Source organism: Cheilinus undulatus, linkage group 20 (assembly GCF_018320785.1).
Source record: "Cheilinus undulatus linkage group 20, ASM1832078v1, whole genome shotgun sequence".
NCBI lineage: Eukaryota > Metazoa > Chordata > Actinopteri > Labriformes > Labridae > Cheilinus > Cheilinus undulatus.
Genome location: NC_054884.1, coordinates 33,538,624 through 33,610,712, shown reverse-complemented (window position 1 = coordinate 33,610,712; position 72,089 = coordinate 33,538,624). Strand labels below are relative to the sequence as shown.

General features: G+C 40.5%; 1 protein-coding gene and 1 long non-coding RNA gene across 2 annotated transcripts in view; both read right to left on the bottom strand.

The window, feature by feature from the left end:
• Positions 1-38,256: 38,256 nt before the first annotated feature.
• On the bottom strand, positions 38,257-61,771 carry meox1 (mesenchyme homeobox 1). The gene is made up of 3 exons (XM_041815512.1): positions 60,889-61,771; positions 46,057-46,229; positions 38,257-38,965 (listed from the first exon to the last, which is right to left on the bottom strand). Exons 1-3 carry the CDS (start codon positions 61,385-61,387, stop codon positions 38,843-38,845), a joined length of 795 nt encoding a protein of 264 aa, XP_041671446.1. The 5' UTR covers positions 61,388-61,771; the 3' UTR covers positions 38,257-38,842.
• Positions 61,772-69,419: 7,648 nt separating this feature from the next.
• LOC121528923 overlaps positions 69,420-72,089 on the bottom strand; it is a 10,762-nt gene continuing 8,092 nt past the window's right edge. Inside the window, exon 3 of the long non-coding RNA XR_005993517.1 lies at positions 69,420-69,702. This is a non-coding gene — a long non-coding RNA (uncharacterized LOC121528923). The remainder of the gene's footprint in view (positions 69,703-72,089) is intronic.

Here is a 72,089-nt window from a genome sequence, read left to right as displayed (position 1 = left end):
ACCTCCCTGTGGAGGTCTTCCAGGCACATCCAACTGGAGGGACACCCTCAGGTAGACCCAGAACTCGCTGGGGGGGGGGGTTATATATTTTATCTGGGCTGGGAACGCCTCGGAATCCCCAGGAGGAGCTGGAAAATGTTGCTCGGGAGAGAGATGTCTGGGTTGACTTGCTAGCCTGCTGCCACCATGACTGACCCTGGAACAGTGGATGAAAAAAGATGGATGGATGTTTTTGATGTAGCCAAGTATGGAAATTTCACTGATTTTTTGGAAATTGTCCAGGCATGAAAAGTGAAATAGGCAGGATTTTTGGTCGTTCTTATAGCCTTATATCAGTTTAATTATACTTATGTACATGGCAGTTTTTATTTTAAATGAGCCTCATTACTGCTAAAATTCAAATTGTAATCAATATTGGTGGGGGTTTTTTTCTGTTTTTCTGATGGGATTAAAAGTAAATGGTCAACCATTACTTGTACAGTATCCTAAGTTCAGGCATGTCTTGGAGGTCAGAACCTACAAAACCCCACTAACTCTGATGTCCCAAAGCCTTTTGGGGGAAATTTCAGCAATCTCAGATGACTCTGAAGTTTATTCTGTTCATGCCCACATCCTTAAACTGAATTGAAACTTTCCGAATTCATCTCACAGGAAAACTTTCGCTCTATCTTAAATGATAGACAACGCGAGTCCATGGAACAGTGCTTGTGTTTCTAAATTGTTACTGTGACCACTATTCTTGCACTTTAAAATGTGATGTAGCTCCAATTCTTTTTATTGTCATGTTAACTTATTGTATATTATCTGTCTCTTGAATATGTATTATTTATTATGATGTGTGCTGCTGACCTCTTGGCCAGGTCACCCTTGTGAAAGAGATTTTGGTCTCAATGGGTTATTATCTGGTTAAATAGAGGTTAAATGTACATACAAAACAATTATTTGTGTAAAATTAGGATTTTGTATTTAAATTAATGATAAATGTGTAAGTGAATGCTTATGTGACTTCATCTGTGTTCATGCCATTCATTACAACTTCTAAAAATATGTAGACATTTTTTATAAGATTTTTTAATAGATCATTTGTTTTTTTTTTTCTTGTCAACACTAGCCTGTTCATGAAATAAATGCATACACAAAGTAAAATAAAATAGAAAAATAACAATAAAACAAGAAATGGAAAGTAGTAAAAAGCTAGAAAACTTTAAACTGACCAAAAAGAATGACCAAAACCCACTGGAATACCCAGTCACACAAAATGAATTATTGGACTAACTAAAGTTTGAAAAGTCTTCAATCCAGAAAGCTTGTAAAACAATGCATCAAAAATGTAATATTAAAGACCCTGTAAAGTGACAGTAAATCTTTGTTTTAGGTTTGTTATATGACAGGTCACTGTGTCATGAACCCCTTGTTCAAATTTCAGTCAGATAAAACATCTCTAGGTTTATAAAGTTAAGCTTCAAAATCATGAAAAATGAGGCAGTTATATCTGCTCTAGGATGGTGTGGGCGTGTCTGTTGAATGAGCTGAGGCCACGCCCACTCAGGAGAAATACCATCCTAATCAAATTTAAAAAAGTTACAATCTGAATAAAGGAAACCACTCACACCGTTAGCCTGTCCTTGACCTTACGATCAGAGCACAGCAGCCTGGCTCTGTGCCAGAGAAGAGTTAAAGTCTGTTTTCTGTCAAAGACCGCTGTGGCTGATAGATTCGGCAAATTTACCTCTCAGTGGACAAGAAAACAGCATTTAACTGACTGTTAACTTTCAATAGAGGCAGTGACATCAGCTAACAACAGACTGTAATGAGATGAACTGCTCTGTGATTTTATATTGCAGTGTTAGGGGGTTGGATCATTCCCCACAGTGGGCTGATGACATCACCAGCCCACATATTGGCCCCGCCCACATTAAACCCTGCCATGAAAGAGGAGAGAAACTTTTTAACAGTCTAAATCCTGAATTCAGTCACATGCAGATCTCAGTGTTTTCACATGTTTACAGCAACCATATTCCAACATATCTAGTCAGTTTAAACAGACTTTAGATTTCACTTTACAGGGTCTTTAAAAACAGCGGCTCTGAGTAACATTTATAGTATATTTCCTCAAGATGAAAAAAACTGAATAAAAAGCCTTTTTTTCGTTTTTTTTTTTCTAAAAGAGGGTCAAATTTTTCTTTTTGTCAATTCTGTTCTTTTATTTTTTGTTTTAATTGAGAAAAAGAAATCATGTGGCCCAGTGAGAAAGGTAAACATTTCAAAATAAAAGCCCTCATGACAGAATTTAAGCCTGTATAGACATCCACTTTGTTTTCTAGTATGATAATTGGCCTATTTGCCCAATACAATGTAATAAAATAATGTCAGTGGTAAAAGTAAATAGATCTTTCCACCAAACAATGTAATCATAAATTGAAAATTTGACTCCTGCTGTGTACATGGATAAACACCTCAAGCAGTCCAAGCATATTTATTCATTACTTTATTGTCCTTCTACTATTCAAATAGTCAATCAAATACTTTAGAAAGTACTTTAACTTTTTTTTTTTTTTTTTTGCCAAAAATGAGAAAACGGCTCATTCCTGCTCAAATGGAACTGCCACAAAAAACAATAACCATTCTACACACTATTTTATAAATGAGACCCCAGATAAGGTTACAGTTCAGGCCTGGCTAAACACTACAAGAGAAGCACAAGGTTTCCTCTGAATCTCTATAGACATAAAAACAGTTTGATTGAATCTGGCTACCTCCTTCATTTGGAAATGACCCACAGCAGAATCACAGCAATGATCAGATGTGCACAGTTGCACAACTCTGTTGAAGTAAAAAGTCATATAAAATGACATGCTAATGACAGCTGAGACAATAAACATGACAGTGAAAAGAAACATGGTTTACAGACAACAGACTACAGGTCACGAGGTCAGCTGTAAGGAACTGGTGTGTTGTTGATGTTGGAATGAAACAAAGCATTTTTCCTATCATGAATTTATGTATAATTCATGAAAAATCAAGAACATAATTAATAACTCATGAGTCATGAGGATTCAAACACCTTTGTTAATGCTTTCATTAATGATTTAAAAGGGAGGGGCCTGACAATGGAAGGCTTTACCTCCTATAATGGAGCTAAGCAAAAGTTCAAGCAGGATGACTGTCTGCTCATTCATTGGTCACCACTCATCTCTCTTTTACCATCAGCCGGTTGTTTCAGTCTGAACTAAGCGGTAACCTCATGAAAAATAAAGCCAATGTGAAGTGCAAAAAATTGCAATACAGTGAGTGTCCACTTGAGACTGGCTGCAGGAACACTGGAAGTCCCGTACACAACACTAAAAATTAACTGGTTTAAAAAACCAAATGTGTCTCATTAGCTTATGTCTTCATGTCCTCTCACTTTACAGGGGGTGAATTTTTTTTTACCACAATTGTTAAGGTTATATTTAGGAAAAACCTCACTGTGCACTGATTGGCGTGTCTAGCTTGAGAGGCAGACACTACCACCAGAAGGCCAGCTTTAGTGAAAGCTGAGCTAACAGGAAATCCAGCTCAGTGGGCGGGGTCTTATCTGCCAGTTGAGACAGCGATCTCAACATGGAGGCCCCCACTAATTGACTACAAAATCTGTTTGGGTCTGTAATCAAACGGCTGATGTCAAACAGGCTTTGTCCCAGCGTTTCCGCTAGACTTTTTTGTCCCCGGTCAAAATGACCGGCAGTTCTCAAGGATTCCGGCCATTTAGAACAACTACCGGACATTTGCTTTGACATTATATTGCTGCATTAACAGCAGCAAAACACATAAATCTCTCTCTTATTTCTTTGTGTAAGTGGTTTAAAGTATCAAAATGAAAGCTGCGCGCTTTTCCTTACACACGCAGTCAGTTACACAATATAAGCCCGCGTTAAACACGTAAACAACAGTTAGCTTCACATTAGCACCGTTAGCCTGTTAGCACATTGGCCACTATCATAACTTTGCAGCTTACAACAGCCAAATACCATCCTCCACCAACAACAAAGCATTCAAACACATAACAAAAGTGCTCTCTTAACTGGATGCTGCGTTAGAACGCTACATTTCAAATGAAAAATGAGTCTTACCGTCAGCTGCTAATATCAGTCCTCATGATGATATAACTGTAACCTCTCTGAAGAGAGACAGAGCCTTCGTTATCAGCTCGAAGCGGTCCATGCTGTTCTGCATGATGTGATTCTGTGTTGACTATAATCCAACTTTATCTGAGGATTGGTCATAGGTAGTTTATCGAAGTCCACTACATCTCTGCTCGGCGTAAGCCTCTCTTTCTGCTGCTGAATTGGTGTTTACGACACTCAGCTATACAGTTCCCTTTGTTTCAGCCTCTTCATTACTCGCAGCAATGACACAAAATCCCTCCATACCGCTGATGATATTAAGTCTTTGGTTAACCAGGAAAACCTCACTTAGATTAAAATTCTGCTTTACGAGGAAGCTCTGGTCAAACTTTCCAGCATAGTCCCCAGCAATACTGAGTAAGTGCAGAGAGATAGATTTGCTTTGATGTCAACGTGCATACATAATTAGCCATGTGCTTGCCGCCTGAGGAGATAAACAACCCCAGCACCGCAGGACAGTAGATGTAGTAAGATTGGCCACTTTTAGTTTATATTAACGTATTCTCGCAACATATCTTCTAGGTTACACAAAATATAATAAGCAAGTATTCAGTATCTACTTATCTGGTCATTTGCATGTTTTTTGCCAGACATTTTGACCAGTTATATTTTTATCTGCCGGACTTCTGGCCTTGTTACCGGCCAATGACCGGCAAATGCCGGCTAACGGAAACTCAGCTTTGTCCAATTCATTCTTCAGTCTATGGTGTGGACGCTCCAACCCTCCTCCACCCCAGCCACTTCCATTCAGTTAATCAGTATCTAGTGCAGATCTTCACCTCGTAAGTTCCTGGTCCAGCCGCTCAGAAATCTACTGATCCAGAATCCCTCATCAACACCACCACCAGTGTCTAGACGCCATAGTGGGTATCCTGTTCCTGCCAATTGCCTCACTATGCCTTCATCAAGTCATCATGATGGAGTCTAATTTCAGTAAAATTAGTAAAATCAACTATTGTTAAACTCATATGAAGTCTTAAACTGATTATAGAGACTGCAGGTACTGCAACCAGGCAGGCCTTTTTAAAGAACTGTCAGTGCCCTGCAGGCTGACTGTTGTGTTTCTATTTTTTTGTTTTTAGGCAGTGATCATTTTTACTTTAAGTGAACTTTTTGAAATCAAAACACGTTTGTGTGGTTACAGCATTAATGTTGACAGAAGAGTTGAAGGAGGTGAAGGTCATCTGGGGCAGAGGAGGTGGGAACAAGTCTCACTTTCCTTCAAACATCCAGCCACACAAATACCAGCCTCTGAACTGAGCCTTTGGTGTTGAGCCTTGAACTTTCCCTCTGTCACCTTCCTCATGCTTTATCTTTTTAACTATCCTAAAACCCCTGAGACTTAGCAGCCAAACCAGCTGCTCCGACTTGTAAAACCACGAGGAGGATTGATGAAGAAAGGAGTGTGTATGTGTGACAGAGAGAGCAGATAGCGAGCTCTGAGTTAAATGAGAACAATCTGGAAGGCCAGAGTGAGCCGACTAACCCAGAGAGAAATAAGGAGAGAGTGAGAGAAGGAGCGTGGGAGGTAGAGGGGAGTTAAAGCTCTCGTCAAAGAGGAGAGGGATTGACAGCAGGAGGAGAAAGTTTCAGACACCTGCGGCGGAAACCCTCAGCACGCCGTTTGGAGCTCGGAGCTCAGTGTCGGGCCGGACCAGAGCACGCCGGGCTAGCAAACAGCCGCGCTGTAATAACTCAGGGACTGGGGGGCTGAAAGCCGATAGCCTGGCAGGAATCGGTTTACGGCCAAGCTAGCCGACTGGTGGATGCTGAGACTTCCCCCTCAGACGGAGGCAAACTTGAATGTAATGGCTGTAAGGTTAGCTTTCCTGTCTGCGAATGTTTGTGTGCACAGACCTGCGGTGAGTGGAAACGAGATGATGGAAGAGGACGGAGTGATGAAGACTAACGGTGGGGTTATGAAAGCGCTCCATGATAAAGTACAGCAGGGAGGTGGCATTTTTGGACGCTTGTTTCACCAGGTGTTTTGGTGAAAGACGATTGGACCAAGTTCCTGTCCTCTGTGGGCTGGGATTAGGGAAAAGGATACAGGCGGCTGGTTTCACACCAGCTGGTACTCCAGATTGTGGCGTGTATTTGGTTTGTTTGCCTCTCTTTTTGATGTGGTGTTAAATGGCCATAAAAATCGGGGTGCTCTGACAGTAGGAAGTGTTGAGACCTAAAGAGATTAATTCCAAGCCGTAACTACAAAATCGACAAACTTTCCTGGAGACTTCCTCGGATACATTTCTTGTTTTACAGTTCCCAAAAGATTTCTTTGAGAGCTTTGATTGTTCAGCAGCTGGTTAAATAAAAAAATGGACCTCAAGCCAAAGTTAAGGCATGATGAAACATTTCAACAGAAGCATGAATTCCTCTGATTCTATAGACCATGTTTAGAAAGTCTGAGTAAATAATGCTTACTCAGTCATTTAAAATGGACCAACTGAAACACAATTCCCATTCCTGATTTCTTATGTTTTGCACATTTGTTACACTTAACGAAACAAAGTACAAAATGCACTTTTTAAACAGCGATTTCATTAATTGAGGGAAAAAGCCAACCAAACCTACCTGGCCCTATATGAAAAAGTCGTTGCCCCCTAAACCTAAAAGACTGGTTGTGCCATTCCTGGTGGCATAAACTGGCAGTGACTAGGCCAAAATTCCTCCACTCTGTTGTGGAATTTTGGCCGTCTCTTCTTTGCAGAATTGTTTTAACTCAGCCACATTGGAGGGATTTCGAGCAGGTACGGCCTGTTCATGATCACTCTACAGCATCTCATTCACATTCAAGCCCAGACTTTGAATTGGCCACTCCAAAACCTTCATTTTGTTTTTTAGCCAATCAGAGGTGGACTTGCTGGTGTGTTTCAGATCATTGAGCTTGGTCATGGACTACTGGTCACACATTCTCCTTAAGGAGCAGAATTCATGGTTCCATCAATTACAGCAGGTCATCCAGGTCCTGAAGCAGCAAAGCAGCCCGAGACCGTTAGGGCTGTTCCACTTTCCACTGACTTTTGACTTTGCCAACCAGTGTTAATTTTGGCAGCTATTTTTAATTTTAGTCTTAGTTTTAGTCTTTAAATGAAATGTATTTTAGCTTTAGTCACATTTTAGTCATTTCTATCCTTTTTAGTTTTAGTCAATGAAAACTCAAAACATTTTAGTCTAGTTGTAGTCCATAAGAAGTCCTCATGTTTTAGTCTTTACTTTTAGTCCAAGCAGTTGTTTTGTTGCCTTAATCTGGTACCAAACCATGGTAGTGTGTTCTCTGTACTCTGCCAATTCTGGGGTCCCTGCTTTCTACAGCTGAGAGGCAAAATAGCTACAGCTACACTGTTTTTTGACAGATTTACCCACAGTGGAGAAATATCAAGGATTTTAATGTCTGACAAAAACTACTTTAAATTTTGGTCTAGTTTTAGTCATCTTGATGAAAACAACAGTTTTTGTCAGTTTTAATCTTCACAGATCTATTTTCTTAGTTAAAGTCTAGTTTTTGTCAGGGAAAAAAAGGCAACAAACATTTTTAGTCATAGTTTTAGTTGACAAAGTTAACACTGTTGCCAACCTAAACAAAGCCGTGCTGATGAACTTTTCCATCACCAGCTTGGTAGTAGTGAAATTGCACATTACTCTCAGCAAGTGCAATATAAATGACTGTGGAGGAGAACGACTACTACATCAGCTCTAGACGCCCTCTCAAACAGGGAAGCTCGGGTGTGGTGGAAAAGCAAATCCAGTACCACGCTGGGCTGCCGTGCTGAGTCAAACCAAACAGAGCCAAGGCACTTAATATAATGGAAAAGCCCCACATCACACTACCACCACACTATTGACTGTTAGTATGATGCTCTTGCTGTGTTAGTTGTACTCTGGATGTGAGATGTGCCTTTGTGTTCTTTTTGGTCAGCAGTGGTTTTGGCCTTTGAACTTTCACACGGATGCCATTTTTGCCCAGTCTCTTTCTTATTGTTGAACCAGGTCTTTAGGTGTTGTTCAGGGTTCTTTTGTGACCTCTTGGATGAGTCATTGCACTACTGGAGTAATTTTGGCTTGCCAACCACTCCTGGCAAAGTTACTATTCCAAGTTTTCTCCATTTGTGGGTAATGGCTCTCACCTTGGTTTGTTGGAGTCCTAACATAAAGAAGATGACTTCACAAGAATTCCTACATATCTCTTTACATGAACAAACACTTCATAGATATCTCTCAGCGACTAAATCATTGTTTAGAAAGATTATTGTTATTATTATTATTATTTGAAAACGCTGTGTATCAGTGCAGCGCTCTTTTAAATAGTAGATCTAAAAGTCATCATCATAGAATTTATCTCTTAGACTTCAGCTGATTCTCAAACTAACTGGGAAGAATTGATTTAACGTTGTCAATATGGACTTTAACAAGGACTAAGTTTGCATTTCAGAACAGTGTTAAACATTAGAACTATGATGTATGATGAAAAACTATGAATAAGATATTGTTTGACAGTCCTTGTGGATTTAGGACAATTTGTGTAACCTTAAAGAAAGCACTACTAGGCTACTGTACGTGTGTTGAAGCATTTTTAGAAGGTTGAATGCCGATACAAAAATTATAGCTTCAGCTTGTTTCACATCTGATTTGCCTGAATACAATTCAGTGTCATCTGCATATATTTCATCATCCAAAAGATTGTAGTGCACAATCAAGGGAAGCTTCTTTATATTTTGCATGCTCTCAGTGACTTTGACTGTTACACACATACTAAAAACACTTTTATGGTCTTATCTCACTTTACATTTGCCTTGATCTTTACTCAGTAGCAAAAAAGCTTTTTGTAATGTTTTTTTAACCTTTATTTCTATTGGTCAGTGAAAGTAAAATAGAATGTATAGCATTCCAGCATTGTAAAATCCAGTGTAAGCCTTTTTATATGAGCTGTGTTCAGGTATAGTCAAGTAAACTTTATTTATTAAGCCCACCTTAAAGGACTAGTGATGTGAGACAATGAATCTAAAAGACATTCACACTGATACAAAAAAATCCCAAATTTTCCCTTAGCAAACAATTTACTTGTTTTGAATCAGTATATGCAGTGTAATTTTATCATAAAAGGATAAATCCACAGACCTAGATGGAACTCAGGTCTAAAACACAAGTACAGCCTCTGGATTACCTAAATGTCCATGTTTGTGTTGTTTCTGGTTTGACTGATTCCCTCTGGATGGAGCTCTGTGGTGTTTAGAGAGCGGTAGGTAGGTCAACACTGACCCGTGTCTACAGATGGTGAGCAGGAACGGCTCGTGTTGCTGTCAGTGGGGAGGGAGCTAGCCTAGCCCAGAATAAACATTCAAACAAACATAGAGGTAATCCCACGGTTGTTTAAATTAGGCTCAGATCGCCGTTGAGGGAGCTAAACAGCCTCTCAGTTTACAAAGACAAGAGTCATGTGATGTGTCAGTGATGATCAGCACTATTTAAATCATCCTCTGTAGCTTTATTATGACTGACTAATATTGCTTTATTATCTCTCTTTTCTTTAAATACAGTTTAAAGAAATTTAACTATTTGACAACATCAACACCTGTTTGATATGCCACAAAAAAAAGAAGTCCTGTTCCTTGTAATGACACAAAATAGACTGTCAGACTCCTACACACTGTTTCAACTGCAGAAACATGTTGGCAATATTTTGGTTATAAAACATGGGTAGTGTTCTTCTTCGGCTGTTTTTAAAAACTTAAGACTGAGTTTGCCTACAATTTCTGATAGAATCATTCCTCCCATGCATTTATGAAATACCGTAGATGAAGAATTGTTCGGGGGAACTCTGTTTCATTCATTTTCACATTTCACTTGGTAAACCGAACCAAACCGTCTTTTTTTCGCACATCCATCTGGTAAACCTCTCATAGACAGCGTTTGGGAAAGGGCAGAGCCTTTGAAAAAAACTTGGAGGGTGATTGGATGAACGTTCTGTCATATCAGAGCAACAAACACGTGACGTAGGAGTGACGTACTGAAGGAGTAAACTCCATAGAGAACTGCATAACGCAAACCATGGGGACTGTAGACATGTAAGTACATGACTTTTGTCATTTTTAAAAGGAAAACAGCTCACTGCTGTTCTTTGTTCTTCTTTTAATGATGAAATGTCGTAAATTTCTGATAAAACTGGCGCTTTAGCATCCACGCTAATCTCTTCCACCATAATTGCACCGGTCTCTTGTTGCTGTTTATTTACATCACAACTTCGCTGTGCCCAAAAGTACTGCCCAACAGCGCTGATTGGTCCTGTCACTTTCCAACCGGGCCCAACGGTTCAGACGGGAGCTTTGCAAGATGGATTCGCCAGTGAGAAACACGGAAACAGGCGTATCCATCTGCTGTGCAAGTTTAACTACCTGCCTTTGGTTCACAAGTTCATCTGTTTTTCTTTCACAAGTCAAATGAACCACACCAGGGTTTTTTGGAAGCAAACCGAGACCTTGTCTTTTAAGCAGACCAGAGTTTGTGAACTTTCACATCACCTTAAACGAACTGGGCTATCTGGGAAAAATGAACTAGAGTTTGTTACAATTGGACCCCACATTGGTGTGAATGAGACCATAACTTGTCCTCCAGGATTTTCCTATATGTTTGTGGCATTCATTTTACCCTCTACCTAGTCTTCGGGCTGCTGAGAAGCATCCCAACAGCATGATGCTGCCACCACTGTGCCTCAGAGTGGGGATGGTTTGTTTAATGTGATGTACAGTGTTTTGGTGTCCGCCTTTCTTCCACTTCCTTGGAGTCTTCCACATGCATTTTGGTGAACTCTAGTCGAGATTTAATCTGAGTTTTCTTCAACAGTGACTTTCTCTTTGCCACCCTCCCGTAAAGCTTTCTGTTCCTTTGCCATCATGGTGTAATGGTAGCCAGGAATACTGATTTACCAATGACCGGACCTTCCAGTCACAGGTGTCTTTATACTAAATTCACTTCAGATACATTCACTGCACTCAAGTGATCCCTATTTTATACTTTATATATGCTGTACTGCTTTGATTTGAAGATTGTGTGGCTTATAAACACCTGGCATCAAAATAAATAAAAAATAGCAAAAGTATTGTAGAACATTGAAAACTTGGCAACCTCATTAGTATGAAAATGTTGATGTAAATGTGGTTCTTTGTCTTTTAGATTTTACTTGAAACAGAAGGAAAGTCCAGGCCTAAGTACTTGAATATTTTTGTCCCAGTCAGTCCCAGTCTGAAAAGTCTCTCTCCACTGTGAGGGAAAATAAGTCACCAGTTAGATTCATTTAAATGCCAACATTGTTTTTCTTTCACTTTGAAACGGGCACTCCTATGGCTTGCTATGTTTGCATGTAGAAACATTCCCACAGGTCCCCCCTCGCCCCCCCTCTGGGAGTATCTGAGGGTACTAACTCCCACTGAAACCAGTGGGTGTGGAGGCTACCAGCATCACACAATGACCCCGGCCAGCTAACAATGACCACACACACATATTGTTATGGTTTGGCCCAGTGTTGCATTGCCCCCCCCCGCTCCTTCCCTTCCTCCTGTGGACCTCCACTGATGGATTGCTTTCCACACTCTGGATACTTGGCGTGTGCTGTAGCCTCGCTGGACTCCAGACGACCACTGGGAACTGCCCTGTTATTCCTCTCTCTGACTCTAAACCTCCAAACAGTCAGCAAGAACACTTATTACTAAAGCTACCCACCATGCATCTTTGCCTCTCTCCTATTTGCATGTGATTTCTAACAAAGGCAGACTCTGGATTCTGCTCTTGCCTCCAGGCGGTCTAGAGAAATGAAGCCAATGTCTGTTCTTTGGTAGCTGTTCAAACACGTAGAAAGAAGCTCCAACAGGGGTGTACATTTACTGGTTATTGTCTTCTTCTCTGTCCAACAAAAACCTTCTCATGTTCTGCAGAAACACCCCACATGTGTGCTTTCAGAAAGACCTGACAAATAAGATAAAACCATCATAATCCCAGGGACTGCCAACTTGCTAACACGAAGACCCTGCACTGCCCACAGGAGGCTGGAGTTCTCACTTTCAGGGAGGCGGAGGTGTCACAGGAAGTCAGATTGCTATCCACCGGGCGTGCGAGAGGTCTACAGCTGGAGAACGGCTGCTCTGAGAGGGCTAATCCTCTGGGATTTAAGTGGGATTTTGAACATACAGGGTGCACACACATACGAGTCAGGCCTGTATACAGACATAAAGAAAAATCCTTCTGGCAGACTCAGAAGACCCTGAAAATTTGATTAAAAGGGAATGTTGGCGGCATAAAAAATGTCTTAAAGTTCTGGGAATCATTTCTATCAGTCGAGGCCTACACACAGTAGAAATCTGGGAAACAGTGACATCACTGAGTGAAAGATTAATGGGGCATGAAATGTCGACAATTAGACAGATTTAGTTGATTGGAGGAGAAAATGAGGGAGAACTGTCTGCTGTAAACATTCAGAGTTTACAGACAGACTTCCTTCTGGACCCTTCCAACTGGGCTAGCATTGCTAAATAAGGGGAATACTCCGCTCACAAGACAAGATGGTACATGATATTTGGTTCATGAGAACCAAATTAGGTGATATTTGGAGATTAATTTCAGGGGCAAAATATCAAATTATGCGCTTGGGCACTTTGTTCCTGTGCTTTAAAAAAATATTTGAATCCTTCCTGATTTTTTTTTTTTTTTCAGAAATTTCACACTTTTCAGCCCAGTTTTCAAAAAATGTTTAATAAATTTTTAAGAGGAAAAGTCATCCAAACCTACCTGGCCCTATGTGAAAAGTAATTGCCCCTTCATGCTAAATCATGAATTAACTGTTATTAACCACATTTTTTAGGAAAGCTGAGCTCAATGTCACAAGCCACACCCAGGCCTGATTACTGCCAGATCTGTTGAATCCAGAAAATCCTTTAATAGACCCTGTCTGACAAAGTGAAGTAGACCAAAAGATCTTGAAAAGCAACACACCATGCTGCCATGTAAGGACATTCAAGAACAGATGAGAAACAAAGTCTAACATATATCAATCTGGAAAGGGGGACAAAGCCATTTCTAAGGCTTTGGGACTCCAGTCAACCACGGTGAGCACCATTATCCACAAATGGAGAAAACTTGAACCAGTGATGAGGGTGTTATTGATTGTGCACTGGTACAATGATGAAACACATATGCAGATGACTCTGTATTGTATTCAGGCAAAAAAGATGTGAACAGCCTGAAGCTATCATTTTGCATCCACATTCAACCTTCTAAAAATGCTTGTCTACACATACAGTAGTCCAGTTATGCCTAGTTTTAGGGTGCACAAATGATCTTTAATTCATTCATATGGACTGTCAATATCTTATTCATAGTTTTTCATCATGGTTAAAACTGTTTTGGAATGCAGATGTTGTCAACCTAAAAGTTCATGTCTACAAGTTGAGGCAATTCTTCCCATTGTCTTAATTTGCTTAAGTCAAAGACATAAATTCAATGATGTTCTTTTAGCTCAATTATTTAAATGAGTTCTGCATTTACACCAGTTTAGTCTGAAACCATGACTTAAGGCCGGCTCAGACTACACAAATTCAGCCAGATTTAAGCCCAACTGCAACGTCGCAGCTCGTCCTCAAAACTCAGGCCAGATTTAGAGTGTCAGGAATGACAAACAGTCTTGTAGTATGACATAATTAACAACACGCCCCTCAACCACGGTTCAACAAGACTAGCATGTCAGAATTTTTCGTTCCTTGTCGTCTAGTTTGACACCTGACCTGACGTTAACAACGTGAATCCTGACGTCTACCAACAGGAGAACATTTTCACCTTAACTTTGCATCATCATTTACAAGATTTACCGCTTTTATCCCCTTTTATTCCCTAAAACTAATGTGTAAATTTTATTTTTTTAATTTACATTATCACATGCATACCTTAAGTTCTATCTGCTGGAGAGCCGGTCCATATTGGTCTCCTCTTGATACATCCATACTTATTATACATAATCCAATCCACAGCTGTTTCTTATTTTTCTTTTTATGAGCAAAAGACCTCTACAATCACACAGAGCGCTTCTGTTGCAGAGTGATTGATGCTCTTTGGCCCGCCCCCCGACAGCCTGTGAACTCGCACTCAGTTACGGAGACAGTGGTGACGTCAGCATACAGCGAGCGGTCCGGACCAGTCTTGTAGTGTGGCCAGGCTGGACAAGATTTAGGTCGCATAGTCTGACATTGTGCCATCGTGAAAAACCAAAAAAATCATAGTCTGAGCCGGCCTTTAGAGCTGAGAAGCATCTCTAAGGTGTTTGATCACATTAAAAAACCTGCAGGAGTGTAGGTCAACAAATGTGTTGGAATAGATGTAAAGTAATTTTCTCTGTTTGGACTCCAACAAACCATGGTGAGAGCCATTATCCACAAATGGGGAAAACTAGGAACAGTGGTGAACCTCTAAGGAGTGGCCAGCCTACAGAAACAACTCCAAGAGCGCATCGACGACTCATCCAGGAGGTCACAAAAGAACCCAGAACATCTAAAGACCTACCGGCCTCACAGTTAAGGTCAGTGTTCATCATTCAACAATAAGAAGTAGACTGGGCAAAAATTGCATCCATGGCATCCCCAAGACTTTGGGAGAAATATTTTGTGGACTGACGAGCCAAAAGTTGAACTTTTGGAAGGTGTGCGTCCTGTTACATCCAGAGTAAAATTAACAAGCATTTCATCAGCAGAGCATCATAACAACAGTCAGCAGTGGTGGCCGTAGTGTGATGGTGTGGGGCTGCTTTGTTCCTTCAGGACCTAGACTACATGCCATAATTCATGTAACCATGAACTCTGCTCTCTACCAGAAAATCCTGAAGGTGAACATCCTGTCATCAGTTCATGACCTCAAACTCAAGTGCACTTGGAAGCTCGGCTTCCTGGTATAGCAGGAAAATGATCACACCTTTGGCGAGGCCAAGTCTCAGTTGATCTCAGCTCCACAGTCAGTGGATCGATGGATTATGCTGCCAAGGTGGGGAACTGCTCTACGACTTCCACACTCTCACCATTCACAGACACTTTTCAGATTGAATGGCATCCCCAAATGCCAAGACATTTATTGTGGCCCAGGAGATGCATGTTCCCAATGGTTCAACCTCCGTTGTCATCAATTTAAGAGTCCCACAAGGACACCTATAGGCTCCTCAAGGATCACAGCATCGTCAGCTAGGTCCAGATTGGTGATTTGAACATGGCCAAACCACACCCTACAATTTGCTGCCTCTTTTACCAGCCCCATTATCCAGTCCATACAGGATTCAAACCAGGTGGTCCACTTCAAGGTCTACAGCCTCTCTATATGGAACTTGCAGCTTTTATTGTGAGACCAACTAGTGCCCTACGTGGATAAAATTTTAGACCAAGTTAAGATAAAACTGCAAAGGCCTTCAACTCTGAAATTGGTCCAGGGTTCATGGTTCTTTCCACATGCTCCAATGTGTGCACAGTAGGGTAAGATTAGGGGGGATTTGGACTATCATGCAATAAAAAGTTTTTTTGCCCCGATGGATGCTTCTGTATGCGTGCATGCATGCCTCCGACACAGAGCCAAGAGGGGCGGATGAAGCGTGGGTGGGTGTGAATGATTCTGACATCATCACCGCCTGCCGTCTCGTCCTCTTCCAGTGCCCTGGTTCTGACAGCTCCTCTATTGTTCCAGCGTTGCGTGGGCTCCCAAGGTTCCCATGTGTTAGAAATCATCCACCCACGTGCTGCAGCAGACAGAGGCCCAGACTGTGAAACCGTATACCCAGAGTCTGTGGGCTGCAGGACGGGTCCTGATGAAAGACAGTGTGACTGCAGGGGGAATAACAAACGCCAGGACACTGTATACTGCACTCACACAAACCTGCAGAGACGTGATGCATGCACACCCCAACATACAGATATCCATACAGGTACACGCTTAAAAAACAGGAGACAAATACATACACATGGTATCATGCTCCAGTCCTGCACAGCCCAGACTCTAGGGCCAGTGGGAGTTAGAGTGGGTGGAGAGATGGGTACGTGGGCCAGAACTCATATTGATATTTCTTGAACAAATGGCGGTACATGTTATGCAACTTAATATTTTTTCGATGAAGGAATAACAAATGGTTGTCACAATACCAGACTAATAAACTTTAAATCAGTTTTAGTAAAAATCAAACATGCAAACCTGTTTGATACCACAAAATCAAAGTCCTAGATGCCCTGCAATGAGCGTTTTTTTGTTTTCATTTTCAAAAATTTCAAACAGACTCCTACACACTGTGAAAACTGAACAAAACATTGGCAGATATTGAGGTTGTCAGAATGTGCTTTGCTTTTCAACACCATGCATTTCAAAATAAGAAAACTTCCATTATTATAATGATCAGTGGTTTCAAAATTGCAGAAACTTTGTGGTCTTTAGTCGTATGACAATTGAAAGAGAGTACCGTCTTAATTGCACATATATGTTGGCAATGTTTTGGAAACGTGTGAAACAGGGAGCCGAGGATTTCCAACCTTGTTGCTCACTTTTCCAAATGTTTGAATGTATCTATGAAACTAAGACAGTTTTTAGGAGTTTATCTGCAATTTTTAATCATTAAAATAATAAATTACCCAATATGAGATGGATAAGACTTCAGTTTCTGTTGCCATGGTATTCAACAAAAATGGAACTAAGCTAAAAGTGTCATATCCAGGGATAAACCATACTTAAAATCCAGGGATGCTCCCCTAGAAATTTTTAACTTATCAGACTGTTAAATGGATCATTTTCAGGCCATTCAAAATAAAAATTTAAATTTAAAATGCCAAATATTAATATGTACTGAAGGCAAAAATGATACAAATCCACATGAAAAAAATATACATCACTTTTATTTTCTAATTGATTTTAAAGTGTCCTTATGTATCTCAACCATAATAGTTGTTGAAAAAAAGGTTCTTAAACTACCTGATGTTAATTTTCCAGGGTTACATTACATACAGTCATGGACGAAAGTATTGGCACCTCTAAAATTTTTCTAGAAAATACACCATTTCTCCCAGAAACTGTTGCAGTTACAAATGTTTTTGGTATATACATGTTTATTTCATTTATATGCATTAGAACAACACAAAAAAGCAGTAGAAAAAAGCCGAGATAGACATAATTTTACACAAAACTCAAAAATGGGCTGGACAAAATTATTGGCACCGTTAGCTTAATATTTGGTTGCACATCCTTGGGAAAAAATAACTGAAACCAATCACTTCCTATAACCATCAACAAGCTTCTTACACCTCTCAGCTGGATTTTTGGACCCCTCTTCTTTTCCAAACTGCTCCAGGTCTCTCAGATTTGAAGGGTCCCTTCTTGCAACAGCAGTTTTAAGATCTCTCCATAGGTGTTCATTGGGATTTAGATCCGGACTCATTGCTGGCCACTTCAGAACTCTCCAGCGCTTTGTCTCCAATCATTTCTTGGTGCTTTTTGAGGTATTTTTTGGGCCATTGTCCCGCTAATCTATAAAGCAGACCCAGCTTTCTGACATTAGGCCCTACATTGCGGCCCAAATCTTTTGATAGTCTCAGATTTCATGATTCCTTGCACACAGTCAAGGTACCCAGTGCCAGAGGCAGCAAAATAACCCCAAAACATCTTTGAACCTCCACCATGTTTGACCGTAGGTACTGTGTTCTTTTTCTTTGTAGGCCTCATTCTGTTTTCTGTAAACAGTAGAATGACATGCTTTTCCATAAAGCTCTACCTTAGTCTCATCTGTCCACAAAATTTTCTCCCAGAAGGATTGAGGCTCACTCAGGCACATTTTTGCAAACTCCAGTCTGGCTTTTTTATGTCTTTTTGTCAGCAGTGGGGTTCTCCTCGGTCTCCTGCCATAGCGCTTCATCTCATTCAGATGACGACGTATGGTCCGAGCTGACACTTTTGCACCCTGTGTCTGCAGGACAGCCTGAATTTGAGTGGAAGTTGATTGAGGATGTTTATCCACCATTCCAACTATCCTGCACTGCATTCTTTTGTCAAGTTTTCTCTTCCATCTACGTCCAGGGAGATTAGCCACAGTTCCATGAGTTATAAACTTCTTGATTATATTACACACAGTGGACAAAGGAATTCAAGATCCCTGGAGATGGTCTTGTAACCTTGAGATTGTTCATATTTTTCCACAATTGTGCTTCTTAAGTCCTCAGACAATTCTGGGCTCTTCTTTCTCTTCTCCATGCTTGGTGTGACACACACAGGCACACAACACAAAGGTTGAGTCAACTTTTATACATTCTAACAAGCTTCAGGTGTGATTTTTATATTGCCAGCACCTGTTACTGCCACTGTTGAGTTTAAATGAGCTTCACATGCTTGATATAAAATGATTTACCTACAGTTTTAAAGGGGTGCGAATAATTTTGTACGGCCCGTTTGTGAGTTTTGTGTAAAATTATGTCAATTTTGGCTTTTTTCTTCTGGTTTTTTGTGTTGTTCCAATGCACATAAAGCAAATAAACATGTGTATACCAGAAACATTTGTAATTGCGACAATTTCTGGGAGAAATGGTGTATTTTCTGGAAAAATTCGAGGGGTGCCAATGCTTTCGTCTATGACTGTATATCTATATTCCTCTATATTTGCATGTGTTGTCCAGCTCTCGTGGGATATATGGTTGGTTGGCGGTAGTCTGGATGGATGAGGAGGTTTTGTGAATCCTGGTTCACGTTGACTGAACCAGTTTCTGCTTCTCCTCAGAGCTGCTCTGGCTGTGGTCCAGGCTGAGTGTGCTGGCACAGGTGAATACAGTCACACTCTTGGCTCACAGTCTCTCCACAGATCATTAAAACACAGAGAGGACAGGGCTGCAGGGTCTGTGTATTTTCAACTGGAGCTGGGCTCATTGTGTGGCTACATCTGCATTTATTGAAATCTGCTGCAGGCACAGATGAAATACTGTTTGCAAATATTTGGGTTGTGTTTTTTTTTCGTCTAATTCAGCAGGAGTACCAGATGGCTGGGAAATTTAACACTATGTGAAAATGAATTTAGCATTAACATGTGGTCACACACGAAACCAATGCTAAAGATGTTTGCTATAACCTCAGACCAATTTTTACTATAAAGCCTATTTAGGCTGGGCTTGAAATGGTAAAAACATGCATGATATCAACGTTGTAAGCACCCACAAAAATTGCATATCCAGCTTTTATTTAACCAGGTAGTCCCTTGTGGTTAAGATCTCTTTTTTAAGGGAGACGAGGCCAAAACAGCAAACCAGTCACAATTAAAGACAGCAATAATACAATAAATGACATTACCTCCACTGGCCACTGTTTTTATAGCAACACCTGTACCTAAAACCTGAAGTAACATCTTGCATCTAAAACTTTGTGTGGAAACCTAAATCCCTGGAATTTACTGGAGCCTGTAAATGTGAGGCTGCAAGTCTGTGATTGATTGATCAGTCAGTGAGTGTGAAACTTTTACACTTTCATGATAGCACATAAGGTCCTGGATATCAGGTTCTACTTCTGATATAACTGAGCAATGTGAGAAATCATATATATCCTAATAAAAGTCCCACATTCTTATTTTTCTTCAGCTGCTTGCATGCATATAGCTCAGTATAGATATTAGATAGTTTTATTGTATCATGCTGGCACTTTTCCCATGAAACAAGGACATGCAGCTTAAGTGTAAAACTCTACAGGCTTATCGGGATAAAGAGCTACCAGCAGGGGTCAAGAAAAGGAGCGGCACCTCCACCATGTATTCAGTTTATCCCTTAGTCAGAGTGGACATTGGTTCAGAGTTTGAAGAAAATCCTTTAAAGCTTTCCTTAGATATTTTATTCACAAGAACGAGGTGAACAGCATTAAACTCTGACTGCCAAAATCTGTTCCAGGTCATCCTTGGGCCAAACTGGTTATTAGTGCTATATTGAAGGAAATCTCTTCAAATTTTCTAAAGATATTCCATCCATCCTCTTCCACTTATCTGGGGTCAGTTTGCAGCGGCAGCATTGTGTCTACTCAGACTTCCATCTCCCCAGCAACATTTCCAAGTTCCTCCTGAGGGATTCCGAGACGCTACCAGGCAAGTTGGGATATATAAACCCTCCAGGGAGTCCTGGGTCTGCCCTGTGATGTCCTCCCAGTTGGACATGCCCGGAAGGTGACTCGGAGGCATCCCCCCTGTAGCGTCACATTATGTAATAACGCCATGTTCTGTTATAATGTAATAAATTTTCAATTCATAATGTAATAACGCTGCATTTTGTAAGCCACTAAGTGGTTGGGGTTAGGCCAAGGTAGTAGGGTATACCCTGGAGCCAACCTTAAGTCCTAGGGTTAAGGTTAGGTGTTTAGTCTAGAGCCCTGAAGGGGGGTTGGGTTTAGGCATAAGTCACTAAGCGGTTAGAGTTAGGGCAAGGTAGTAGGGTAGGGCATACCTTGGAGCCCACACTAAGTCCTATGGTTAGGGTTATTACATAATGCGGCGTTATTACATAATGTGGCGCTACACCCCCAAATCACCTCAACTTTCTCCTTTCAATGTGAAGACAGCTCTACCTGGAGCCCCCGCTGGACGTCCAAGCTCCTCACCCTGTCTTTAAGGGTGAGCCCAGATGCGCTCCTGAGGAATCTCATTTCAACCTCTTGGTTGTGATAGATTGAACGAAGACTGACCAGTAAAGCCTTCCAGCTCAGTTCCCCCTTCACCACAATAGTCCAGTACAATACCTGCAAAACTGCTGATGCCAATCTCACGGCCCATTCTACCCTCACTCGCGAACAAGACCCCGAGATACCTAAACTCCTTCACTTGGGGCAAAGGCTCACTCCCAACCTAAAGTGTCCTAAGACTAGGAGGTGCTCATTCTCATATCAGTGCCTGCTCTAGGTCCCCAGCTGGGGAAGCCAGCAGAACCACATCATCTGTAAACAGCAGAGATTAAATTATGAGATCCCCGAACTGGAAACCCTCCTCCCCCTGCGCCTTGAGATCCTGTCCATGAAAATCCCAGACAGGATCAGAGACGAGAGGCAGTCCTTGCAGAGGCCAAAACGTACCAGGAATTTGTCCAACTTTGTGTAGAGGATGCAGACATAACTCACTTTGTTGTACAGGGACCTGATGGCTTGTCCCACTGACCCTTGAACCCTATATTCCTGCAGTACCTGTCCCAGGACGGAATCCTCATTTTTTACTCCTGAATCTGAGGTTCAACAATAAGCCAGAGCCTCCTTTCCAAGCTTTCTCTGGGTGGCTGAGTAGTGGGAAACCTTGATAATTTAAGCACACCCTCCAGTCCCCTTTTTCAAAAATGGAAACCACCATCATGGTCTGCTACATCAGAAACTGGGATTCCTGGAAAACACTAGCCAAGTATCATTGGCCCTTTTTAGAAAGTCATTTTATGCTTACACTCCAGCATATTTCCTAACATGCGGAAATCTTCTTTTTTGTTTCAGTTCTGTGTTTAGGATCTATGTCTTGCTTTGGAAAGCATTGTTTGAATATGTTCTTTATAAATAGTGGATTAGAATACATTCTTCCATTCCATTAACACTGTATTTCCTGGAGCAAGCATTTGAAGAATAGGAAATTTAAGTCAAGTTACTTTGGTTCTTTCCTTCATATTTTGTGAGCACTGGTTCAAATTATCCTTAAGAGTCTGGAAAATAAAGGCTAGACATCAAATCTGGCCTTTTAACTGTAATTATCATGATTACACACATGACCTCCCGGTATACAAGCATGTAAATCCATATAAAACTCAACTCAAGAGCATATATATTAATGTTTATTTGTACTCGTTTGTTTCCAAATGAAGGCAGTGGTCATTTCTGCAGTTGGGAGCCTAATACCTGTTATTACTGTAATTTTTTACATGACTGAAAATGTGTCGATACATTTGGATGAAAAAGGCTTGGAAATTAGATTTCCTCTGATCCACAGTGACTTTGGAAAACCTTGCTCTAGTCTTGCGTCTGCATTTTCCAATGGCCTTAATCTTCAGATGCTTTTGTGAAACCAGACCCCAGGAGCAAAACTTACTTTAGATCCTCATAGTCAGGAGACCTGGGCGCTTCTGTTGGTCTAGGTTTAAGGTGTCTGGCAGCCATGACACCTTTATGACAGCAGTCTGATCCCCGAGCGCTCCTGTAGTCCTTGTGTTGATGGATGATTCCTCTGCTGCCTGATGCCACGGCTCCCTCAGGAGCGTTTCCCCTGAGCTCATCGAGCCTCGGCTGTTTGGACAGGAGGATCTGTGAGGCACAGGGATGAATGGAGACCTGGTCACAATGGCTGAATGAGCTGTTGTGTAACATGGAGAGGCTCTGTGGTCCATCCAGAGGGTTAGAGGTTCTGGGATTGGCTTACCTTGAGGACAAAGTCTTCTGTTTGAAAGAGAGAGAGTGAGAACCTGTTGATTTGTGTGATTGATATGTTTTTCTGTACAGTTTTCCTGGAATGTAAGGAGAGGTATTTACCTTTTTGCAATGCTGAAACAAATTACACTTGTCTGAAGGTCAGGTTAATGATGAGTCTCAGTCCTTTTAACCCTATTCACACATGCTCAAGTCCCTGAAATTTTTGGCAAATGTCAGGATGTTCAGCAGACTTTATGAGTATTTTTCTGTTCTGACAACAGCAGGAGTTGCTCAAGAATATCGACCACAAACAAGAGGGAAGGATGATCTTGGTGCTCATAACAAAACTGCTTTTTATATGCTAATATGTCCTTTATGGTGCTATTGTTAACATTATAAATATATTCAATACAAGTGATTGTTGTATAAAGACATCTTTGTCTGGAAGGTCCAGTTGCTGGTTATGCGGTATTCCTTACTACCATTACACCATGAAGACAAAAGAACACTCCAAGCAACTCAGAGAGAAGGTTATTGAAAAGTTTAAGTCAGGGGATGGATACAAAAAAAAAATTCAAGGCTCTGAAGATTCCTCAGGATTCAGCAAAATCCATCATCAAGAAATGGAAGGAATATGGCACATGTATAAACCTGCCTAGACAAACTGAGTGACTGTGCAAGAAGGCTACTAGTGAGAGAGACCACCAAGACACCTATGATTACTCTAAAGGAGTTACAAGCTTCAGCAGCTGAGATGGGAGGCTTTGCATACAACGCAGGTTCACCAGTCGAAGCTTTATGAGAGATAAAGTGTTTAAGACAGCTGTCAAAAAGCATGTGGGAGACTCCACAGTCAAGTGGAAGAAAGTTCTTTCGCCTAATGAGACCAAACTAGTGCTTTTTGGCCATCAAACAAGACACCAACACATCACCACAAACGCATCATCCCCACTGTGAAGCATGGTGGTGGCAGCATCATGCTGTGGGGATGCTTCTTGGCAGTCAGGATTGGAAGGCTTGTAAAGATACACGGTAAAATAAATGTGGCAAAATATAGTTATCCTGAATCTTATTCAGACTGCAAGAGAAGTACAGCTTGGGAGGAGATTTTTTTCCAGCAAGACAATGACCGGAAGCAAACTAGGAAATCTACACAGAAATGGTTTAAAGACGACAAGGTGAATGATCTGGAGAGGGTCAAAATGCTCAATCCAATAGAATATTTGTGGCTGGGTTTGTAGGGAGTAGAACATTTATGCAGTCACTCATTTCACCTGCCTTGACTCACATATGAACTTAAGTGACATCCCATTCTTAATCCATAGGGTTTAACATGACGTCGTCCACCTTTTGCAGCTATAACAGCTTCCACTCTTCTGGGAAGGCTTTCCTCAAGGTTTAGGGGTGTGTTAATGGGAATTTTTGACCATTCTTCCAGAAGCGCATTTGTCAGGTCACATGTTGGACAAGAAGGCCTGGCTCTTAGCTCTAATTCATCCCAAAGGTGTTCTGTCGGGTTGAGGTCAGGACTCTGCAGGCCAGTTAAGTTCATCCACACCAGACTCTCTCATCCATGTCTTTATGGACCTTGCTTTGTGCACTGGTGCACAGTCATGTTTGAACAGGAAGGGGCCATCTCCAAACTGTTCCCACAAAGCGATCAGAGTGCCTTTCACTGGAACTAAGGGGCCAAGCCCAGCTCCTGAAAAACAAGCCCACACCATAATCCCCCCTCCACCAAACCTTACACTTGGCACAATCTCCTGGCAACTGCCAAACCCAGACTCGTCTCCAGATGGAGAAGTTTGATTCATCACTCCAAAGAACTCGTCTCTACTGCTCTAGAGTCCAGTGGCGGCGTGCTTTACACCACTGCATCCTATGCTTTGCATTGCACTTGGTGATGTATGGCTTGGATGCAGCTGCTCGGCCATGGTCCTATTCCATGAAGCTCTCTACTCACTGTTCTTGAGCTAATCTGAAGGCCACATGAAGTTTGGAGGTCTGTAGCGATTGACTCTGCAGAAAGTTGGCGACCTCTGCGCACTGTGCACCTCAGCATCCGCTGACGCTGCTCCATCATTTTACGCGGCCTACCACTTTGTGACTGAGTTGCTGTCATTCCTAATCGCTTCCACTTTGTTATAATACCACTGACAGTTGACTGTGGAATATTTAGGAGTGAGGAAATTTCACGACTGGACTTGTTGCACAGGTGGCATCCTATCACAGTACCACGCTGGAATTCACTGAACTCCTGAGAGTGACCCATTCTTTCACAAATGTTTGTAGTGTAGAAACAGTCTGCATGCCTAGGTACTTGATTTTATACACCTGTGGTCATGGAAGTGATTGGAACACCTGATTTCAATTATGTGGATGGATGAGTGAATATTTTTGGCAATACAGTGTGTATTTTTTAACTGACTTAACCTTGTAGAAATCTGTTTTCACCTTGACATTAACAAAGTTTTTTGTAATGACTTTTTCTCAAAAAGGCCAAATTGTATTGACCATGATTGATTTATAAAATCAAAAAAAGGATTAAAACATCCAAAGCTGGTTGGACTTCTTGTCTATGGCTTGAATCAGTCTTAAAAAAAAAGATTGTACACTTCCTGGTCTTATTGATCTATTTCTACAGGCACAGTCAATGATAGATGAGTTATTTTTGTTCAGGTTTGAGGCCTTATTGCCTGAATTTCATGATGTATGATTGTTTTCCTCCTAGTTTGGTTGATGTCTTTGAGGTGGACGATGAAGCCTCAATCTTCACGTTCATGCCGTGTGAACTTTGTGTTTTCTTTCTGGCGAACAAGGCCGTCTATGTTCACTGTGCTCAGCAAACAGTGTGATTGAGTGCTCCTCTGTGTGATGATTCGCAGAGTCAAACTGCTGCTTTCTGCTGGATTTCCTGGCTCCACATGAGGAAGAACACAGCAGGTCCAAAGTACCAAGCAGAGGGAGCCGGACTCCAGAGTCCCACGGCCTCGGGTTCTGGTATCCTCTGTGCTTGAAAACACAACATCCAAAAGAGCCTTTGTAGGAAGTCTCAGATAATTTAATGTTGTGCAGCTCCTCAACTTTGGCCCGTCTTCTTGACTGATTGTGCAATGGAAATGGAAGATTTACGGCTCCTGAAGGAGTCGCTAATCACCGGAGACGAGAGGTTTGAGGGGGGGAAGGATGAGCAGAGGCGGTCTGCATGAGTGTCCAGCCCTGGATGCCTCAGACTGACTCCACACAGACAAACTCAAAGGGCTTGTTCACAGAGCATGAGGTGCACAGACAAGCTCACACACATGCAAACATGCTCACTCTGACAGGACACACATGCAAACACACGCTCCTTGTATGCCTCCTTCAACACAACGGCCGTCTGGGGAGGATGTGCGGAAGACATCACATATTTCCTCCTCCTCCTCCCTTTATCCGTGTTTTTCTGTTTCTGTCTTGCATGTGTGCGAAGCTGGAAGCAGACGCACAAACAGAGAGGCTGCAAGAGAAATACATTCACAGGTGGCTTTGAAATAATTACAACTAGAAGAAAGGGAAGACATGAGTCTAGTCACTGCATGTTTAAGCAGATGAAGGAAAATAACAGAAAAAATGGCACCACAGAGGAACAGGAGAATGGTGCTTCTACATGAAGTTTCTCATGGGTCCATTACATTTGACAAAACCCAGCATACCAGGCACAGGCAAGGTGAGACAGACAAGTTCATGACAGAGTCTTACTGCAAGATAAAGAACAGAATTAGTAGGAGACAGGCTCCAAAAAACATTCCCAAGGTTATGTCGGATTAGTCCATCAAAAGCTGTTTTCATGCATGCTTCGCTGAAAATTTTAGGACGTCTGTATCTTCCTGAGTCGCTCAGTCTTCTGTCTGAGATTTTAAGGTGTGTCACTCTTTGGATATCCCTGACTTCTTGTGGGAATTTCACTTGGTCAGAAACGCTTAATGAAACTGGGTTAAAAAATTAGTGTTTGCATTTGCATATGAAGCTCAACCAGAACATTTCAAGCAGTTCTTGTTGATTTTTATGATTGCACAGAAACTCTAAATGATAATAATGTAAGTCATCAGGATTTCTCATAATATTTGTGGTTGTTCTCTTCTTTTTAAATTTGGTTTGAAAGAATAAAAGGCATTGGACCTTCCTGCAGCATTCTGAATCATATCAGTTCACACTGCAGCAGTAAGAGGAGATGATGCATCATCTCTACTGCAGTGACTTGATTTATAGCAATTTATTCAAGAAGATCCAAAGGTTTCAAAAAGTTAAATAACTTTTGAACCATAAATTATTGCCACTTTTACTATGCCTCTGTAGCTCTTACGGAAGCCTTTTTAGCGAGCCTGAAACTTGGCTGACTTTCCAGGGTCTGTAAAGATTAAATAAAAACCATTTACTCCAACATTGAAAATCTTTTTATTAGGGCTGTCAAAGTAAACAAGTCAATAACTCCACTACTTTTTTGTCTCACGATTAATGCCGAACCTTCTTTATGACCCTCAACCCATAATGTAGTTTGCAAGGTCAAGAAGCGGTGCCAGTGATAAGGTACAACGAGCAGAAATGGAGAGAGGACAGAGGCTTCTGAATAGCATTTTCAGCTTTAAGATCACCAGAGTTACCTGGAGTTCATAGAGTCTTAAAGACCCTGTAAAGTGGAATCCAAACTTTGTGTCCTAACACACTCAATATGTTGGAAAGTGGTTGCTGTAAACATGTGAAAACACTGAGATCTATATGTGACTGAATTCTAGATTTAGACCATTAGAAAGTTTTTCTCCACTTTGCTGGCTGGGTTTCATGTGGGCGGGGCCAATATGTGGGCTGGTGATGTCATGAGCCCACAGTGGGGATTGGTCCTGCCCCTCTAACACGACAATATAAAGTCAGGGAGCAGTTCGTCCGAGTGCAGGCTGTTTTTCTGTTCAGTGTGAGGTAAATTTGTCAAATCAGCCACAGTGGTCTATGGATCATTTAAAGTATCATAACAAAGATTTGAGCCAGAAAACTGACTTTTTCTCTTCTTCTGAGGTCAACAAAAGGTCAAGAGGCATGAGTGCTTTCCTCCTGTGGGCTCATGAGCCCAAATATTGGCCCCGCCCACATGAAACCAAGCCAGGAAAGAGGTGAAGAACATTTTAAAGGCCTACATTCAAAATTCAGTCACATGTAGATCTCAGTGTTTTCACATGATCACAGCAACCATAGTCCAACATGTCTAGTGTGTCAAGACAAAAACTTTGGATTTCCATTCACAGGGTCTTTAAATTTGAGAGGATCGTATTTCCCCTGAGTGGGCGGGGCTTCAACTAATCCAACAAACATGCCCACACCATCCTGGAGATGGAGATGTTTTATTTGACTAAAATTTGACCTGGGGTTTCATAACACAGCAACCTGTCATACAACAAGCCTAAATGCAGATTTATTTACTAGCCAAAGGCAGGCCATGCTGGATTGTTTACAACAGAGATGCTCAGACAATGTGGAGGATGACGTTCTGCTGGGAATAATTTGCATCCAACGGCTGCACTCATGACTTTCTTTGAGAGCCATTATTGTAAGTATAGTTTTCATGGTTTTGAGATGTCGCCATGACCAAACATCTGCATAAAGAAATCAAGCATTTCAAATTAAGCATTTTTGTCCACTAGCTTTGATAATGGAATTTAAATCTTGAGAAATATTCCCATATGGTACATTTAGAACAGATAAAAATAGTGTGAATAATCATGAGTTAACTATGAAAGTTGTGAGATTAATCATGATTAAAGATTTTCATCTCTTGACAGCCTACTCTGAATCCATTTTTGATCCATTCTGCTGCCAGCAGCTAACGCTATCCACCATGTTGTATCCCATAATGCTTTATGGTGGGCTATGACAATCAATGGTAGGCTGTTATGTCATCAGGTCATGCTTTGTCATACTGCACATGGCTGGACACTTAGAACTTGGTGACAGCCTTATTAGCTTGAAAGAAAGAGATACCGGAGACGACTTTAGGGTTTGCAATGATTTTGGCGCCCCCTGTGGCCAAAGCAGCATTTCTTATCTCTTGTTGATTTTGTCCTGTATTAGTGAAAGCATTTTTTAGTACTGATTCTCATTGTTCTATTTATCAATGATCTAATTCATCACTCATACCTAACTGAAAACCAACCCTCAGCAGTGATTTCAGGAAATACAGGACTGCCACTTTTATGCTTATAGTCTTGTTTGCTTCTGTAGTTCCTGCAGAGGCATCAGCATTGATTTCATTCTGCCTCATAACCATCTAAACCCCCTCACAGGAGTGTTAAGACTAAGTTGGATCTGACACTTTCTCACAAACACACCGCCCTAAATGCTCCAACTCCTCCCTTTCCTCCCCCTGACACCCGTCCCGACATTATTATCCCATTATGATGTTATCTTAACTCTCACTATCTCAGGTTTTCACAGCAGTGTTCCTCAGAATCGGCCTGTCAGAGTCAGCACAGAGAGGCTTTGATGTGACCAATGAGCTGCCGTCTCACTCCCCGATAACAATGTGCAGATGGAGCTCACGCTGCACACAGCCAGGGCCCAGTAGAAGGACATGCTTTAATTTCTACGCTCGCCTCTGGTAGAGCTGACCTTCACACCTCCGGCCATCCATCAACAGCTTTCCCGCCAAGAAAGAGCGGCTGGAGGTGGAGAAGGGTACTGGGTTAGTAAATAAATACTTGACTGTAAGATGTGACAGACATTTCAGAAAAAGGTGAGGATTGCAATTAGGGGCAGATTATTGCAACACATCTCCAAGTATCAGAGTTCTCTGGAAGGTAAAACTAAACCACTGCTCTCATGTTGGTCCAAACATAGGGGGATAGTAGTTTTGAAAACTTCGATTTTTCTGTGCATTTGGCTTTTTTTATACAAGCAAACTTCTTTTAAGGTCGTTACACATTTCAAAGAACTCCTTCCAGGGTGAAGATTTTCAGAAACTCTTTGCATCTTTATTTGTAGTTGAGGAAAACCGAGTTTTGGGCTTGTAACATCACACTGCGTTCAAATTTCTCCCCTTTTTGGTGTCACTGGTGTGCGGTTTTGTCCTTTTTTCCACAGCAACAGCAGACATAGATAGGAAAACCTGCAATGGTATTAAAGCTGTTGACACAATATCTGCCATCAACATCAGCAGTTTTGGGTGAGACCTAGATCAGGTCAGTGGGGCAACTTGTTAAAAAAAATGGTCATTGTTGCGGTCTGGGTAAGCTGTTCCTTCTGCACAGTGATGGATGGATGGCTACTGACATGGAGTGCTCTCTCTACAGCAGGACATTTTTGAGTTTCATGTGCTTTTTAAGATATATTTTTGGGGCTTTTATGTCTTTATTTAGAAAGGAGGACAGTGGATTGTCGACCTAACTACTAGGCCATAATGAAAAGGTTTTTGAGAACATAACATGTTTCATGATTCTTTTTGAAAATGGGGGAAGAAAAACTCAGTTTTCAAAAATACCTGCCTACATTTGGACAAGGCCTCAGACTGACCAAAGACAACCCAAAACTATAGCCAGTGTCAGATCTGAATTCAAAATGCTTGGACAGATAAAAACCTCCAGCACTATCACTCTAAAAGCCACTAAGCAAAGCTCAAACATAGTCACTGTATAAACCACTCACTATGGCTGTTTTCGAATTGACCTACTGCATACTCCTGCCAAACGCAGTATGCAGTATGTATTGCACACTGCGCACTGCGTTCGACAGTAGTATGCAGTATGACTGCCAGTCCGACATTATTGTGTAGTATGCTTGGCCCGGTTTAGCTGGTTTCCGGTATACAGAAGTACGTCATACCCTGGTCAGTTGCAAACAACGCTCCATCCATTTACGTACAGAAAAAACTGGGAAGTGTTTTTATTTGATTTTTCAGGATTTTAATAGCCGTTGTTTTTAGCTTAGCATGTATAGTGGTGTGAAAGGACATACTTGACAGCACCTTTCCGGCCGTTACAAGCAGTAATGGCAAAACAAAAACAACAGTGACCTTACCACAACATATTTTGCTATAGTACATGTTAAAAAAGTAAAGATAAAAAGTAATTGCACTTCCATTTGTAACCGTCAGCCACTCCGGTGAGAGTTTCGCTGCTCTCCGCTATGACGAACTCTGACCCGGCGCTTTGCATTGTGAGTAACAGTAGGCAAAGCAGACTGGTCCGATGCATACTGTGAAATTTTCCTGAATTAGTACGTCATCCATTTTTTTTTCTAACCTTGCAAAGCAGATGGATACCAGGGCAGTACTTTCAGGTAGAGCAGAGTTGTGACATAAACAAGTAGTTATGGAGGAAGAGACTAGCGTGGATGATGCTAAAGCACCGGTTTTATCAGAACTTGACAACATTTCTTCATTAAAAGAAGAACAAAGAACAGCAGTAAGCTGTTTTCTTTTCAAAAACCACAAAAGTCGAGTACTTACATGTCTATACTCGCCGTGTTTCGCATTATTCCTCAGTAGCTGCGCACGTGAAGCTCGATAGCACGTGTCACGTGTTTTGTTGTTCTTATTGGCCCGTAGAGATGTGACAGACAGAACGTTCATCCAGTCACAATCCGAGTTTTTTTAAAATCTTCTGCCTTTTCTCAAACGTTTCCTATTGAAGCTTTCCCAGATGGATGAGTGAAACAAATCCATCTGGTGTGTTAAGTTAGGGTTTTTTTGGCATACTGCAACTTTCACATTTGTTCGCATATTGCATACTACATTTTGGGCAAATCAGTACGCACATTTAGGCAAGGCAGTAGGCAAATTTGAAAACGGCCTATCTCTGATGGTGGGACAATGAGGCAGCCTGCCACACCTGGTCCAATCAGACCCTCACACCTGACTCTGCACTGAGCTGATTCTCTCACCAACTTAGGCCTTGTCCACACAAAGATGAAAACGATCTTTTTCTTTTCATCTGGTTTAAAAAAATACGTTTTTTGGGCAAAAAACGCCAGTTCCATGTGGATGAAACATGGATTTGCTAAAATACTTTTGCGAATGTGCCAAACTCCGTGTGGATGGCTCCCCAGATCCTGTCCACACGAAGGCAGATACTTCCACAAACAGAGGTTTTTCTTTTGCGGTTGACAGTGTGATGTTTCGGGCCAAATCCTCTGTTCTCCCCATCTACGTGGAAACATGGTAAACAAGGTTTCTAAAATAACTTCACTCTGGAAGATGAGTTGTCGAAAAGGGGCGTATTGAAGTCATTTTTATGTGTACGGAAGGCAAACACAGAGAAAAAGGTCAGTTTTTGTAAAAAATGCCTACCTTCGTGTGGACAAGGCTTTAGTGATTATAAGAATTTGTGCTCTCATAACCACTAATGACTCTGTCTTTTGGGTTTTACTGTTCAGTTGTGCTGTTATCCTCAGCGATTCCTACTATTTGAGTAGAGGTTAAATAGATTTTAAATACGAGCAATTACTGTATGAACACAGCAAACAAAAATGACTTTAACATGTTTGGATAAATCCAACTCAAGTCTTTGAGTCAGTGTGGTTCATTTGTGCTGATAGGAAAATTGTTAATCAAGATCTGCAGCGGACCGAATAACAAGATCTGATTAATAAAGTGGATCTTGGTCCGCTTTATTTGTACTCTGGAGTGATTTGTTTTTAAAGAGCATGGACCAATCTCCCTCCAGCCTAATGGCAGGAAGCATCGAGCTTTTTCAGATCAAACCAGCTACTGTTTTTGTCAAATATGTCTGGAATATGCCTCAGGAGGCAGGACAGGATTTACAGAGAATGATGCAGAAGTTGTGACCAAAGCATCAGAGTCTGATTCTTTATTGACAGTTTTTGCTTTGATATCGATGTAAAAAAGCTTGATACCCTCACATCGAGAACAGAATGAAGATGACCATTCTGGCAAACGAAACACAATGGCGCAGCTTCATGTTGACATAGAGATTGAAGTTTTTTATATGCTGTCTATGGTTGTGTGCCATTCACAGGATATAAATGTCATCACCGCTTCCTGTCGGCTCTCTGGGAATTTTCCTGAATATTTTCGACAGCATTGTCACATCAGCTCAGGCTGACTTCACATGGAAAATTAACCAAGGGGCTTGCAGGGCAATTCTGGTGACGTTGGAATAAAAAAAAAGAATATCTGTTTTCTGCATATAGAAATGCTGGTCACCCTGAGAATTTTTTTGCGCGTTTTTGATTAATTTCAGTGTGAACAGATGGATGCAAACTGTTTTTCACATGTTGAACTTTCCTCAGCAGAAATGCCATATGCATGATGAGTCACCTGTGGGTGGGTGAGTCTACAGGTGCACTGAGTCAGTAATCCAGGGCTTGATTGGACACACAGGAGGCCAATTAGCAGTAGGAAAACCTTCACAGATGCAGAGGGAAAATATAGGACCAAAACATCAAAACCTTCTCATACAGATGACCATATATGACATGCTTCATTTTATATTATTTTCTAGATTTAGATTTTGCAGGAGTGAATTATTGTAAAAGCATTTTGTTGCTGCAGATCATTTTTTAATCAGCTTTTTTTTTTTAAATGAGTTAAGGTAGGTTGAGGTTTAATGCACATTCTGCTGCTGAGGACTTTTAGCTAATACAGTAAAAAAATGAGCAGCGGTGCACTGCTCAGCTCTGCAAACTCATTTATTCATTTATTTTTGCTTGCACCATGTTTAAAAAAAAATGGGACAGGAGCATGTTTACCAAGGGACATCATTCTTAAAAGGAACCCTGCATGATCAGACAAGTTCATCTTGTTGGATAGATACTTGTATCTCAAATATACATATTGAACTAAAAAAACTCACTAGATATCTGCAATTTGAGTAAATCTGAGCTCATAAACTCACCAGGAGGCAGCCATGTTTTGGTCCGTGCTTGGAGTGTGACGTCACAGTGCCGTAGCATTCCTCGCCGTTGCTATGCAGTAACCGTTTTCCAGACGTTTTTTCTGCTTGCAGCTGCTGCTGCCATAACAGCTTTCATATCAGACACGAGTGTGCTGCGTGTTGGTTTTGTCTCTCTGCTGTCAAAGCTCATCAGGGGACTGTAGTCACTGACAGTTAAAGTAGTGACAGTGGAATTCCTTTCCACCCTTACTTGATCCTACATTGCACAGTAGTGCTGGATGTCTTTTATTGTATATTGCTGTATACTTTCCCAGTCTCCTCTTGCTCTTGTCTCAGCTTTTTTGGAACACATTGCATGCATCAAATTCAGGATTTTAGTGTATTACCAAATAACAATAAAATTAATCAGTTCGAACATAGATCTTGTCTTTGTGCTGTGTTTGATTAAATAGAGGTTAAAGAATTCGTAAATCATACACATTTCTATCAGACAATGTCCCAACTTTTGTGGAATTGGGGTTCATACACCTCAGGGAAGGCAGATTTTGTTGAGCAGGGACTTCAAGTCAAACAAGAAATAAGCAATGGAGGTGGGTAGGGCTGAGAATTACATCTCTACTTGTTGCTTTTTGTTATTATTTTGATTAAGAAACTTCTCAACCCAGCTTGGAAAAGTCTAGCAGCCATGTCATTGTGGGGGTCCAGGGTGGGGGAATGGAGTTTAGTGTTATGGGGGCTTGGGTGACAGGCGGGTTAGCTTGTGGTCCAACAAAAGTAAGCAGCATAAAACATGAATGAGATACAGCAACAGAACAGCAGCTTCCAGTAATCATTCACACCCAGCATTTCCGTGCCATTGTGGCTGCCATGAAAAGACGTAGATCATTACAACTGTAATAAATAAGAATTTCTGACCAAAGTCAAAATATACTGGTGGTCATTTTTTAAATAACACAAACATTTCAAGGTACACAGAGTACCTTTAAAAGAAGGTTAACCCTATTTCAGCATTTCTGTTCCATCCAAATAAATGATTCATGACTGTAAACGTTTCAAAAACGTCCACGGTAATGTGCAGCTGTAACCACAAATGGTACATATTTAGCCTGCTTCTGTTGACACGGCTTACTCACTTTAATGGAGTATTTGGCTCAGTTCTCTGGTAATCTGTGCTGCTTTTAGTGGCCGTCCCTTCCCGTGTTTTAGGAATATTCCTGCAGAGGGTGAAGTCAGTGACTGCTTCAAACTCTGACGAATGTTTTCTTATTGCTCTTTGCCCGCAGAGACGCTTGTATTCGAAGCAGAGGAGTTATTTCAAGAATGTTTCCTGCTGCTGAATCTGCTTTTATAATCACAGCTGGGGAGATGCTGTTTGAATTAAGGCCTTTTTGGACTTTTGGTGGCTGCGGCAGAGATATTCTTAGAAATGTGTTGCTTCAACTCTGCAAATCTGTTCATCTTACATTAATAGAAAAACAGACAAGGTGTTTGAACGTTTACACCGGGGGAGGAAAAGTGAAAGGGGACCTACTTTTTGTTCCATTGTGGCTGTTATTGCATGGTTTAAAATCCCACAATCACAACACGGCCAATTATGTCTAATCCATTAATTTGGCCACCCCTGCGCCGTTAAAAAGAGCCTCTATGGTGAAAGAACAACATTCCAGTTTCATTAGTTTACACTGCTGATATTAATACTATCATTACAATTGGACATGGTTTATTTTGACTACTATTACCACTAATACAATAATAGAGCCTAATAGAGGCTGAGCGAGGGGGGAAACAGGCTGACTTGGAGTTATTCCACCCCCAGCAGCTGCAGTGGGGGCCCACAGAGGTCAGACGTACAGTAACACTTGACCTGGACTCCGTGTGCGTGTGGGACAACTATCCCGCCCTCCCACCAGCTCCGGTCCCTGCTGAGCAGCAGAGAGGGCAGTAACCTCTGCAGGCTTTGTTTGGTTGGCCGGAGTCTGAGCATAGGCCCACCATTGTAAGCGCGGGGACTCCTCTGCTCGGCCCCTTGTTTTCTTTGGGAAGCAGGAAATTGGATGACTGGCTACCTGCTACAACAACATCCTGTACTTGAGAAGCCGTCTTTTCACCCATACCCACCTATTATTTCCCTTTTCCATCGTGCGCAAGTGGTCAGCCCAGCCAGTGAGTCTTTTTTTTTTTTTTCCTTTTTCCCTCTCCTCCTGGGGACCCGTGCGTGGGTTTGTCGAGGTTCCACTCAGGTTGAGATCAAATTGGCCCCATCCAGATGCTTCCGTTGAAAAGTGGGGGCCAAATATTTCAGCTTTTGGAGCTGACTCCACCTTGTCAGGTTAATAGCCCTTTGTGAGCGGCGATGGTATCCAAAAATGAATGTTCCTATTCAAACACACTCACTCAGGCCTACTTCGAGGTCTGTCAGTGCCTGTCAGGTCACTTCAGACCAATCAGAGTGATCTACGCTTGGTCTACAGGAGACCACTCTCAGTTATAAAAACATCCTTCAGGATTATGGAGCTACAGACAGGATCTAGGTGGGCGTTGATGAGAGCTGATTCTGATCTGAACCAGGGATATCCGACCTCCATGTGAGATATTAATGTAGATAATTATGCCATCATCGGAAGGGATTCTGTGTGGAGTTAGAGCTCCTGCAGAACACCAGATTACATCTTAAGGCTGCATAATCCCTCCTGATAAGATTTTGTTGCTGCAATTAAACCCCCCATACAGGAAGATTTGACTCAAATGCATGACCTGAGAATGTGATTGATGTCCAGAGGTATGAATACCCATGAGCATAAATGCACTTAGCTGAGCCAGGCAAAATACCATTTAGTAATGCATGATTACACAAACCCTATTCAAAGCAGAAGACCACATGGGGTTAATGACTGCTAAGGTGCATAGAAGTGGCTAACGCTCTGCTGACTCCATAGCTAAAACGTTCTGAACTTCCACTGGCAAACTGTGCAGCATGAGTGTCATGAAAGGAAACATCACTGAGCCCAATGCCAAGCCTCAGCTGGAGTGGTGCAAGTTTGTTGGAGGAGGGATAATGTTATGAGGCTTCCAGGGTTCGTGCTAGGCCATTTAATCTCCAGGGAATGAAAATCTTATTGCTCCAGCATTTCAAGAAATTTTGGACAATGCTATGCTTCAAACTTGGCGGCAACAGTTTGGGGAAGGCCCTTTTCTGTTCCACTAAGACTGTGACCCAGTAGACAAAGCAAGGACTATAAAGACATGCTTTGATGAGTTTGGTGTGGATGAACTGGACTGGACCACACAGAGCCCGGACCTTAACCCTACTAAGCACCTTTGGGAACTGGATCAGAGATTTTGAGCCAGGCCTTCTCATCCAACATCAGTGCCTGACCTCATAAATGCTGAAGAATGCATGGGAACAAATTCCCACAAAAAACACTGAAAACTTTGTGGAAAGCCTTCCAAGAAGAGTGGAGGCTGTAATAGCTGCAAAAGGGGGCTGACTCTATATTAAAGTACATGTATCAAAATACATCATCACAGTTACTGTTGGTGTAACGGTCAGGTGACTGAATGCATTTGTCTATAAAGTGTTTAATATGCCCAAAATGCAAAATCTTATTTATCTTATGAAATACTCTGGAATTCTGATGCTCATAAACACCTGGAACATTCAACAGTTAGGTAGGCTAATTCAACGGGTAAAAGTATCATGATTGACTATAAAAGGAGCACTCCTGAAAGGCTCAGTTCACAATCAATGATGGTGCAAAGTTCTCTCTTGCTTATGACAATCATTTTACTGCCAGAATACAATGTTGTTGGAGTCCATTTTGTTTGTATGATAAATGTGATGGATATGGATGCCAACAGTCCATGACAGATCAATGACCACGGTCATAGACGGTGCATTAGAAATGTCCGTTATTGTCTTGTCTGTTTAGGTAAAGGCGCTTGATGACAACTGATTGTGTACCAGGGTCTGCTTGAAGGATTGGCCCATTTCATTGGGGGTGATTACACCACTACCCTTTGTAACTCTTTTTAGGGGGCAAAGAAGGCACTGGAGAAGGGGTCAGAATTAGAAATCGGACTCAACCTAAAAGTACAGTTTTGTGTGGAACTTTAGGCATCTTGGGACCAACGATTGAGGCTGAAGTAAGGTGTAGATGTGGTGAGTAAGCTACCTGAGGGCACCATTGGGAAGGAAGGAGGATTGACACAGCCCCCATTGTGCTCTAGATGTCCTTGTATAATACCAGAGATATGGGAAAATAATCTGTTGAAGAAAATATAGTCTACATCTTAACGGCACAGTAGGAGGTGGATGTGGCAAGTAAGCACAGCCTTGGGTACTGTCCAGGCAGATAGTGGGGTTGCTACACACCCCTGGTCATGCTGTAGCTGTCCCAAGGGCCCAAAATCTGCCTTGGCTGTCCAGCAACATGCCTAAAACGAATGCACATGACTGCACGTTTAAAGGAAATTTTATGCCATTTTTTCTGGTTTTGGCTTTAGCATTGTCCTTGATAAAATGGGGAACATGGTCGGCATTAACAAAGTAAAAAAAAAACAAGACATGAAAGTACTCATACAAATAAGTCCACACTATTCCCTATTTCAGAAAAACTTTTGAAAGCAGTCTCCAGCATCAGAAGCAAATAGAACCCCACTTCTCCTAAGCTCAGCAATTGTTTTGTTGTTGAGTTCGAGGCTACCATCACGTCTGATCCAGAGATCCACACATGATAAAACCATCATCCAATAAAACACACCAACCTCCTGTCAAATCCTGACTCCATTGTTGCAGTTGGAAGAAATTATAGAGATATTTTTCCCATTTTGTAGATCATTTATTTGTTTTGCAGAAACAGGCAACATCTGTGTTTGATCTATAACATTCAAAACGTATAAAAGAATAGAAAAATGCATGACAGGAAAAAACACTATATTCTAGGAAAAAAAGAAATTGACAAAATAAAAAAAAAAGATTGGGAGGCACTTATGGCTTGGCAAAACTTGTGCAGTCTTGAGTTTTCCCAGGTGGTTGAAGTCAAGCGTCAAAGGCCAAGATTTTATTACTGGAACCAAAGGGGATGAACTCAAACACCATAACATCATGGTTTGATAAGTCATCTCTGGCCTTTAAGCTGCTGCCTGGACTCTGTCACTGATCTACAATGACCACACGTCTCATCTCTTATATTTAAACAAAAACAATAAAGAGTGGCGATTAGTTATCAATAGGGTATCAAAATGCAGTTCATTCTGGACATAAATCGACTATTTACAACAGCAAAGGAGATGTTCAGTGAGTCTCCCTTGGAAGTTATGTTTGATTCCTGCAGCTTTCCAAATAAAAAGTGAGGGTTCAGAAGTTGTCCTTTTGTGTTCACATCTCCTTTTAGTAATGCAGACAGACTTTGTTCATTCAGAGCTGGGCGAGGCAGCCGAGTCTATGTCGTCGTTCTCCAGGTCGTTAGGGGAAGACGACTGTCCTCCCTTCACTCTCTTCCACTTCATCCTCCTGTTCTGAAACCACACCTTCACCTGTCAGAGAGAAATAAAGGAAATATACATTAGAACGGAGAGTGAAATGACAAGTGTTATCTTGATCTGAAAGATTTAAAATGGTGTCATCAGCATATAGATAGAATTTGAGATTAATATGAACTTGGGATTTTGGCTTTTAAAATCTCAATTTGACTTTCAAAATTTTGTTTTATTGCATTCAGATGATCCAAGGGAATGATGTGAATATCAGATGGGGGAAGGAAGTTAAGAATGCCAAATAGGAATCAGGGGGAACAAAAGAAAGTTATTGTGCCAAAACTTTTACCACCAAAATACACTGCCTGGCCAAAAAAAAGTCGCCACCTGGATTTAACTAAGCAAATAGGTATGAGCCTCCTAGTGGATAATTACTGCTTGGGCGATTATCTTTCAGCTGGCAACAAGTTATTTAACCCCAGCTGATGCAATGAGTAACTTCTCATTTCTTAAACAATGGATTTTGTCTTCTCTAATGGCACGGGCATATTCCAAGATGACATTACCAGGATTCATCGGGCTCAAATTGTGAAAGAGTGGTTCAGGGAGCATGAGACATCATTTTCCCACATGGATTGGCCACCACAGAGTCCAGACCTTAATCCCAGTGAGAATCTTTGGGACGTGCTGGAGAAGGCTTTGCACAGTGGTCAGACTCTCCCATCATCAATATTAAAATTAATGCAACACTGGATGGAAATAAATCTTGTGACACTGCAGAAGCTTATCGAAACAATGCCACAGCGAATGCGTGCTGTAATCAAAGCCAAAGGCCGTCCAATGAAATATCAGAGTGTGTGACCTTTTTTTTGGTGGCAACTTTTTTTTGGCCAGGCAGTGTATCTACATACACTGAGTATGATTCCTAAACATGACAAAAATTTGTTTTTTCCCACTGATTGACTGATTTTCCTTGCATGAAGGCAACTAATATCACAAATGACGTAGCCCTGCAGAACCTGTACTAAAGTCTAGTCCCTAACAAGAGTCTCAGGGAGTCTTATACTGAACTAAGAGGCTAACTACACACCTTTAACAGCTTTTTACCTTCATTTTGTCATAAACATGCTCTTAATGAAAACACTGATATACTATTGAGCTAATGAACCTTGTGAGGTAAGTAGAATGACCGGAGCTGGCTCCAATTTAGAGCCTGTTTCCTTCTTTCTTTTTTGTTGTTCTATAATACACATTCAAAAAGCCAGACTGGCACCAAATGAAGAGCTGTTCGGAAGCAAAAGAACAGCTATTGCTACTGAGCTGAACCAAATGATCTGCATTGTTAAAAAGAGACAGATTTCCCAACACAATGAGCAAGGCTTGACAGCCATCATCTGTGGAAACACAAGCAAGATCAGGGTTTACTTCTACAAACGATAACAAATAAGGGTGAAATATGTCAGTAATACTGCCGTACCACAGTATCAGAAGTGTCTAAATACCGTCCAGAACATGTGACGGTTTCAAATGGTATGTCTTCAGGGCACAAAGTGTATTTTTGTTTTTAGTGGAGCAATGCTGATGTCATTTTTTCCAAGTCTTCATCTGTTGTTCTGAGTTTTTTTTTTTTAAATAGCACAATAAATACCATACTGTGGATTTGTCACCGAGGTTATACCATACTGTAAGATTGTGATACTGTTACATCCCTAATAGCAGACTGTACTGAACCAAACAGGACTGTTGGTGGAGACAGACCATACATAAGTGTTGTTTGACTCCATTCTCCAAGACTGTAGACTGGGGGGGCAATTAGGGACACAAACAGAAAAGATATAAGCATTGAGAGACATGTTTTAGGATATCAAAGTTGGTAAAACAAGTCCAAATTAGGTTAAGATATGCTTAGTAATTTCTTAGTTATTTAAATGGTTAGTAAATTGGTAAAAAGGCAAATAGTCAGTCATTATGAGGGTTTAGCGGAGTCCAACCAGATTTTTAGGGGGGCCTGGTTGGTCCTGGTTATGACTGGCTCTGCTCCTCATCAGACAGGGAAGAATATGTTTACCATGTCAACCATTTGTCAATTATTGTTAAAATGTTTGTTTACAGAATTAGCATAGTACCACTGCCTAGTGCTGAAACTAAGAAGTACAGTCAAGGGTCATGCTCTGAGGGTTAATCAAAGATAAGCCAAGGGCTAGGTTTGGCTGCCAGGTCATATGTCCACCCCCGTATCTGTGTGAGCTTTTTTTAAAGATATATTTTTGGCTTTTTGTACTTTAATTTGGAGATGAAGACAGTGGATAGAGTCAGAAACGAGCTTGGACTTGGGCTGCCTCCACACATGAGGAGTAACTAAACCACTAGACCATCTACCCTCCATGTGAGCTTTTTAAACTTTTTGCCCTGATGTGTCATATCAAGGCTTAAAACAGCTCAAAAGTGATATTCTTCCCAATATGAACAGCTGACACAGCTGTAAATGGCACAAAAGTTTTGATGTAATGCCATGTGTAGACAATTTCAAATTGCAGGAAAAAAGATTGCTGGGAGAGCTCTGCGAGGAAGTCCGACTACACTTTTAAAAAGCACGATTATATCTGACTGAAACACAAGATACTTGTGCCCTACAAAGAGGATCAGCGCTCAGTGAAGAAATCCCTAATCCATTACTATTGCCTCCACAAATTACTTACTTATATTAAGTCCAGCAGATGTAAGGTTTCGGGATCTGTCTGCTTGAAAAGTGGCCATGCAATGTGTCATAGTGAAAGACGATAAAGGCCACATGTGACATGCCTTAAGACCTCCTAACACAGTCTAACATGTATGATTTTTCTTCTGCCCTTCCCATCAAAAAAGTGATTTTGGCAATTAAGAGACAAAGGCACCTTGCATGTGCAAAAGTCACAGGTGTAAACAAACCAAATGTAAAAGTAAAATGTAAAAGAAGATGTGCTATGACAGAAATTGAACATTTTACGGGCTGAGATGGCTGAACAGGCAAAATAACCAATATGAAGACATCACTCTTCAGTGTTTGAGACTAAACATTTAGATAATTTACGAACAGCTGCTCAAATTATAAGTGACAATTAGTTAAAACTCTACTTAATTCAATGCATCAAGTACTTGTCATAAAGAGTTAAAATATTATGATCTTCATTTGTTAACTGTAGCATTGATACGGTGCAGATTTTCTTCTTCTATGTGGATCTTGTAACATGATAACTGGTTTTCTTCTCTGTTTGGCAGAGTTTAGAAACATTTTACAACATGGTCAGCAGAAAAACAGTCAAAAATCCCCCACAAATCTCCCATGGAGGTATATAAACTGGCTCAGCTTGCATCGGCCTTGCAGGGAGCATGAACAGTCAGCGATCGTTCAGTTCTGACTCAGGAACCTCAGCCAGCAAAGGCAGAAAGAATCTTAGGTCAAAAGAGTCAGCTATGAGGATGTTAGCCTACACAGGATGTTCTCTCTGTGTGGATGGAGCTCGTCTGTTAGCACACTGAAGGAGAATGAGAATGATATCATGCTTGAACTGTCCAGCCAAGAATAGACGCAGAAACAAACACTTCCTGAGGCTGAAGATGGTTACAGTAAAAATGTGGCAGGAAAACAACAGAGTGGAGTTCATTTGATAAATGTGACTGCAGACATGACACCGAGACAAGCTGGTATAAGTTAATACCATGTTGTATTTGACATGATCCCTTTCAGTACATCAGAAGGAAACAATTAAAGCTCAGTTTAGCAATTTAACTGGACTGCTGTCCTTGTACCAGTATACATGCACAAAGGGAGAATCGATGTTTGGATGGAGGCTCTCCGGTGAAACTCCCCTTTCAGCTAGATGCTATAGACCCTCTTCCTGTTGACTGTACACTGGCTGTATTTTGAACAGTCAAAACATGGCATATTCTACAGCATTTAACATTTCATACATACATTGGCGTTACTTTTAATACAGTTGCAATGCTCAGTATCCCTCTAATCTCATTAGTTCGCAGCCTGGCATCAGACCCCCCCAAGGGTGGGACGATAAAGACCTCTGGGTCTTTAATTATATTTGCATATATTAACCCTCTGAGCTGTGTTTTAACCATTTGTCCTCCCTGGTCTTACTGTCTTAAAAAGCTTGTAAAACTTCAACCCTGTGGTGCACAGTCAAGCTCTAAAAATCCTTTTTCTTCAGGCAAACCTGGGCTTTAAGAATGTGTGTGCTGCAGTTATATCACTATTTACAAAAAAGTCCTTGCACTGATTGTATTCACTATTCTTGAGCCATTATTCAAGTAGTTCCTGTCTGCAGTGACACAGAGTTCCACGTCACAGCCTCTCTGTGTCTCTTTCTCTCAATGTATAGCTTTCAAGCAGTTTCTTGCATGAGCTAAGTGTAAAGATGTGCACAGCTTGGCAAAGCATGACATGAAGACAGAACAGCCTGCCACTGCTGGACAGCATGCTAAGCTAGCGGCAGAGACAAATTAAAAGTTAATCAAAAACTGATAAAAAAGATGCTCAATATAGGAGTAACTGGTGTGGATTTAATCTTTAAGACACCATAAAGTCAGCCAAGTTCCAGGCTTGCTAGAAAAGCTTCTGTATGGGCTACAAAGGCGTGGATAGCGTCATTAGAACGGCACATCAGCAGGCTGCAAGAGGGAAAAAAGTAAGTGGCTACGATTTATGATTCAGAAGTTATTTAACTTTTTGTAATCTGTGTCTCTTCTTGTCGTATACGACAATGTCGGACTCAGAGGGTTTAATTGATGGCAGTTTTTGACAGCAAGGTATCTTTCTTTTTCAGGGTCATGGGGAGGATCAGCCTTTCTTAGACATGCATAAAAAATAAGTTTAGAAACCACTGCTTTAGCTTAAAAGAATATTTCATTTTTTTTTAAGTTGAGTCGTATGAGGTATGTAGATGTGACATTAGCCTCCAGTGATTTTATTGAGTACTGCTCCTTCAAGAAGGTTGTACAGTTGCTGGTTGTACTGACCAGGAAGCTAGGCTATACAGTGTACCAGATGGGTACAGTTTCTCCATGGAATGTAGTGAGTTTTTGGTAAAAATGGGCCAAAAAACAATGTTGGCTCACTTAAAAAAAATGTTTTAAGTGTTTTATTGCATACCCTGAAAGCTCCTGTGTTTTTGTGACAATTTTGCCATGCAAGAACCTGTAACCAACAGCCAAAGCCTGTATTGAAAATAGTGACAGAAACACAGGCATTCTACATAAAAATAAAGTGCTTCAAAAGTTTTCAAAAGTGCTTACATTTGAGCCAACACTGTTTTGTGACTCATTTTTACTAAAAACTCGCTAAATTCAGTGGAAGGACTGTACCCATTCGTTATACTGTACAGCCTAGCTTCCTGGCTGGCACCACCAGCAAGTCTTTCTTAAAGGAGCAATGCTCACTAAAATCACTGGAGGCTAATACAACTACTACTGCTAGGCACCTCATACGGGCCAACTTTAAAAATACTGAAATATCTCTTTAAGGTGACAAATGACAATGTGACTTTTGAACTGAGCATGTGCAGAATGCCCAGTCAAGTTTGAGTCTGATTGAGGTTCACTCTTGCAAGAGTGAATCAGTCTGTAACTGCATTATAGAGGTGTGCCAGTCAGACTTGGCACACATGTTTATATGCTCAGCTTAATGTTAAATTGGCTTTTCCAGCTTCTGGTAAATGTGCTATAATTATTGTATCATTTTTAATCACAATTAAGCAATCATCAGCTCAAATGTTTGCCTGATTTTTTCATTTAAATGTTTGATTAAAAAAGTTGGCTGGTAGTGAACTTTGCAGGATACCATCAGTCACATGAACTGAACTTTAAGCTATGTGTGGACCCAAGTGGACATGAGATTTCTTTTCCGGTGTTCTGCTCATGCTTTCCCTAAACCATCGGATACGTCTCATAATGAATACATGTTGTGAATAAGCTAAAAGAGGCTGCTGCTTTAGCATGCTGTAAATCATCCTGTCTGACCCCTACTCTACGAAGGTGGATGTAAGCTTTCAAAATTACTGTCCAGACAAAGCTAGCCGTGTTGCTGATGTTTTTTCTTAAATTTGTAGTCACAGAAGCTTATTTAATGATTTTATTCTGTTTCATAACCACTGAAAAACTGCTCAAAGCAGCTTCAATTTCAAACTTGAGAAGACTTTAGAGCCAGAGGGCTGAATTTCTTTGAGAATCTTAGTCCAAGAGAAGTCTTGGGTGACTTCCACTCATCCCACTCAGAGTTCCTGCCTTTAACTCAGGGATTCAGAAGAATCTGCTCCCTCTAGGCTGCAGCCCCTCCGTCTCTGGGTCTATCTCCTCATTGTGACTGATTGAAAGGGCGGAGGAGAGCCAGAGCTCGTAGGATGAGTCGGAAAAAGTCAACGGGTTGCAGTGGGAGCTGTGAGTGAAGATGGAACCTGGCTGTCTATAAGACTGTGTCTGTGTGAGCAGAGGAGGTCTGGGAAAGAGATCAGCGAGCAGACGGCAGTATGTGTGGTCACTGTGGCACCGCGACCTCATTAGAAGGAGTGGGGACACTGTGGTCCTGACAGCAGACGGGGGTTTGATCCAGCAGTGAGGACACATGTTCGTCTGATTTCATCAAGTCTGCAGCAGCTGCTCGATCATTACAGCTGCATGTCGTTGCGACAACCACAGGATGACAAATACTGTGGAAAATGCTATTCATTACATTTTCTATGCAATGACGTTTAACACTGTGATGTAGGAGAGAACCCTGGAAAACTGTGGATACTATAACCTTAGTATGAGCGATTGCATTGCTCCAAATGTGATGTTTTTTTTTACATTTTGTGTCGACATAATACAGCTAGGAATGAAGCTGTTAGTGTTTGTGCTGATTTGTTTATGCTCTGCCACACATTTGTTATGAGCAGTTTGTCTTTTTGTGTCTTTAAGCATTTTTCAAATGAATCTCTACGCTTACTTTGGATTTTTGTAGGGGAATTTTGGAGATATTCTTGTGCAAAAAAAGAGTTATTTTCACAATGTACAAAAAATATTAAATCAGTATTCCTTTTTTAGCATTTAAGATAATTCATTGATGACTCCATGAGTTGCTGGATGGATGTTGCTGTATCTGTGTGAGGGGAAACATGGCGTACCTGTCTCTCTGTGAGGTCCAGGTTGACGGCGATCTCGTAGCGGCGGAGTCTGGTCAGGTAGTTGTGGTGGGTGAACTCTGCTTCCAGCTCTCTCAGCTGCTCTTTGGTGAACGCTGTGCGCTCTTTCCTCGCCTTGCAGCTGGAATCCACTTTAAAACTGGACTCCTGGATATCTAGAGAGACGCAGAAAGGAAATATACTTCATGCAATTTCAGAAGCAAATACATTTAATGCTTTTTTATGGCTGCTGCAAAAGAGAACAAAAACTGTCATTTCAGAGAAAGTTATGCAGATATTTTACTTTCTTTTTGTGTAAAGTAGGGGGAAATGAATACGTTCAAGAAAAATTATAACACAATTTTGTCCTAGGCAATTGTTTGACTTGGGGGGGTTGTTGATTCAGCTTATGGCTGTCCCTAACATGAACAGAACTAAACATAAGCCTTAGATGCTCTGTCATGCAGCATTACACAGAATCTGTGCTGATAAGACAGGCCAGCAGGTTAATAAGTGGATGTGGACTTCTAAACGCAACTGTTTGACACGAAAAACTTTGACAGTTTCAGTAATATTCAAGTATATTTTAATTTTTGGCCTCTTATTTTTGCTTTATGTCTTTTTCTGTATTTCTTTTGACCTTCTATTTGATTATATTTCATTTTAATGTTTTTAGTGCCTTTTAATGCCTTTAATGTTATATATGTTCGCTTTTTTTTAGCACTTTAAATTGCTTTGTGTATAAATGTTGCTCTATAGACTTGTCTTGGCTATCTGGATGTTACCAAAAAAAACCCATAATATTAGCCCTTCTGCAGATATAGATTTGCATGCACTTTCTTACTTTTATTTATGTCTAAAACTGTGAAAAATGCATTATTTAAAGGAAGTCGTGGCACATTTTTGTCTTTTTTCTACTTGTGCATAAAGACTGAAAGTGGATTTTTCCACCACAAATCCTCTGCAGGGGGGCTTCCAAGGCAGCTTAAGGCTGTGCCAAACACAGACGGAGCAAGTTGAGAGCCTAAATCCTTGGGTAGATTTTTAGGGATGGACTGTTGAACAGCATTCGTGCTGATTACGGAAAACCAGCAGATGAACTGTATACATGGGGGTAAGGCTTCGTAATCATAAGGTTCAGAGCAATGTAATGTCACATAAGAGCAAAGATACAATTCAAGAATATTTTTTTTGAAATGAAGCTGATATCATTTTCCTGCATCTCAATATTTAATTTTATTCCATTTTAATCTTTTTTCTGTCTTTATATGCTCTTAAATGCCCTTTAAGAGCACTTTTATTGTTTTGGTTTTTTTTATAAATGGTTGCTCTTTAAAACTTGTCAAACCTACATGGCTATTGCAAGAATAAGAAACCATGATTTCAGCACTTTTAAGGATGAAATATGTTTTCTTTCTTTTCTTCCAAAAAAAGCAGAACAAATACTCCAATGAAAGTTATGGCGCATTCTTATCCTTGTTTGGTGTGAAAGTGCAAAGACTCAGAGTGGATTTTTCCACCACAAAACTGTGGGGGATTTCTGAGGCAGCTTAGGGCTGTGTCCAACACAGACGGAGCAAACTGAGAACCTAAATCCTAGGAAGATTTTTTAGGGATGCATTATTAAATAGAATCCACATTGATTAGACAAACCCAGCAGATGAATCTTTGTCCACTGCACAGGTAAGACTCATTAGTCATGAACTCTAGAGCACTATCAGGATGAAACGCCCACAGAACAGATTCAAATGTAACAATATTCCAACTTAAATTTGATTTTTTTAGCTCTTATTTAAGCTTGATGTCATTTTCTGTACTTCTCAAAATAAATACATAATTTCAATTGGTTTTTGCATTAATGATGCCTAATAAACAAACTTGCCCTGCCTATTTGGCTCCTGCAAAAATTTAAAAAATATATATTTTAACACCTCTATAAATTGAATATGCATATATTCATCTTATTTTTGCCACAACAGTGAAAAAAGTACTTTTAAGGAAGGTTATGACACATTTTTGCCATGGTATCCTGATATGTCCTCTATATAGTTCAACCACTAACAATAAACTGTCTAAATTTCATTTTATTCCTAATCTGACTCAAATTAGCCCTCCACTCATGTCTGACCAGCCTCCTGTCGACTATTAAACCAACCTCAAGGACCTGTCCAACCAACAAACCACAACTCCAAAGACTCTTAAGTGGGGGCCCCCTCATATAGTAAACACCAAAACCTGCACTTTAAAAAGAGACCACCCTGACCCGAGCTTATGAGTTCTTTTCACCTGCAGCGAGGAGGAAATCGGCATGTCCAGTCTGTGCAATACTGGGATTGTGCAACAATTTTTCTGCCTTTATTTTCTGTTTACGTGTAAGGACGTTTAAGAGCATGGAAATCCGTGCACGTAAACCTCCGTTCTTGGTATGTGTGAGAGAATATCTCGGCAGGGCAGGGGCCACCAGCTCAGCCACAGAGGGACCGAGTTAGCAGAGGAATGCGGCGGAACATCGTTAAAGCCTCTAACAAAAGAACAAAGGTGCGGATGTGTCCAGGTCCGAGCGCTGCGTGGGTGTGTGTCGGGAGGTTTTTCCCTCCGGAGGAGTGAGGGGGAGATTCACATTAACTCATCGCAACATGACAGCAAACACATCAGGAGGAAAACGTTGATATCTTTATGAATATGGCGGTCAGTTTGGACGGGTCTAACAGGAAATGTGGGTTTAAGATTAAACGCATAAAATCTGTGGGATTAGACGACTTTCGAGGCACAATATTAACAGCGGAATATCATTTTCAGCAGATGTGAAAATCCCTGCTGATATTTACAGACATATATCAGCCTTAAATACTGACAGAATGCATTAATGCATTTTCATTTTTTTCCAACAGGCTAGGGCTGAGTGATGAGGATGGAAAATTATTGGATTTTTTTCGGTAAGGAAATAAAGAATTGTCATAATGCAAGAATCACAATCTTTAATATGATTCTAATAAAGAAATAACCAATATTTAGGCCTATTTGAAACCACAGCAACAAAAATAGAAGTTCCAGACTGCCAATGTTAAGCAATTTTTCATTTCTAGTTATCTGAAATTGCATAAAAACTCCATCTCACAGTCTAAATTGTGCAAAATATCAACATTTCTGTAAATTGAGGTTGTTATAATTTTCTGTGCTTTTAAATACTCTAAGTTTCAAAATGATAAAACCTTCATTATCTTAATGATTCAGTTTTTTTTTTTTATTAAAAGAGAACAGTTGAAATTGCATAAATGCAGTGGCAACGTTGGAATAATTTGTCAGAAAATGTCAGCAATGTATTTGTACAATCTGTACAGTGTGAAGAAGTTTGCCTCCATTTTTTTAATCATAAAAACAATAAATTAACTAATCTAGTTAATTAACTAGTCTTCTTTTTATGATACTTTTTGGTATTGTACAGCCATCAACATCATTTCATTTATATCATTGAGATCAATACTCCTATATAGATTAAATAAATTATCAGATAATTCCCCACTTAGACTGATCATTTCAAATAGTTTTTCATGGATCGCTAAGTTTATTGCTGCCAGTTGTTCTTACTGTTTCTTATGGTATTTAAGTGGTGTAGAAAATGGATGGATGGTTCTTTCTATAAATGATCTTTCTACTGAACTTTAGGCATATTTTTTCCCAAATCACTATAATCAATTTCAGTGTAAATGGTATCATCTAAGCATATATTTCTTAAACTTTTATCAAAGCAGGATAAAAGTCTGGCGCAGGCGGCCTAGTGGTTAAAGGTGCACCCCATGTACGCGGACGGCCCATGTTTGAATCTGGCCTGAGGCCCTTTACCCCGCTTATCTCTCCCCCGATTCTATCCACTGTCCTCATCTATCCTAGAAAGGCACAAAAATGCCCAAAAATAAATCTTGGAAAAAAAAAACAAAAAAAAAAACTGCAGACTTGCTATCTTGTATGCCCCTAAGGTAAATGAACACAGTGTAATGCCCTCTTTGGTGCCCTCTCAATAGCCACAGTTCGACAAATTGCCTCTTAAATGCCCTCCAAATAAACAAAAGTTGATGAAGTGCCCTCTGGACATATTTGGCAAGTCCCCTCCAAAGACTCATTTATGCACGCATGAAATACAATGTGCATTTCTAACTTTACAACCATCAACACCCTCATATGATCTTGCATTTGTCATTGTCATTTAGCAGACGCTTTTATGCAAAGCGACTTACATCTGACCGGTAGACAGGTGTTCCAGGAGTTGAGAACATTGTCGAAGTTGGACTCTAACCATGCACTGACTGGGATACGATTTTAATGGACATTAAAAAACTAATCCACTGGAGGGCGTCATCTCTCATAGAGCTACTCTGATGCTGCTCCATGTGTCCCATAGAGCGAAAAAAAGGATGGACCGTCCTCTGCTGAGTTCTACTCTTAAAACTGTCTGTCTCTGTGCCCAGGTGAGCTAGCATCATTAATAGGTTTGTGTTTTCTAATAACTCACTCATTATTCGTTTATATTTCCTCAGAAAACTCGATTACTACTTGAGTTCTTTAAAATGTGTCTTCTTTGCTGTTTGCTGTTTTCCTGTTAGCTGCTTTGCTCAACACTGCCAACAACTTGCAACAGTATGCAACGTTTGATCCGTATGTGTAAACCCCGCGAAAACGGACAAAAACAGACAGAAAGGTCCGTCCGTATATGCAGCTCAAACGTGGAGCATAAATGAGTCTTAACCTTCATGCATCCCTTTAATTTCACACCTGTTTGTGTCCTTTTGGACCAAAATGCTCATTTCATACATTAAGCTATAAAAATGCACACATTAATATTTTTTCAAACTTTTTTTGTTTGGACATTATTAAAAAAAAGTTATGTTTTCTCCCCTTTGACAACCATAGGGAAAACTGAGCCATCAGGTGGAAAATTGTAACAATTAAAACTAACAAAAGGCTAAAGAAAAAACCCCAGCATTTACTGTATGCATGTTTTAATGCCCTTATTGCTCCAGGATCAGAAAATCAAATTATAATGGAAGTAGATGGGACCAAATTGGACACTAGGGGTACAAACGTCAGGATTTTTAGACACAGTGCATTATAGGTATGGGGTATGAGGTAGGATCATTTTTTTTAACGGACAATACATGATAAATATCCCTCCATGCTGCCCTTCCAGTGGACCGTAAGAAAGTGCTGTCCAGGCTTGTCCTCCAGCGGGCAGGGTGTCCTCTCAGGCCTTGTCCGCATGAAGACAGGTATCTTTGAAACCTGAGGTTTTTCCTTATCTGTATTAAAAAATAATCCTGTCCACACCCACAGCATTTTAAAAAACCTTTGTCCACATGAAGACACAAAAATGTACTGCTGTAAAGATCACGCAATGCCAACACTAGCTTGTTTTTTCCTGTCGTTGTTTTTCCGTAATGCACATTTCATTTTCAGTGTTGTCCAATCTGAACTGGGCAGGAGGATCTGTAACTCTCTAGTGTTACATGAAGCAGCAGAGACCTGTAGTTCATTCGGGCATCTATGTTCATCAACTTGAGCATTTGTGTGTGGATGTGTAAACACATCAGAAGTTATGTGGCAAATCTGGTTTGCAAGTTTGGCTATGTCTGTCAAAGTAATATCATCACATACGAGTGATGTTAAACAGAGGAGAGAGCAGCTCAGAGCGTGACGTTACAGGCCAAAACGTACGTTTTTTGAAAAAGTGAATAATCTAAAATTGTTTGCATGTGTACAGAAGGTCAAAACCCACAGAAAAGCCTTTGTTTTAGAAAATACCTTTCTTATATATCTTTGATAAATCAGTGGTAAAATGGTTCGTAATTCCTTGTCTTTTTTTTACAGAGGTGTAGAAGGTATAATCATAAGAAAAACACGTTAAAGTTTAACCAGGATTTCTGACTATATTTCCATAAATGGAACTGTAAATGACAACTTTCTGAACAATGGCGCCCCACTGAACACAGTAAGTGCCCTATCATCATTTTTGCCCCTGCCCCTAAAACATCAAGATTTCGGCTCTAGGCTAGGTCTATCTTTTAAACTCAATGTATTTCCGAGCCCAAGTCTCCTCTCCTCAAACCCCAGTAATATTAGAAATTTAGCTGAAGTTCTGTCATGAATCATGAATCATGAATAAAGCAAGCTGATTTAACTCTCAGTGAACCTCTCTCGAAAAAGACTTGGGGCAATAATTGTGCAATGGTAGCGACACTCACAGCTGATGTAATCTTTAGAAAATGGTTCTAATTTGTCAAAGTGAGAAGTTCTACTCAGCTCTTGCCAAAGCAGCGAGCCAGACGGTGAAATCCACGGCAGCAGTACCTGATCCAGATGTGGCTGGGCAGACCGGGACATGTGTTCAACCATGTGTTTGTGCTGCAGCACCCATGTGTAGAGCCAAGAATCCCTCTCATTGTTGTTGAAGTGTCATTAATGACGCGCTGCCCCGAGCGAGCCGTGGCCTCGTCAGCTCTGCTGTGGAGCAGGTTTAGTCAGACTGAACACCTGGCAGCCAGGGCACACACTAAACAGACCCCCAATAAATATCCAGCACAGCCAGAGACCATAAACTTGCAGGGGAGAGGGCTTCTGCGCCCAGCGGGGTCCAGCAGTCAAACGGCATTTGGTGCATTTTTTGGGTGGATGGTGCGAAAAGGAGTTTGTCGTCATAGGGAGAGTTAAAGCTGCTGTAAGTTAGTGATTGTTTAAAGCAGAGAGCAAAGGTGAAAATTACGTGCGTTAGTGTTAAAGTAAGAGCCAAGAATAAAACTAGGATCTTTTACCGGCGGCACTTCATTTGAACTTATTTTACTTTTATAAAGCAGTGATAAAATAATGAGTGACTATTACACATCAAACACTTTGTAAATGAACACACAAGTTGTTCAGCATGTCCTACATTGTTTATAGTCAAGTAATGCGTGCTTCTTAATGTGAATTATTTAATTCAAGGAGATTTAGAGTCTTATTTTGGTGTATATACAGTTAATTTATGCTTGGTAAAATGTACGACTTCCTTAGGTGTATTTTTAGACTTTACTTTATACCTGAAATTATGACTGAATGATACTAGAACAACTAACACACTGATATCTTTTCTGTTATGCAATGTATTATTATGGTCTGTAAAAATACATTAGTCCTAATAAATGCACAGAGTTTATGTAGTTTCAAATATGGGCAATTAACATTTGAATCAGACAGTTCTAAGTCTCATCTCAGGCCTGCAGGACACAAGAAAAAGTGATGTGCAATAATGTTTTATATAGTTATAAGGATAGAAATGGAGATGAGTATACCTGAAATGAAGAAAAAAAAATCCAAATTGCATCTTCTTTGCACCACTAAATTGGCACCACTCACTCTGAGGGAAGCTAGTAGCCAGCATGAGCTTAATCTGACTACATCAAAATAGTATGAGAGCACTCTGTACTGCTCAGGCCTTCATGTAGTGAAGAAGAATCGTTTTTTCCATTTGATAGTTTTAAATTTGCTAAATTCTAATAAACACATCTGCAGTGTGTTTACTGCAAATACTTATATGAAGATGATAAAATTATTTATCATGCAGCCCTAGATCAAATATCCACCTTAAATAATGTGTAGGGATGTACCAACATCTAATAATAAGCTTAGTACAGATACTCATATTCAAACATAACAGATACCAGGGGTGTAAATCACCAGTTTCATTACGATACAACACAGTCCAATACTATACAATAAGTATTATACAATATGATCAGTACAATACCATTAATAACAAAGGATATGATCAGTAAAATACAACACAATATGATCACTATGTTACCATAAGTAAGATATGATAGGATACAGTTAATCCATATATCTACAGTCAAAATGATACCATCAGTTTGATATGATACGATCAATATGATAGGATACCATCAGTTGATCTTAAACATATAATATGATCAGTACAATACAATAAGTATGATATGATACGGTTCGATCAGAACAATCTGATACGATACGATCAGTAGGATCAGAATGATCACTATGATACGATCAAAATGATCTGATATGTTTTGATCAGTATGATCAGAACGATCTGATACAATCTGATCAGTACGATATGATTCGATCAATAAGATATGATACAATATGATATACCATACAATCAGTACAATTTGATACGATCAGTAGGATATGGCAGGATCAGTATGATACGTACGATATGATCAGTTTAATGCGATGCAATCAGTATGATATATGATCAGTATTATAAGATACAATCTGATATAAATTCTTTGTACATTTTCTTTTGCTATCAGAAGTTCTGCCCTCACTCGATTTTGATCTAGGAGTCTCTGATTGACATCAACATTTTTTTGTCCATTAATCCCAGTGAAAGATAAAAATGCAGTTTGCCTGTGTACTGCTAGCATGTTTGAACATGCAGCTGGGAGGAAATGGTCTGACAGCTGTGCAAGAGAATTTCAAAATAAAAAGCGTGGCTGAACGGTGAAGGTGTAAATTGGTGTTTGACTTTCTGTTCGTTTGATTGGGCAATCAATGTATCAATCCACACTGATGGATCGTCACACCTCTAGCAGATACTGTAGTTGATATTGTACAGCATGATGTTGGTCTATAAATTTAAGCCATAATGAGTGTTAAATACTTTAAAAAACAATTCAGTAGATTGTTATGGTTTATCTATTTAATACAATGTGTTTTAAACTCTGTATCATATGTTTCTATTGTTTTTATAATTAACAAAGTTCTCTTCTGTTTATATCAAGCCTGTTTTATTCTGAAAGCACAATGTACTGTGGTAGTTGGTGTTAACTTTGAGAGCTTTTCGGATATGTAGGTCAGATGGTACTGTATTTTTTTATGGGTTTGTATTTTCTCATAGTTAGATGCTAAAATCATCCCCCATGTTGAACACTGTTGAATGAATGATGAAGTCATAGTAAGATAAAGCATTCATGGTTTATGAAACATGCCCCACATTTCCATATCTGTCTAAACACAGACACATGCAGCTCTGTCTGTAACGTGAATGCCTCCAGGACATTTTCCTAATATATGCTCTCCTATATCTGTGAGTCAACACAGAGAAGTGAAAGTCTCTTTTCTGAAGAACCCAGAGCTGATGTAGTGGTCAGACATGTTGCATGCACTCACTGGGAGATTGTGTTACGGCTTAACGACAGGAAAATGTCAATGGATAAGAATGTAAAAAGTGGGCTCACAGGCAGAGTGATTTTACCAGACGTGGTCTGGCATGTTTTCAGTGTAGTGAGGGAGGTTACAATAAGGTAAGAAAGGGAGGGAGAGGGGGGGTCGGTACACCCACACAATCCCTCTTTAATCTGGCTGTGGCAGACATTAGTCCGTTTTTTTATTCATAATATAAAAAATAATCCATGCTCTTTTAAAGTAGACATGAAGACTTAGTACTATAGAGTAAGACGTCTGATCTCCATTGTTCTAACAAGTGCCTTAACTGCTGGAAACTCTATCAATAGAGTGAGTCCAATTACGTAAGCAACAAAAGCTGTCATATTTAGCTACTTTTCCAAGTTAATATTTCCTGATCTAATCTAAGATGTGCAGAGGAGCTAAATACAACTTAAAACCCGGCAACATCCTTGTATATCTAAAATATATCAGATTTGCAAATATAAACTCAAATCATGATTATTGTGCTCATGTACTCAATAAAAAACTTGTTTCCAGTTACAAATTATTTTGTAAAGACTGCAGTTTTTATGCATCTATCATGATGCATGTAAAGTCCACAATTAGTCCATTCTTTTGCTTGAAGTGCACACTTTATTGTCTATTTCTGCATACTTTGGTTAAACCACTGCAGCCACAGTGATGTAAAATAAGTCCACCACTGCTCCTCAATGTTTCATTTCACTTTAAAGCCTCAGACAGCTCAGTGGGTGAGTCAAAAGTCATCTGATCCTTGTGTTATCAAACATTTACTTTTTCTGTCTTATTTCCTTTTAATCCATCACAAGTTCCGTTTTCCTGTGGTTAACTTCATGTCGTAATCTTGGTCTACCCAGGGTTTCTTATGTTCTTTCAAAATAAAAGCAGGTTTGTATCCAAACAGTGAGTCAAGATGGTAAAAAAATCTAGAATTAACCAAAATTCTAATGCAAGATTGTGGAATTCTAGAATATGAGAAAAGGGAGATTAATTGCAATTAACTTTAGGAATTACAAAATTAATTGCATTTTAAAATTGCAATGCTATGCAAGCTTTATTTTTTCCTAATACAGACTAATGTGCAGTGCCAACGTTAAGAGCTGTCATACTGAGCATCACGTGTGTTTGTTTTTAATATCAAGCCAAAACAACCACATCTTATATAAAATAGTGCATGTGCAAAAACCTAAATAAATATTTACAGTATTTGATTTTTACAACATATAAATGAAACAGGCTACATTCACACCGCAGTTAAAAGTGACCAAATCTGATTTTTTTTTTTTTATAATATGTGACTCAAATCTGATCTTTTTTTGATAGTGTGAACAGCATTGAATCAGATCTTTTCATGTCAGATTCAGGCCACTTTCATATGTGGTGCTAAATCAGACACATATTTGATCTACTGGAATTTGATGGTGAACAGCCAAAAAAAAAAAAAAAAAAAAAAAAAAAAAATCATATGGACAAAAGATCAGAATTTGTTGGGCTGCAGTGGGAACACAGTTATATGTCTGTTAAATGAGCAGACATATTCATATTTTGAATGAATATTCAATTCCTGTTCCCTGTTGCACTGGTTCCCACTCTGGGGGTGAAGACTCCTGAAGATCTGTGGTGGGGTGGAGGTTTTCATAATTTGACTGCACTTTAACTAACATCATGATAATACATATACATAGCATTAATTTGGCAAGGACTGGTATTTTCAGTGCTGTGATTTAAAAATTAAATTAAAATAGCTGTTTATTTTCACAGTAATGCATCTCTTTTTCATCTGGATCCTGGTTTTGGGATTGGGCTTAACTATCTATCATAAAAGTGGGTGGAGATCCCATGAAAACTTAGGAACCATTGCCCTTATATAGCTATGCTAATATAGCACATTTTCAGGATTATTTTTCGTCAAATATGACCCTTTCCCCCTACCAATTTAAGCCCTGTTTCATTGCCAATTTGGGGTACTGTTTCAGCATATTTGAATAGTTCATATACGAACATTAAAAGCATTTAAAGACTATTCAGTGGTGTCATACTTTCAGGTTGTGCACACAGAATGAAATATCTTGACAGTTTTGCTTTTTGCATGAGTTTTAAGTGCTAGAAACAAAACTAATGCATGAATTAGAAAAGGTTCATTTACTATTATCCTCCAAATATTAGGCTGTGCTTATATTGCAGCTCTGTGGTTCCCTATGTGAGCATTTTGTAAACTTTTTGACAAATAAAGCAGCTTTGCACTCTGACAGATGATGTCTTTTCATCAAAATTCACTGAATAAAATAAAAAGTTCTACATATTACTATACAGCATACATACTCCAGAATACAGGACCAATTTAAAGGGATATTTCACACTTTGCAGTTCTGAGCTGTAGAGGTGAAATTGCCAGTCTGATTGTATTAATCACCATCTATTAGAGTAAAAAAAAGAACACCTTTCACTAAGGAATATGAACCCTTTAGATGTGCTGAATGTATATTTCTATTCTGATCTTTTTTAAAACTTTTAAATATTTTCTTTAGTCTACAGAGAGTGTTTTGTGTGAAACTTTAGGAATTGGTTCGTCATGGATATCCGTTTCTTTTTGCCTCCTATTAGCAAGAGTGAAAGTTGATATGGGCGATAAATTGTGCTGTAATCCAAAAGCATACAAAGGTACTATTTCAGTGCTTGAAACCCAAACTTGAAGGTATAAAAGGAAACGGAGGGCAATTCTAAACCAGCAAACAGAATTAAAATAGAGGCTTTTTCATGCATGCATTTGAAGTATTTCGTCATATTTGCTCACTGGTGTTGGTTATGCACACTGAAAAACTCCTTGTTGAGTACTCTAAAAAGATAACTTTAGGGCAAATTTAGGTAAAATGATGATAACTTATTTTCTGCTGTTTTATTCTGCACTGACTGTGCCCATTTAGGCTTCTTATTCTACACCAAAGATTCACAGCTTCAGCTTGGAGCAGCTGTGATGCCTCAACTTCTTTCCCCGTCACAGAAGCCTGATGTCATCCTGAATGTGCTCACTGTTATTAAACAATAGTCGATTTCCAGCAGCAGCGCTATGAAATTCTCACGACTCATTAATCAAATGAAAGCTCTAAAACAATGAGAGGATGCAAGTGTGACTTCAAGTGTGAGTCTTGAACACAAAGTCCTGTCACCTACTCACCTTTCACATACTGATCTGATTACAGCTCTACCTTCAGATGAATCTAGTGAGGAAATACAGACAGTCTGAGACCCTGCCAGCTGTCATGGAGGCCCATTATATAGACTTTTTATTCACATCCTACTGCAGGAGATCAGATTGTTCACTTGTCTTCTTTGCATCATAGTAGTCATGCATCCAATCTGGGAAATTCCCACACTTTTTCTTAACTTTTATGTTTTTACACTACTTTGTACATCACCTTAAAGTAGACATAAAGAAATGCCCTCCATGATATTTTTTATTCCAATATGTTTATTTTTTCAGTTGTAATTTTTACAAGTATTAAATTTCTTCCTGCTGTCTTTTGATGCTCTAAAGGCTATAAATGTTTTGTTCTTACATCTAAAGCACTTTGAATTGCTTCATGCAGGCATGGTGCTCTATAAATAAACCTGCCTGTCTAATTGTCCTTGGATACATTTTCAATGCTCTGCTCTCTTTTGAGGACAACACTTTTCAGCAATTCACTACTTTTTCAATAAAGTGTGTTTTAAAATGGTTCTCTCTCATTTTGGGATGCACTGTATAACAATTTAAAACAACATTAGCTTAAAAAAATCAATTATAGACAGTCGAAATTCGTCTGTATGCACCGATTTACTGATATAACATCTGTAAATATCAACCATATGTATATAAAACCTGTCAGCTGATGCCTTTTTGCCTAAGTCCTCTTAAGTCTTTGAAATGTGTTTTAAATATTTTAGTTTTAGGTCTGAACTACATGTATATACCGGTACCAATACTGGTATCAACTGAAATTAATTTTTACAAATATTTACAAATCGTGTATCTGCAAAAAATCTCATACAGTGCACCACTACTTTAATTGTAATGATCGATAGCATTTAGTAGCACTGAAACTGAAGAGACAGGCTGGTAGAACTGGACTAAATACATTTAAAACTGCAGGTTAACTCCTGCATGCTATCCAAATTGCACTAAAATATAGGCAACATCTCTGTACGAATGTTTTTGTGCAATACAAACAGTGTGCAAAAATTTACTTGCATTTTTTTGGCAGTTAAAAACAGGAAATTAACCAAAATATAGTGTCTAGTACTTTTACTTTTGTTGGGGTTTCATAAATGTGAATTTTACAACTTTACTGTTTAATGTTGCAAGTTGACTTAACTCAAAGTAAGTAGTAGAGTCGACTAGCTGCATTATTTACTTTGTTTTCACCAGTCCTGTAGGCTTGTGGTGCCAAAATGAGAATAAAAGTTAAGTTTGCAACACTTGTCATCAAATAATATTAATTGTTAAGACTGCGTCTGGTGTAACTGTAAGGGTAATGGTGTTAACTGTTAAGAAAACTCAATAATGGATGTTTGCTAAAAAGTTGGGGGAAAGTTTATTTGTAAAAAAAACCCAGTAATTTGGTATGATTTGTGGTGAAACTAGGTGTTATTGTGACAAACACTTGGTGTTATTTGTCAAGTAAACTTGGTATTATTTCTATGGAAAACTTTTAAGTATTTGCAATAAAGACATTGTATTGTTTGCAAGGGAAAATTCGAATTATTTCTTTGAAAAACCTAGTATTATTTGTTAGGGAAACTTGGCATTATTTTTCATAGAAATTTGATATCACTTGATAGGATAACTGTTGTTATTGGTTAGGAAAATGTGGTTCCATTCATAGTAAAATATTGGTATTATTCCTAAGAAATTGTTGGGTAAACTTGGGCGTTCTTTGCAATGAAAATTTGGTATTGTTTCTTCGAAGAACCTGGTATTAACTGTCAGGAAAACTTTGTTTATTTGTGGGAATGTAGGGATTATTTGTAGTGGTGATGTGTTGCATGTAAAAGTGGAAATACTCTTAATTTATATAATCATTTTTGGGTATACTCTTTATTTAGAAGTGGGTTTACTTTATGGAGACTAAAAGTAAGAGGGTATACTCTGCATAGCTGCACATATCCTGCACTACACCACTGATAATTTTTTAGGGAAACTTGGTATTATTTTTAAAGAATGCTTTTCATTTTGAAGGAAATTTTAGCAGTAGCAGGAAACTTGGTGATATTGTTGAGAAAAATTGGTGTTATTCTTAAGAAAACATGGTTATATTTATTAGGAGAACTAGGTATTGTTATGATAATTCCGTTTTCTTTAAGAAAAAATGTCTTTTTTTTTTTTTTGCTAAATTTGCTATTATTTAGAATAAAAATGTAGTATTATTTGCAGGGAAGAGTACACTTTGTATCCTAACTATTATTGTAATGTGGCTCCACAAGACCATGAGAAGTTAAAAGTCAGAGAAATTCATGCATCTACTGTTGTTCAGTCATGATGTTAACTTAAAGACAACTGACCAGTTTTTACAGTGTAAAGTTTAAATCTGTTACAACCCCACAGTCCCTAACTCACCCCGGCTGCCTCCCTTCCACCCCACTCCTCACCTGTGACATCTCTCTTCCTCTTACTGGAGCTCTTCTTGTCCGAGTCGGCCGACGCCACGCTCTGTGGCGAGTACTCTCCCTCCAGGCACCCGGACGCCGCTCTTGGCAGCCTGTCTCCCCCTACACTGTCCAGGTCTGGGCCTCCACTTCCGTTTGAACCTACTACCACGGGCACCACGACAGGCGGGCAGGCCTCTGGCGCTCTCACCCGCGTCTCACATGGGTTGAACTGCCAGTCGGCTCTCTGGTAGCCCTGGCCCTCTTGGTACAGTCTGTCATCTCGGGGGTAGGCGGCGTGGGGGGCAGGCGGCACCAGGCAGGAGCTGGTGAAGTCTGTGTAGGCCAGGAACTCGGGCTTCTGGTGCAGGGAGAAAGAGGCCTGCTGGTAGGGCGACTGCAGGTTGGCTCCTGGGACGCCTGAGTGAGGGTTTCTCATGCAGCCCCAGATTGGGCTGCTGGGGTGGGCGCTCCGCATGCAGCTGCTGGCTGGTTGATCCATAATGATGCAGTCTTGATTTAAGTCTTTAGCAAGTATTTTCCTTGTGGAGCAGTTTGAATCTCAGATAGAGATAATCAGGGCTGTAAATCTGAGAAAAATCCCCTTCAGCTGCCTAAATGCTCATCATGGTCTCTGTGCAGGCTCCACAGTGTGAGGATAGACGCCTTCCTGTGACAGCGAGCTTCCCTCTCTCTCTGGGAGCGATTGTGACGTCCTTCGGAGCCTCTGGTCCTAACACTTTCCCCTCTGCCGTGCTGTCCTCTCCTCTCACTCACTGATCTGACTGGCTTGTGGCTCGGCGGGAGAGCTTCATCCACAACTGCATGACTCCCCTCCTTTGGCTGGCTGTTTTCACAACTCTTCTAAGGCATTCTTGACAGGCGAGCCCTCCTCCTTTTTTTAAACGTTTAGGTGGGAAAGAGTGGCAAGTTTATGGAGTGTAACGTGAGATTGCAGAGGAGGAGCCCTGCCGGCCACATGTTGGTAGTACCCTCCAACCAACCCTGCCTCATCAACTATTAATCACAGGGGAAATTTTATATGCACATCTAATGGGCTTTCCAGACGCCCAGCTTTTTAAAGGGACATTGTCTGTAAAATATAAAGCCAGCACCCACCCACATGAGAGCAGCGGACCCCGACTCATTTCAGCTCCTTAGCGCTTTCTGACACCCAATTTAGTTCCCTTTTTGACACCCTTTAGAGGAAAGTTAACCCGCACCATTTCCCTGATCCCTGCTGTCCTCTCCAATCTGAAAACTCCTTTTTTCTCGCTTTTTTTATGACTGTGTGTGTGAGTGTAATGCTACACACCCAAATCCACCTGGCTGGACTTTGTTTAACTCTGAGGTGACAGGAGGACTGGATTGGATGTTGGCTGTGCAGGCGCTCACACCTCTTGAGGTTTCTCACTTTTGTGCAACACAATATAAAATTTCAGAGCCATATTTCAAACACAGTTGTTAATATTTTATCTCAGCAAACACTGGAGCTGAAGGATTGTTCTGATTGTGTGCATTTCTGTGTGGAGACTCATTATTTGTGGCAAAAGTCACATAGAGTTTTACACCATTTTGATGTACTTAGATACAATTAGGGCTGTCAAATTATTCATTTTAAAGAACATGTCTGGGATTAACCGCTGAATTGCAATGGCCAGTCAGGATTATTTCATTTTTCATCACAACAAAACAGTTGCAAAGGATCCATATTTTTATGGACTTTTGAATAAAACGTTCATAAAATCACAAACTAAATGTTGAAAAGACATTTGGTTTCTTCTACCCTCCATGTGCTGAAATGTCTCATTTGTTTTAGTGTTGGATTTCCAATTTTTCTGGTTCTCATGCTGTAATTTCCTGTCAATGATATAAAGGTCCAAACCTTTCAAAATAATGCTTTTACACTGGGCAGGAACTGAACCGTGTTTCAGTTTGGTCCAAGCCGAGAGCACCTCTTTTGGTTGGACTAAAGTCTGGGTATTTGGTCTGCACCCTGGTCAAGGTATGGGAGGTTTCATATCTGTCATTTAGGTTCCAATAAAACTGAAGAACGTCTTGCGCCATGCTCCGCAGCGCCACGGTTTTGCTCTGACCGCAGGAATAATTTGTCAACAGTGGACTATTTTATCTTTTGGGTTGCTTATTCATCCATTCCGGTACAAATCCATGACATTACTTTTTCTGCCATTGGGTGACTACATTCGGAAGTAAAAGATTAATGTTTACTCAAAGGATGTGTGGTTTTACGTAAAATTCTTTGACTAAATGTCCTTAAAAATGATCTTTTCCTCATCAGTGGCGCTGTTGTACTGACCCTTTGCTCTCGCTGCAGGATGAGATGTAATGGTGATACAGTGATGATTTACACTCAAGAGTCTGTGCATTGTGTTGTATTTTTAAAAAAAAAAACGGATATTCTACGCTTGTGACTTCCTGTCTGAGCTTTCTTAGGTGGCTTTCACACTAGGGGCCCGGTCCCGGATCTGAGTGCACATGAGCCCGAAGTCCGGATTGTATGGTAAGTGTAAATGCAAACTTGGGGAAGTGGCCTCGGGCACGATTCAAGTGGGCTCTGGCACGGTTCAGATAAGATGTGAATGCAACCGCGCCCAGATACGGGACAGAGCGTCGTATCAGCTTTATGACCTCAACGTAAAAACTAAACTGTTTTCCACAGCACGGCAGTCTGTTCACATTTCTCCTCAATAAAGGGTAGAAATCATCAGAATCCAGTCAATAAACGGTTTGTTGTGACTCACCTTACAGATAAACACAAGTTGGAGTCAGTGAGAGGAGGTGCAAAGGCATTAAAAGTCTCCTGTCACCTCAAAATTTGCTGTATTCACGCAGCCCTCTGAGCTGCATGTAGAAGTGTAGATATGAAGAGCGAAGTTGCTGGCATCTTAAAAAGTGATTTTAAAATCATCCAGGGCTGCAGGATGGACTTTTTGCCAGGTTAAAACACAAACAATTTTCCCTCAGGTCATGACCCGAGTGGTTGCCATGGTAGCTTCTTCTTCTTTCTCCTCCTTGGTGATGTTGTAAACCAGCTACATGCATACCGCCACCTGCTGTTTCAGACTGAGTACATTCGCAAGTTGGCCCGGGCATGGATCGATGTTGCTAGTGTGCAAGCAAGCCAGTGGGGAAAGGGGGGCATGGTTCGAAACAACTGGGCCTGTGATCGTGCCCTTATTGACTGGAATTGACGCGGTTTGGCAGCGGCTGGCGCTGAAAATAGACATGCAGTTTATCTTCCGCGAAGTGCAGAAGCTAAGTGGCGGGCAGTTGATCTGCTCTAATTGACTAGACAGGAAGCAATTTGCTCTGCACTACGATTTGCCAGTAGATCGCAGTGAAGACGCTGTATATGGAAATTGCAGGGAAAATACAGACGAAATGGCGTACGTGCGAAAGTGTCCTTAATCACAACCTAAAAAAAAAAATCACAACCTTATATCTTGTTGTGCATCTAACATATTCGTACACCACTTTTGCTGCTATTGAACAAGATAAGCCAGATGCAGAGAGTGCCCTCTGCTGGTTGAAAACAAGAATCATATTTTTTTAACATGATTTGAATCGTGTCTGTTTTTAACTGTACTGCAAGTTATTATTACCCCCCCAGTTATGAGTATTATGATATTTTAGTCCAAGATTTTGCAGGTTACTTTTTCCCTGTGAGCTAATGTCTCTAATACCATTAAAACCTTTTGGCTCAACCAAAAAAGTTGGACTCCTTTTCAGCGTATCTGTTACCCAATAAACCCACTGAACCACATTTTACAGAAAAAACAGTTCTTTTCATACTGCTCATAGTTTTGAGCTGAGGTTCTCCTTCTTTGTGTGTCCTCACTTTACTCCTGACCTTTCAGACAGGACGGATCACAACCTCAGAGAGAGAAGAAATGGAGAAGGTAAGATTTAGAGATAGAACAGAAGAAAAATGAGACAAAAGGGGGACTTTTGAGAGGTAGGGATTTATTTTTAAGCTCTATTAATGACAGTTTCACAGCTAAAATAACCTTTTCTTAGTCTTCAGGTGTGACGGTATAACTGACATTTTAGCACAAAGTCAGGCAAGAAGAATCTGGAAAATACAGAGACAGACCGGAAAGATCTTTGCATAAATGGCAAACAAAGGTAATACAAAAAGCCAAGAGAAAATTAGGCTTAGTAGAAGCGACAGAAATGAGGATTCGGATAAAGTGGGAGAAAAAAAGAGAAAGTCTGACGGAGCGCAGCAGAAGGGAGAGTGTTTGAGGTCACACACCAAACCCCTTTCCATTTACCCAGCGAATTGTTGAGCCATGAAGCATCCCCAGCTTTTACTGGCAGTCTGAGCCGGGGCCGCACCGCAGGGAGCAGAGGTTACTCTACATTTGTGGTCAGAGCAGGGGCCATCTGTGTGTCAGTATAAATTAGAGTGTGTGTGCTGTGTAAATATACGTCACTGCGAGTCTATGTGCACGTGTGGCAATGAAAGAGATAAAAGGAGTTTATGTGAAATTCTTGAAATGTTACAGAAGACCCTGTTAAAGATTTTTCTGTATATAGCAGGATAAAGGCGGGTCAGATAGTGTCAGAAAAGAATTACAGTGGTTGTCATAGGATTGGTCTTATCAGTTTAGTCAATTTTTGCTTGGCAATACGCAAAATGATTATGGGTGGCTGGACACAATAGTTTTTTAGCCACATACTGACAGAAAAAACACAATGCGAGTGCTTTAATAGAAGTCCAGTCAATGAGGTTGTCTTTAAAATTTTTTATGGTCCAAGCACCATCACTAGATCAGCTGATCTGATGTAGGTGAGTAGATTTTTCCAAAGGAAAGACAAAAAGAAATACCCATTGGTTTAAAGACTGGTAAATCCATCTGTTTTGAAAGGTTAGCGCTGCTAATCAGAACTTCAAATCTCTAAAATTTACCAGACTGTCAGGATAACTCATCTTGACAACATCCAATCCAACATGTTTGTGCTTGAACCAAAAATGGCCTTGACTAATCAGCGTCAGTTGAGGAGAATTAGTTTTACTACAAACTGATAGCAATGGCTGCCTCCAGATCTGGACCACATTTCTTTGTAAACCCTTTCAGCCCTCTAAACCCTTGTAACCTGAACTTATTGTCTTAAAAACTTGTAAAACGTCAACCCAAAAGTCTTCAAAAATTACATAAACAGTTGCTGCGCTTCTTTGAATTGGCTGAATTTGTGCCATTATTCAAAGCAGCATCTGTAGTAACACAGAGGGCTACATCACAGTAGGGGTGAGTATTGGCAAGAACCTCACGATACGATACGCATCACGATACTTGGGTCATGATATGATAGTATCACGATATATCAGGATATCATGATATTGTAATATATTGCGATATTCTACACAGTTAACTAAGAAAAATATAGAGATGATGTATATGTAAATCACACAATACGTCGGTGGTGTTCCCGCTATATTTCATGGCAGCAAGACAGAGCTTGCAAACGACATTTCCATTCTTTAACTCGCTGTTTGTGCTCACACAAACCTGTGAGCAGGTCATATTTTACTAACAACTCAGCTAAAACATGAATTTTTATTTTTTACCAAAAAATCGATATTAAGAGTTGAAGTATCGATATTGTATTGGATGTCAAAGTATCGCGATATATTGCCGTATTGATATTTTTTCACAGCTCTACAGCGCAGGCTCTCTTTCTCTCCATTATGAGCTATTCAGGTCGTGTCCTGAATAGCTCTGGGAGCAAACAGATGTGCAGTTTAGCAAAGCATAATGCGACGATGGAACAGCCTGCCATTGGTTGTTTTGGCCCATGTGACAAAACACTAGGTGAATAACATTAGCGGCTAGCCACAGAAACGAAAGAAAAATGGATAAAAAATTGGTAAAGATGTTCAGTATCATAGTTACAGGTGTACATTTAATCTTTACAGACCCTGGAAAATCACCCAAGTTAAAGGCTGGCTAGAAAAGCCGCTGTAAGTGCTCTGAAGGCATGGTTAGCGTCATTACAACGCCATAATGGAGGGCTTCTAGAGGGTAAAATGGAGTGGCTACAGTTTGTGGTTCAAATGTTCAATATTGTTAGCTTTGTCTCTTCCTGTAGTACTGTGGTACAGCTTGAGTTTGCAATCATAAGGGGAGGGGGGCTTGTAATGTGATTCGGCATGTACAACGGCTGCTGGTGGAGTGATTAGCTCAGATGTAGCCACAGCGGCAGTTTTATAAGAGCTGGACCTGAACCTCTCTTCGGTGCATATTTGTGTATCGTTGGCTGTGACTGTGTGTCTAAAGCTGCACTTTTACAGATACCTGGCACACATTCCCGAGCCTGAGCCAGCTCACTGGGGGCCCAGGACCCAGTGAGCTGGTCAAGATGCCGGGTTATGGAGGGGCAGGTGGGAGGATACCTTGTGAGATGGGGCATAGGCCTGGCACAGGCCAGGATGGCCATCAGGAGGCCAGAGCAGTACAGGACCAAGGTTGATGTGGCGAAGTGCCAAACCAACATATGCTCCAATACCTGACCTAACCTGGACCACATTTCTTCATTTAAACAAAAACAGAGAGCCAAACTGAAAGCTTTTCATGATAGTTATGGTTAGGGTTGAGTTGTACTGTATACAATGGCTACATCACAAAAATTAAAGCTAGAATGTTGCTGTAGAAAAGCGGTAGTTTAATTGGACCTCAACCACATTTCTTTACTAAAACAGGAGGAAATAGCCACACTGAAAGCTCCTTTAAGCAGAGAGGATGCTGCATTCTCCTGATTGGCGAATTGCATGAATTTTGGCTACCAGCACTCTCTCTGTTGAAACACTACAATAGCACTAGCCTGTCTAACTTTGGTTAGCACTGGAGCTGTGTATGTCTACTACAACATTTTGTCTTGTCTCGCTGACAGTGGTTTCAAACAAAGAGTTCTGGTTTTGACTGCATTCTGGTGTCTCAGAGCTTCAGTGCTTTCTGGTGAATCAACCCACATTCACACCAGTTTACGAAGAACCAAAGTGGGAGGACCTGATGGACATGGATCCCCACGTCCAGCTCCATTTTTGCCCAAGTCTCTCCTGCTGTCCCGGTATTCCTTCATTTTCTTGAGTTTTGGTGTGGCATTCAGGTGAACCCAGCCATCTCTATCTCCTCCACAAGTTTAGCATATAACTTGCTCTTCCTTGTACTACTCTCCAGCTTTACCAGGAATTCTGTTGATGCTCAGATCGCAACCAAATATTTTGTCTCATCGGCAGACCACGTTTCCACTCGTCTACACAACGTAGAATATGAAGTGCCAACTGTTGATGTCACGGTTCCCGAGGAAGAACCAAGTTCCAGATGAGAACCAACTTTTCAGGTTCTGGACCATTTTTTTTCCTGCCTGCACTGGAACTGTAACGGAGCCCTGCAGGTCAGAAAGGCCTACGATTTGCCCACCCTTATTTTGGTCCTGTCATGGGATTTGCTGCTATCATAAAGTTTTTAGAATAAATGGCTACACCTAAAAAGCAATAAAGGTTAATCATTTATATTCACATGAACCAGATCTTTTCAGTAGTCTGTAATTTGTTTTCTCTTATTTGTAAAAAATGTGGATTAGTGATCGAATCGGTTCTCCCTGGTTTTGTAGAAGTGTATGAATGCTTGTGTGAGGATCTCGAGAGAGTGAAGACTCAGGCTCAGTCATACACACCACAGACTGCTGATAAATGAGCCTGACATGAGTCACATCTCCCCTCACCCTGCCTGCAACCTGTTTCTGTCAGTCTAACACTTCATGCGTGTGAGAGAGAAACAGAAACTGTTTGTGTGTAAAAGAAACGTAATAGACTGGAGTATGAAGAAATCAAAAGGAGGGTAGGTGGAAGATGAGTAAAAAGTCGCTCTGTTATGAAATGTTCGTGGTTTTTATAGTTCCAAATATACAGCGGCATGAATGTGTGTGACGGTGTGTTAGTGTAGGTGTGTGAGTGTTTTCATCTGATCCATCTTCGTGACACCGGCAGGATTAAGGCCCTCCATCAGTCTCTCCAGTCTGACAGCGTGACCCCATGTGACCCCAAGTTCACCTGGGTCCTACTGGATTGTGGGAGCTCTCTTATCTCTGCTACTGTCCTGAGGGGGAGGCGGGGGAGGGGAACGAGAGGGAGGGATGGGAAAATATGGGTGGATGGAGTCTTGAGGTCAGAAAAAAAAGTGTTTCCAGACCAATTTCCAACGTTTGTTTTAATCATTATAGAGCTTTTGTGGCTCTTTTAAAGCTAAATTACTCCACCGTTGTAGAACCCGCACTTCCACTGAGATAGAAGCCTATCTGCTGCCTCTCTGATAAACAGATAGGAGATAATACACAAGACTGGTTTCTGTCTCTGCTGCTGGTCGGTTTCTGCTCATTGCATCATCTTCCATGAGCTCACTGAATTTTTGGCGTGTAACACATCAACCTGCGGATGAATTTCAACCTCAGATTTTAATACAATAAATACAAAATGATCATTTACATAGTTTAATCACAGAGCCCAAGATGTTTTTGGTGGTTAAAGCAGTAATCCGTATTTTCTTCATGACTTTAAAGAAGGAAAACTGAGGCGTCACTTCAAGTTCTTTTCACACAATAGATGATATAAACAGTCTCAGAGCTGTAGGTGAATTGATGGTGTGGTTTTAAGGCTGTAGTTGCCAGCAGTGTTACCTAAAGTCATTAGCAGTGTTGGCGTACGTAGAAACTGCTGGTTTGATGAATGAACTGGATTTTTGGGATTCTCAGCCAGAGGAGGAGTGTGCTGCCAGCCCTCCTGACCGTGAAAACCTGTCAAAATAAAAACAGAGTGGTGTTTAGGTTCTCTCCAAGGGAAAGTGATATTTATTTAGCTCATAATTAACCCTTCATTAGCTGATTTTTGGTCATTTAGGGCCATTTGAACCAGCTGTGGTCACAATACTGGCATAGTATTACATCATAATGCAGGTTTGGCAAATGCATCAGCAAATATTTACCTAGATACACACCCAGCTGACACAGATTATCACTAGCCTTCATTAGATGTCGGTTTGAGTCAGCCAAACTTCTCTTTTTAGCTCTGTTTTGGTCTCCACCAACTCTTGATGGAGCTAAACCTTTAAAGAGTTCCACCCTCCTTGACTACATTCACTAGGTTAGACAAAATCTCTTCTCTTTGGGCTCCTTCCTATTTAAAACAATTAAAAATACAAGTTTTCACAAACTTTTATCTATATTTAATGGATTCAGTTCATTTATAAACCTAGCCTTAATAAAAGAATGAGGACAAAGCTACAGAAGAGTCTGATTTTAAAGAATTTATTAGAATATCACACAAATTCCAAGACTTTTCTTGTTTTATCTTGATGATTTCAGCTTATAGCTTACAAAAAACAGAAATCCAACTACTTAAAATATTAAAATATTGTATAAAAGTCCAAATTGCAAAGGCTTCCTGAGCCTTCATTGCCTCACTCTGGCTCAGTTCACACAGCCACAACCATGTGGAAAACTGCTGACCTGACAAATGTCCCGAATTCATGGAAAGTTGACTGGAAGGGAAAAGTGTGGTATGAAAAGGACCACAAGCAACAGGGATGAGCTCAGCCTTCAGAGGATTATCAAACAAAGCAGATTCAAGAACTTAAGGGAGCTTCACAAGGAGTGGACTAAGGCTGGAGTCCGTGGATCAAGATCCACCGAACACAGGAAATGGGCTACAAGTGTCATGTTTTTAGTGTTGAGCCACTCCTGAACCAAAGACATAAGCATCTCACCTGGGCTAAGGAGAAAAATAACTGGACTGTTGCTCAGTGGTCCAAAGTGTTTTCAGATGAAAGTATATTTTGAATTTCATTTGGAAATTGAGGTCCCAGAGTCTGGAGGAAGATCAGAGAGGCATAGAATCCAAGGTGCTTGAAGTCCAGTGTTTTTAGTTTCCACAGTCAGTCATGGTTTGAGGTGCCTTGTCATCTTCTGCGGTTGGTCCACTGGTCTTTATCAAGTCCAGAATCAACGCTGTCAGCCTTCTTACCAGCTTTAAGGAGATCCTGCCTGTCTCTCAAAACCAAGGAAGGATCCTGGAACGGCCTTTTTTGGAGGATACTGCGTCATTGACTGTTGCTGGAAGACTGTTCCAATGCTTAGGATCCTCAATATGTGGGTGACCCCTCCTATGACGTAATCAGGCACACTCGCTAGCCTATTCCAAATGTATGTTCAAGAGTTACCAGGGAGGACTCTGAGGGACCTGACTTGGGAGAATCCTTCCTGAGAGGAGGGATCCTGGACTTTGAGAAACAGCTTCTGATTTCCTTTTCCAGCAGGACTTGGCACCAGCCTGCAGTGAAGCTAAAACTACCATTAACTGGTCTGTTGACCATGGTATGATTGTATAGACGAGCTTAAAGCTGCTATCAGTGCAACCTGAGCTTCATAACACCCCAGCAGTGCCACGGACTGATTGGCTCCATGACACGAGAAAAGTAATTTGAAGTAATTTGTGAAAAAGGAGCTCCAACCAAGCACCAACAATATTTTGAAATAGTGGATATTTAGATAGAATATATGTAAAAATGTGGCATAATATCCAACTGCATCTGCTTGAGCTATATGGAGAAAGCGTTTTGGTCTCTGGAGCTCTGCTGCATGTGAACTTCATTGGTACAAACTCACCTCAGGTCAGAGCAATTATTCAACAACCAACCTGAGAAGCTCATAAAATCCATTACCTCACCTCACACTCAGCATGTTGGACAAACCAGCAAATTAAACTGGTGTTAATCAATTAATAAATGGTGGAAATACAGAAGACAGCAGCAACTAATGAGCCTTCTCTGAAGAAAAAGTAGTTCCTGGCTCCAACAGTGCAGCTCTCAGCATTTTTACTAATGGCTCTGTTACAAACTCTTGGCTCAGATATGAATATAAAATATCTGGATGTTTGACTGACAGACCGATCCATCACTGAAACCATTTCTGTTCCGACATTATACCAAGACCTGGGATTTTCTGAAAATATCTGATGATCGTTCATATTTTCTGCGAGTATATCAGCAATAATGCACGTGTGGGTATGTGAGTGAGGGAGGGGGAAGGGGGACACCCACAGGTGCTAATAATCACAGATGATGACATATGATTGGAATCAGGTGTTGGCAATAGTTTCCTACTATTGTGAGGGAATATTATCGCTC

Excerpts from the sequence above, each read along its gene's own strand:
- meox1 (XM_041815512.1), bottom strand. The coding sequence starts at position 61,387 with ATGGATCAACCAGCCAGCAGCTGCATGCGGAGCGCCCACCCCAGCAGC. Across the intron at positions 46,230-60,888 it reads GAGGAAGAGAGATGTCACAG|ATATCCAGGAGTCCAGTTTT; the intron begins GTGAGGAGTGGG and ends GCGTCTCTCTAG. Across the intron at positions 38,966-46,056 it reads TGGACCTCACAGAGAGACAG|GTGAAGGTGTGGTTTCAGAA; the intron begins GTACGCCATGTT and ends TCTCTCTGACAG.